General features: G+C 58.1%; 1 protein-coding gene and 1 long non-coding RNA gene across 3 annotated transcripts; one reads left to right on the forward strand and one right to left on the reverse strand.

Annotated features, from left to right (window-relative positions):
* Nucleotides 1–15,368: 15,368 nt before the first annotated feature.
* On the reverse strand, nt 15,369–20,606 carry LOC118546106 (uncharacterized). Its single transcript, XR_004922442.2, has 4 exons — nt 19,271–20,606; nt 17,756–17,834; nt 16,903–17,276; nt 15,369–16,266 (listed from the first exon to the last, which is right to left on the reverse strand). It is a non-coding gene; the product is annotated as an uncharacterized LOC118546106 (long non-coding RNA).
* On the forward strand, nt 18,713–54,300 carry OLFM1 (olfactomedin 1). 2 transcript variants are annotated; one of them, XM_036108752.2, is made up of 6 exons: nt 18,713–18,958; nt 33,391–33,540; nt 37,840–37,995; nt 39,945–40,164; nt 47,563–47,669; nt 52,618–54,300. In XM_036108752.2, exons 1-6 carry the CDS (start codon nt 18,863–18,865, stop codon nt 53,290–53,292), a joined length of 1,404 nt encoding a protein of 467 aa, XP_035964645.2. In that variant the 5' UTR covers nt 18,713–18,862; the 3' UTR covers nt 53,293–54,300. The 2 variants fall into 2 exon arrangements, with proteins under 2 accessions (XP_035964645.2, XP_035964635.2); XM_036108742.2 differs by lacking the exon at nt 18,713–18,958 and adding an exon at nt 31,184–31,427.
* Nucleotides 54,301–69,464: the final 15,164 nt, after the last annotated feature.

The following is a 69,464-nucleotide window of genomic DNA, read 5'->3' on the forward strand; positions in this document are numbered from 1 at the left end:
CTCCGATGGGGACGCATAGGTCACATTCCCATGGCCCCTTGGCCTCTTCCACGTCCCCAGTCCAGTCCATGGATGCTGCGTCCCTCTGAATGTCTCTGGCTCCTCAGTGCTCCTTCTCTTGTGGCCCACCTTCTCCAGGGCCAGGCCGAGAAGATCCGACCTGGGTTCTCCCAAAAACAGCTCCGTGGTCCCGAGGACGTGGCCTCTGGGAATTAGGCAAGGAGAGGCAGTGGCCGGCACATCTCCATCCCGGGCAAAGCCCAGTGGTTACAATTAAGCCAGGTCTCACATGAAGGCTTTATCTATATATAATCTCTCCGAGGGTTTCATTAACCAAACAAGGAATGCCTCACCTTCTCACCCTGGTAAACACCTGCTCCCATCAGGAGAGTCCCGGCTGTGCATCTTCCTGCTGTCCTTTGTGAGGGGACTGTGGTCACCCTATAGGGTCTGTAGCTTTGTTGGGATAGGTCTTTGGAGGCTCCCCAGTCCTGTCCTCCTCTGGGAACCCTGGGCAGGGGAAGGGATGCAGACGCGCCATGGTGGACACTTGGCAGATGTGCCCAGACGGAGCCACCACAAGGCCACAGCCCAGCAACTTCCCACCTGCAGGTTCCCATGGAGAACAGGAACAGCTGGGAGCTGACAGTGACTTCACTCCCCCTCAGACTCGCAACTCAGAGCTAAGGGTGGAAGATTCTAGAAAAGTGGTTGAGGACATGCAAGTTCCCCACACACCCGGCAGCCCATTCTGCTGCCCTCCCGCTTCTGTGTCCCCAGCCAGAGGCAAAGTGCAGGGAACGAGGACACATGCTGCACAGGTGCATGTGGGCCCCGGACACACCCACGCTCAACACGCCACGGGTCACTGGGCAGCGTGTGCAAGCCACTAGCCACGGCTGCCCAGACCTGCAGGCTCCTGGCTTCTCCCAGGACCGGATGCAGTCCGGGCAGATGAAGACTCCTTGCCGGCCTCCACCGCACAGAGGTGAGGCACGTGCCAGGTGCACACCTTAGGAGGGGCTCTCGACAGTCCCTGAGGCAGAGGAAGCCATCACCTTCCAGGGTCAGCCCTGCATGCTTTTTGTCTTGAGACCCTCCACTCAGGCAGCCAGATCCAGAGGGACCTGGAACGCATGCTGACCTCTTATTTGGAAAGCAGAGATCCCATCCTCCACCCACTTCACCTGCTCCCTCCTTTGATTGGATTTCCAATAAGAATCCAATCCAAATAAGAGTGACGGCTCATGAACCATGTAGGACTCCGGGATTTCTGGGTGGTATGTTTCAGGTTATGTGTCTATTCAACCATCACCCCAAATTCTACTCGGTGCCTGCTTTTTGCCGGAAGTATGTGTCCTCAAGCCAGCAGGAAGGACGCACCCATGCAGTGCTAGTTAGCGTTCTTCCTTTATAGATGAAAAGTACCAAGTTATTTCCTTTCATTTGTGGTACAGAATTTTATTTTAAGTATGATAAAAAAAAACATATCAAAAAGGGAAATACGAATATGCATACATTTTAAATTCTGTAGCACATACCAACAAACAAGATTATAAAAAGACAGACCAAAAAATGTTTTCATTACATAAAACTGAAAAACTCGACATTAATTATTCATAACAAATTCCTCCAAAAAAATCTGCTAGCACTACGTAGACATGGAAATGTGTGGGTCCCTTTCTCTTGGCCCGCACACCATGAGTTGAAATAGTTGGTTTCTGATCTGTATCCCCTGTGCGGTGAAGGGAGGGCAGCTCTGGTTGGTGTCCTGGCCCCCCTTCTTTGGGTTTTCTCCTGTTTCCTCCTCTTCACCACGCCTCTCCCAGCCCCCCAGATGGAGGGGCGCCGTGGTTGAGCTGGCCTTTTCCAGCACACAGAGACATTGTGTGGACTCCTCCCCTGCCTGTCCCCATAGCCCCTCTCTCCCAAGCTCGTCCCCAAAAGGCACAAGTCTGCTCTCTCGGGGTCACCTTAGGATGGTGGATTAACATGCTTCACATAGAGGCTTCCTCAAAAAAAGGAGACTTGCAGCTTTACAATGTCCTTTTCTCTGTGTGACTCAAGGTCTGGTAACTGATTAAAAGGGAAAATGATGGAAATACAGGGCGGGGATGTAACTACTCCTGAAGGATAGGGCAGGCTGGGTCCTTTTAACAGAAACTCTAGAGTCTTCCACACACCCCTTGCTTTCAGCCTGATCACATGCTCAGGGTCAACCCGAATAGTTCTTGAGCCAAACAGGCCCGGCACTTCTCTGGAGCCCTGGGATCCTGCTAGCGGGAAAACGGTGCGTGGAGATCGCTCTTGGCATGTGCACACGTGGCGGGGGGGAAGATGGCGTGTGCACGGGGGGGGGTGAATGCATGGCGGGGTGGGGGGTGGCGCGTGCACGGGGTGGGGTGAATGCACGGCGGGGGAGGGGTGGCGCGTGCACGGGGTGTTGCGGGGCTGGTCATTGTTTCCAGGCGCTGTGCTTGCTCCGACTCTCTCTCTCTCTCTCTCTCTCGCACGCAAACTTGGTGAGAAAATAGTTACAACCTCACAGTGACGTTTCTGACTCAGAGCTTTGTGTGTCATTTCTGTCATTTTATATTTGTGTCCCTCTCGCGCGCGTTGCTCACCTTCTCTCTGAGCGCCCACCCTGAGGCCGTGCACCTCCCACACACATGTGTAATGCCTTCAGAGGGACATTCTCACTAACAACACAGTCGCCAAAAGCAGTTTGATGGCTTTGCGTCTTTTTGCCCGGAGGATGTAAGAGTCATGTCCCACTGGGCATAGATCCTGTGCTCAAGTTCTCCGAAGTGAGTCCCAGGAGGGCCCGTGCAGACAAAGCCGCTTCCCTCACCAGCCCCTCCACCCCGTTTCTTCCCACCATGCATAACCACCTCCCCAGACTGTTAAATTCACCCTTCCACACTGTAAAACGTAGGCAACCACACGGGTGTGTACTGAGTGTTATCTGTACCGTAGCCCCTTTCTCAGATGGCGGGGGGCTGTGCGCCCGGGGACGCACATCTTCCCCTCTCTGCCTGGACGTGTCCTGGTGGCCTGTGGGTGGGATAGAGAGATTGTCTTTGTTCGCCCCGTCCTTCCCGCAGGCTTGTGCCTGCACGGTTCCCTGCTGGGGCCGGCGCATTCCGCCGCATGCTGCCAGATCTCCCCACGGGGGGCTGCATGATTGTGCACTCCGTGCCACGGTGACAAAGTACCACGAACGGAGCCCAGGGCAACAGAAATGGCACGTCTCGGGGTTCTGGAGGCCAGAAGTCCAAGATCCAGGCACCAGCAGGGCCATGCTCCCTCTGAAACCTGCAGAGGAGGATCTGTCCTCGCCTCTTCCAGATTCTGGCCGTCACCGACAACCCCCAGGGTCCCTTGGCTTGTAGATCCCTCGCCCATCTCTGCTTCCACCTCCAGGCTTCTCCCCAGCACCTCTCTCCTCTTACAAGGACACCGTTCATCTTTGATTCGGCCCCCTAATGACCTCATCTTAATTCAACGGCCTCCTAAATACAAGCACATTCTCCAGCACCAGGTGTTAGGACTTTGACACGTCTCTTTGGGGGACACAACTGAACCCACACCACATCCCTACCAACACGGTATGAGTACGGCTACTTCCGTGCCGACCCGCTGGCCCCCTGGGTGCCCCAGACCGGGACTGTGTCCACGCGGGAGCCGAGGACTGGGCCTCCTGCCCCTGCAGTCTGCATCGCTAGGATGAGGCTATGGTTGAGCACAGTTTCTTACGGCTCATTCCCATTCCACTTTGCTCGAATAACAACATCTCGCTGCATGCCTACTGTGAGCAGGATTGTTCTTGGTGCCACCAGGCAGACAGCCACGAACGGAACAGACCCAGACTCCTGTTCTTATTAGCTTGCATTCTACTGGGGGGAGAAGAGAAACAGGTGGAACGTGCAGAGAGGCAGACGTGAGCCTCCTCGGGCTTCTGTAACAAGTGCCTGCAAACGCAGAGAATCCGGATCTCTCTCAGCCTCCAGCCCTGCCCGTGCCTTGACTGCAGCCCAATGGGACCGATGCCAGACTTTGACAGCCGGAACCGTGGAGAATAAACTTCTGCTGTTTCAAGCCACAACCTGGTGGATAACACAGGTGACCCACAGGTGGGTGGGTGGGGGCGATGCTGGGGCAGGGCGCTGGAGCTCAGGGAGAGCAGGGCAATGACCTATGTGTTTGGGGTTGCGGGGGCTGGCACATCTGGGGGGGAGGCCGAGTGAGTCGGGGGACGTGGGTGGAGACCAGGTCCTGAGGGGCCGTGAAGTCATGGCAGGAATCTTGGCTTTTCCCTCATGGGAAGCCAGTGGACAGGCTGGGCAGAGGGGAGCTGCCGTGACGCTGGCCTTGAAGGGCCACTCTGATGGCCGCATCGGGCCTGGACAGCAGGGGTGTCCCCTGGGAGGGCGATGGATGAGTCACGAGGGCGGGGGTCATTTATCCCCGGCATGCGGGACCAGCTGCATAGTTTTCGGGGCCCAACACAAAATGAAAATGCAGGACCCCTTGTTCAAAAATCATGAAGAATTTCAAAACTCCAACCAGAGAGCATTAAGCCAAGAACAGGGCCCTGCGCTTGGAGGGGCCTCGCAGGCTACACACCTGTGAGGCCGGTCTGCAGAGTGGGTGGCGGTGGAAGGAGGCAGGTGGACACATATTGTGACAGGAGCGCCACCAGGGAGCTGCTCGTGGATTGGCTGTGGGAAGAGAAGCTGCAAGACCAACTCCAAGGTTTGTGCCCCAACAGCTGGAGGGTCAGAGCCGGCGTTCCCTGCAGCGAGTGGGCCCGGGAGTGGGGCTGAGTGCAGACGTCCAGCTGGACAGACAGGACCAGGAGTGGCCACCATGCCGCTGGTGTGGAAGGCCCTGAGACGGGGGCCATGCCCCGGAGACAGAGGCTCTGGGAGAGGGGAAGGACAGGGCAGGGCAGGTCGGGGGTGCCCCCTGTTGGAGAGAAAGCAGTGAAGGAGGGAGAGAGCAGGGTGGGGACAAGCAAGTTATGTCCCGAGGGCCGCCTGAGAGGCTCCTAATGACCCCGGAGGGAGTCCGATGCCAACAGAACTCTGACCAAGGAGGGGCCAGGGAGAGGGGTCGGGGGGTGCAGGGCTGCGGAGGGGACCCGTGAGAAGAGAGAAGGGAGCGGGGTCAGTGAGGCAGACGCTCTCTGGAGCTGGTTTGGGGTAGAAAAGGGGCAGAGGAGTAGTCTGGGGGGACGGACAGTGGACGGATTCTGTTTGCGCTTCTCCCTGTCCTTTCATGGTGCAGGAAGCTCAGCGTATTTCTGCGCCGATGGGAACGATTCAGGGCAGGTCGGTGTGAGGCCCCGGGGCCGGCCAGGCTGGTGGCGTGGACGGAGCAGGGACGGCAGGGAGGCGGCAGGCAGCCTAACGGCCAGCTGCCCCTCTGTGCTGCGGGAGGAGGTGCGTGCAGCCTCTGCCGGCTGCCATCGAGGGCCACCACGCTGAGCTGAGCGCCCCGCGATGTGTACACGGGGGGACCTGCGCCAGTTTGCTCCCCGGCTGTCAGAGCTGCCGCTGGTGGGACTGTCGCAGGCGGCAAGCTGGTGGCAACAGCTGGTCTCGGGCGAGACCGTGGCTGGAGGGGTGGGCTGAGGGACGGTCACTGCTGTCTCTCAGGCGTGTCCCCCACCTGCGTGCTGGGCCAGCTGGCGGGACGTGCTGGAGATGAACAGGCACAACCGCACAGAGCCGCGTCCCCGCTCCCTCTGCAGGCCTGCGGAGCACTGATGGGGAGTGGACAGTCACCAAGGGTGCCGAGAGGTGCTCCTGTCCAAACCAGATCCTCCTCTGCCGCCCCGGGGCCTAGAACCTCCTTACAGGTCATTTCTGAGGAGTCCACGCTATCCTTTGAACAGAGCTTTTTGGGTCACTTGAGGGCCTGGAATGTGGGACAGGCAAGCTTTGAGGTGGACCAGGGGTGGCCCCTGAGCAGAGCAGGGGACATGGTGCCTTGGCTGGAGAGCCCGGGGGACCCGTGCGTGCTGGAAATCCTCGGTGCCCACCACAAGGCTGCAGAGCTGCCTGACCACCCGGGGCTGGTGTCCGAGCTGGGCCGCACACACCGAGCTGGGCACTGCAGGAGGGATGCGGCGTGGAGAAGTCCTCGGAGGCAGGGGCAGGGACCTGTCCCCACACACAGGCGAACACACGGGCCGAGGGTTGCAGGGCTACCTCGAGGGCACAGCTGCGTCTCTATCTATGATCTTAGAGTGCGGAGGGCCTAAAAGCAAGGAGCCGTGAAAGGAAAGATGCAGAACCATGCAGTCCCCAAAATGTGATCTTTTCACAGGGCAGGAAAAGTCATGCGCCACATGGTGAACCGAGAATAACGTGTCTTCAACATACTACAAAGGGTTAATATCTTAACATTTAAGTCCCTTTACAAATCCATTAAAAAAGGACCAAGAACCCAATAGAACAAATAGGAAAAGTGCATGAATAAAAAGTTAATACAAAAGGACACACAAATGGCTTTTAAATGCCAAGAAAATGATCAGTAATCATATCAGAAATGTACATCAGCAACACCGCGCGCTGGCCGGAGTCCGAGCCCCACGGGGGGCGGCATAGCTGCTCTCAGAAATAAGGACACGTGTGCTTGTGGGGTGTGGCGGTCTGGGTCCGACGCTGACACCTGCGCCCCCCTCCCCAGTACATCAGAGATGCCACGTCTTCCCCTCCCTCCTTCCTGGTGCCGAAGCCGGGGCAGGGGAGTGGAGCAGGTTAAGCACATCTGAAGGCAGGGTGGAGACCCCTGGAGTTTGGGGAGGGGACAGTCAGCCCCGTGGGAATGACACGGCCCTGCGTGTGGCGTCCCTGCTCTGGGTAGGGAGTGTGGTGCAGCAAGAGGATGAGCTCGTGTGCAAGCATAAGGCAGGTGCTTCACGAGTACCCACGCTGGCCAGGGAAGATGCCCAAACACAGATCCTCCCCGAGAGGGGCCATCGGCCAGCTACAGCTGCTTGAGCGAGGTCCTTGGGTCCCTAACGCTGCATGACGGGCCATCCTGCATTTGCACGGCTCCCGGCTCCATGTCTCGCTCTGAAGAATCAGTTTCGAGGGGAACTTGGCTGAGTAAGGAACGTCTTTGTTTCCCCTCCTCTCTCCACACTCCCAAATTTGCCTGGGTGGACAATTCACACATCTACTTTCTCTGCTGTTTGGAGGACAGGAGGCTCCGAGGGACAGGCCAGGGAGAAAAGCCCGCTGACCAACAAATGCGCCTGCTCCCCAACGGTGGTGTGGGTTAGAGAGCGCCGTCCGCTAAAAGAATAAATACTCCGCGTTGCAGCAAATGGGGATGGATTGGCCCACGCCTGCTGGGAGGATTCAGCTGTTCAATCAATACTCTTCCTCTGGGACAAAACACAGTCTGTTACAGAACCCGGCTGCTGCTCCTTGGATGCGGACCTGGGAATGGGGTCCTGGAGCCCGTCTGGCTGCTATTTGCAGAAGCGAGGTTGGGCGGGCTCTGCTGACCTCGGGCCTGGGTAGAATCACGGGGGGTTCATGCTCATTCTGCTCCCATTTCCAGGAACAAATCAGTCCTATCCCCAAACCTCTCCTCCATATCATGTCCATGACGGATGGGCAGGACAAAATGCTCCAGGGGCACCTCCATGTGCTGGTCCTTGCCCACCTGACTGCACGGCCCCACACGGTCCCGCCATCATCGGCCCCCACCTCCCTAATTTCTGGTTCATGTGCAAGGCTAAAAGCCGAGTGGGGACCTCGAGACCAGAGAGCAGGCAGCCCGCCCCCCCAGAGCAGCAGCCACAGTGCTGTGGGCAATGCAGGCGTGACCCACCGAGGGTGGCCACCAGAGCGCTTCTGCATGCACATTTATTGACAGAGCCCAGGTCACGGAGGCGATCCCTTGCAGGGGAAGGCGGGGTCTCTCTCATTCACTCCAGGACAGGAAGGTTAGGACAAGGTCTGGGTGTGGAGGGCGACACTTACCTTGGGCACACAGAGAGCAGGACACGGTTCTGAAGTAAAGAGTAAGATGTGCAAACCAGAATGGTAGGAAGACCCCTTCCAGGTGGCCACGGACTGGGGCGAGGGACAGAAAGGGGCTCTGTGCACTGCGGGGGTTCAGGTGACTGTGATGAGGCCCTCCGTCCCGGTCTTAGTCTCGGGATGGGCGGGATGAGAGAGATGAGCCCGTGCTCCTGGTCCTCCCAGGACAAGCACCTGCAACATTAGAGGAGTCTGTGGGACCATCACAGGTGTTGTGCCCTGGTGCGTGCTCATTGATTCGGCAAGCCTCCGTCAGCACCCGCTCCAGATCCCAGGCACTGGGCCCAACACCGAGCAGGTGAAAACGGCCTGACCTCCACAGTGTGCGATGCTCCCCCTCATAGCCAACTCAAGAAGAGCCAGGTCTCTCTGGTTCTGGTTCAGAACAGATTAGAGAGCTGGGAAGAATCATCCAGGTATTTTCAGGTAAATGCCCCTCCCACCTGACACCTTGCTCTGCCTTCCCATGGACCCTGTTCTGCTCACCCTGAGCCCTCACCACATGTAGCACATTTAAGGCGGGCCTGCCCTGGAACCTGCCCCTGCTCTGGCTGGGGCACTGGGTCCTGCGTGCTTTGAGTCATGAGACCACCAGGGGACCAGACACTCAGGACAATGAGGGAAAGAGGAGCATGGTGACTTGGACACTGGTGTGGAGAATGTGGATCCCTAATTACACATGGGGGCCTTTCACCTGCTACACGGTTTTCAGACTTCACATCCTGGAATGAGTGGTTGTCAATCTCAAATTTAACTGACAGGTACAAGACTAAATGAGTTAACGTCTATAAAACCCTTTAAAGGGGCCCAGCACACAGTGATTACTATGGAAGTACTATTTTATGTAATAACTGGTTACTATTAATGGCTGAAGAACAGGAACCTTGAGGAATACCTTCCTAGCACAGTACTGCAAACAGATCGTTTGTTTAGAAAAGTGACTGTTTTGCACAATCCATTCTGAGCTCTTTAAAGCAGAAGGCAGAATAGTTGCTTATTCATTAATAATTATTAACATTTACTCATTCATCAGGTAGTCCCTGTGGCAGATCTATTTGCCAAATGTGGTCACCTGCTATACCCCATCTCCTGGGCTCCTTCTGTACTATGATGGTGGCCTTATGAGCATCTCATGGCCAGGCCTGTGTCTCCTCTCCTTGAACCTTGGCAGACTCTGTGCCACCTCAACCAATAGGGTAAAGAGGAAATGATACCATGCCCTTACTTCTACCTTGTTCTCTTGCACAGCCTCCCTTGGCACCCTGCCGCCATGCTGGGAGGAAGCCAAGCAGCCCCGTGGAGGGGCCATGTGCGGGGTCCCCAGCAGACAGCCAGCATCAGTGACCCACATGTGAGTGACGAGTGCTCAAGGGAGTTCAGCACCAGAATTCGAGCCTTCCCTGGCCTTTAGGCCACCCCAGCTGACGCTGTCTGGAGCAAAAGCAAGCTGTCCTTTCTGAGCCCTGCTACAATGGCGAATTTGTGAGCAAAGTAAGCAATTAATGCTATTTAAGCACCAGGTTGGAGTGATCTTATGCATGGTAGGTATGGGGCCGAGTGTGGTTCGTGGATGGGGCTCTGCCATAACCCAAAGCTAGAGGTGTGAGTTTGGCTTTGGTCCCAGGCAGCAAGAGGAGGCTGGAGAAGCATGGAGGGGGCAGAAGGCATGTGAGAGCCTAGTGAGCCACAGAGCACTGACAGCCAGGGTGTGGGTCATCGATGGATGCCACACACTCTTTGTTATTTCAAGGCAAAAGTCTGCCTGTGGTTTCGTTGAAAATCAGAAATATCAGAAAATCAGAAAACTCCATGAGCTACTGAAGGAAACTCCAGATAGAATATTTAAAGTGCCACCTGGCTGCTTGTGGCGGCCAATGACAAAATGCCAAAGCAGAGGGAGGAGGTGAAGGTTGGCCTTGTTCCATATAAGGGCCCGGGATGGGCTGCACCTGAAGACAAGATAACCTCTCCTCTCTGCCCCTCTCGGTGGTAAACACATCTACAAGTAACAGATGGCTTCCAGGGTTCCATTTCCAGTGTAGACAAACTCACAAACCAGTCTTCTCCACAGACGCAGCTATAAATACTAGCTCTCTGGATGGACCCTGAAGCCACAGGCACCAGGAGGGGGGAAGTGGGCGTAACTGAGATGTGCACTCCCGCCATCCACAGGTGTGACCGAGCGTGCAGGCTGTGTCTATGCAAGTAAGTTGGAGTGATGTGCGGAATCCAGAATCTCACAACAAGGCAATAGGTGCCAAAAGTATTCAACACCTGAGTAGTAAGGAGTGTGACACATTTGCAAGGAAAAAGACCCTGTGATAAACCCAACATCAGAATTACTAGACAAGGCAACCATTTGCAACTATGCTCCATGAAGGAACAGAAAACACCTTCACGATCAATGGAAAGATAGAAAATCAAGCAGAAAATGTAAAAAGAATCCAAATGGAAATTCTAGCACTGAAAAATAAAATATCATGAATGAAAAAATTCACCTGATGGGCTTAATTAGCAGATTGGACATGACAGAGGAGAGAATCAGTGAACTAGAATATAGACCAGATGTTAGAAATCACCCAATATGAAGAGGGAGAAAAACACTGCGGAAATACATAGCACCTTAGCAATCTGAAAGTGCTGAGGGAAAACCTTCTCAGCCAAGAATTCTATGTCCAATGAAAGTAGCCTCAACAAAGAAGAATAACGACATTTCCCCTGAAGGACAGCTAAGAGAATCCTCTTCCAGGACCTTACAGCAGAAGCAACAGCAAAGGGGTTCCCTCAGGCAGAGGAAAATGATGACACGTGGAAATGTGGGTCTTCAGGAATGAACGAAGAGCATCAGAGGTGGCAAGTATATGGGTAAATAGAAAACAAGTATTTTCCCCTTAAGTTCTTAGAAACACACAAGACTGGCTACAGCAAAACATAGACATTGTCTTGGGGGTTTATCATGCATGTGAAGTAATACATTTGATGATGATCACATAAAGGATGAAGGTGTGAACAGACCATTAACCCAGGTAGACTGAAAAACTAGGGAGCATATGTTGCGTCCCTAAATAACCCCTAAAATAACACAAGGATGCATAACTTGAAAGTCAAGAGACAAATTATGATGGAATTATTTTTAAAAACAGTCACATATCCAAAAGAAAGTGAGAAAGTAGGAGAACAAGAATAACAAACAAAAAAACCAGGGAAAAAAAAAACCAAAACAAATATAAAACAACACACCTAACACTTATTAATTCTATTAATAGAATAAGTAAGTACTCCAATTAAAAAGGCAGAGGTTATCGGAATGGATAAAATGAAAAGTGAGACCCAACTCAATACAGTCTACAAGAGAAGCACCTTAAGTATGAAGATAAAACAGGTTGAAGGTGAATGGATGGAATGCATACACCATGAAGAGAGGAAGGATAAGAAGTTAAAGTAGCTTTATTCACATCAAATACAATAAACTTCCAAGACACAAAATGTTGCTAAAGATAAAGATGGACATTTAATAAAGGTAAGAGAGTCCATTTGCCAGGAAGAGGAAATAAGCACAGAGTCTCAGAATATATGAAACACTCGTTGGTAGAACTAAAAGAAGAAAAACAAGTCCACACCCGTAGTAAAAAAAAAGGGGGTCGCTGGAGAGAAATGTCAATAGACACATAGTGGACCTGAACAACATTATCCATCACCTTGACAAAATTGATATTGAACACTAAACCCAACAACTGAAAAATGTGCATTCTTCCCAAGTGCACACGATCTGCTTGCCAGACAGGCCACATTCTGAGCCATGGAGCAAATAAACCAAATGTAAAAGGATCAAAGTCAGACAGAGTGTGCTCTCTGGCCCCAGCAGAATTAAATTAGAAATCAACAGTAAGAGATCTAGGAAACTCCCAAACATATAGATGCCAATAACATCTAACATGCTCGAGGAGGACAACACAATGGAAATTAGAAAATATTTCACACGGGATAACAGAAACACAGCAGGTGACAATTTATGGGGTTAGCAGTTAGAGCCGGGCATAGAGGGAAATCCATAGCTTTTAGTGGCTTTTGTCAGAAATGAATAAAGGTCCAATATCAATCACCAAAGTTTCTATCTCAAGAGCTAAAAAAAAAAAAAAAGAGCAAAGTCAACTCAGAGCAAGTAGAATGGAGAAAAGAGTAAGGAAAAGATATCAGAGAAACAAGGAACCAACAAAAAATAGGAAAAATTGACAACAAAGCCAAAAGCTATTCTTTGAAAAAATCAATTGATTAAAACCATAGCTAGACTGACCAAGAAAAAAAAAATGAGAAAAAACACAAATGATCAATATCAGGAATGAAAAAATTGCTTATTTCAGATCGCTTTTGAAAAAGATGTACTTATTTATTTTAGAGAGAGAGAGAGACCGTGAGCAGGGGGAAGGGCAGAGGGAGGGAGAAAGAGACAGAGAATCTCAAGCAGACCCCTTGCTGAGCGAGGGACTTGATCTCACAACTCATATCATGACCTGAGCCAAAATTGAGAGTCAGACGCCTAACTGACTTAGCCACCCAGACAACCTGCTATTTCAGATCTTAAAAACACGAGAAAATATTATTAATATCTTCATGCCAATACATTCAACAGCATTAACAATTTGATAAGAGTATCATTAATAACTTCACACTTATGCATCTGATAAATTCCTTCTCGTTAACAGGACAAATTCTTTGGAAAACACCAGTAGCCAAAATTTGCACTAGAGGAAAGAGAAAGTCTGTGTATCTCTATAGCCGCTTTCTTAAAATGAGTTTTTAAACTAAAAACAAAAGCTCCCCACCAAGAAAATTCAAGGCCCTGATGGTCTCACTGGTAAATTCCATCAAATTGTCAACGAAGAAATAACATCAAATTTCGCAAACTCTTTCAGGTAACAGAGAAAATGGGGAAACTTCCCAACCTGTATGAGGCCAGTATAATCCTGGTACAAAAACAGACACATCACAAGAAAAGCAACAACGGCAACTGGAAAACAATATTCCTCGCGGACTTGGATGCGTATGAACAGCTCAGGGGACCCAGCAGCCTATGGACGGGGATGATCCGTTATGACCAAGTAGGGTTTATCTCAGAATGCAAGGATGGTTTAACATGGGAAAATCAGTTAATGTAACTGACCAATATTAACAGCATCAAGGAGAAAAACCAGATGCTTATTTCAGTAGACACAGGGAAGAGCCTTGGACAGAATTAAATTTCCAATCATAATAAAACTCTCAGCCAACTAAGAATAAAGAGAACCACGAGGACAGCTCTGTGAACCCACGGAAAACTTCTGAGCATGTGAGGCTCTATTTTGGCACCAAAACATCATCCCGTTTTGGGGACAGGAACTGAACTACTGAACTGGGCAAGTGCGTGTGACCAAACAAGGGACGTCAGCCTCTGCGCTCGTGATAAAAACTGGACACCCTGCAAAGCGTATCTTCCCAGGCGCTGACCCAGTGCACCCGGAAACCAGAAGGCGAGAAATGTCATTCTGTCTCCAGTTGTCACTTTTGGAAACAACTTGTGTACATTTCCTAACACTTCCGCACTTTGCTGGCAAAGACCGCTGACTTCTACTCCTCACTGGGACACAATGGGGTGGCTCCCCCAAATCCCAGTTCCGAGACCCCCAAATTGGAGCTTCAGTTCTTATACCAGTGCTTCCCGTTTACTAACATCTATGGTGACATCATCCTCACTGCGGTGAATGCTGTCCCCGTAAGCCTGGGCGCAAGGCAAGGACCCTGCTGTCCCCACGTCCACTTGGCATTTACTGGAGGTCCTGGTCATTGCAAGAGGGACAGCAGAAGAATGAAGTAACTCCGCACCGATCTGAGAGGAAGTAAACCGTCTCTATCCGTGGGTGGAGTTGTGGCTCGAGCTGCCGGGGGAGGGAAGAGGGCCAGAGGCTATGCAGACCCTGCCTGCCCCTCTCCACACGCCCTCTGAGCAAGCACCAAAAGCGATGCTGTGCTGTGCATCCTCCGTCCGGTCCATCCCGGGTGGAGCAGAGGCTCCCTGGTGGATGGCCTCTCTTTAGCCCTTCCCTAGAGACAGAGAGTGGCTCCTGCGTGGCCCCCGGCTCCCCGGCTGGACAAGGAAGAGGGAAGCTGTTGCAAGACAGGGAAGGGGCAGGAGCATCACATCCCCAGGAGGCCCCGCGATTCCGTGACAGACGCGTTTAAGCTCTTAGCACAGGCCAGACACCCCTCAGGCCTAAGGATGCTGTGGCGGCGTGGTCTCTGCTGTCGTGGCCAGCATCTCAGCAGTGACAGGGCACCGAGTCCAGGAGCGAAGCCGGGAGGCCCTGCAGGACCAGCAGCCTTTCCTCCCCAAAGACTTGCAACTGAGGAGGGAAGTCGGCCTTGGGTCGTGGTGAGAGCCTGTCACCGTCACCCCGGGCCCGGTGCCCACACCCCGGGGAGGCCCTCTGTCTGGCCCGCCTGTCACACAGTGGGCTCTGGATCAACACCTGTCATTCCTGGGAGTCAGGAGTCAGTGCAAGCGAGGTCATCGAGGGCCCAGAGAGGCTGGGAAGGAAAGGTGGTGCACTCGGCTCAGCGCCTGGACGAGCGGGAAGCCGGGCAGCCGGCCGGCTCGGAGCACAGGAGGCACCGTGCGTGGGAGCAGCCCCATTTGATAGGAAATTTGCAGAGAGGAGAGGGGAGAGTTAGTGCTGTTGCCTTGGCAACCACTCTGTCACATTGTAATGAGGCTGGCAGGGGAAGGAGGCTTGTCTTAAAGGAGCATGAAGCAAATCGATTTGCCTTCCAGAGGGGTCTCAGCAGGAACTCAGCTCCTTCCCAGCGCTCACTGGCGCGGGTGAGTTCCATCAGGAGGACAGCGAGGGGGAGGTGCCACGAGACCTACCACCCCAGCTGAAGAGCAAAGCTGCGGCCCGTGGCACCACACCCCCTGACCACGTCCTGGCACAGCTCAGGGGCTCCCGGCTGGTGTGAGGGGGCAGGGCAGGCAGGACACTCAGAGCCAGGGCCCGTGCCCACCGCCTCCTGGAGCCACAGCTTGCAGGCTCCTTGTGATTTCCCGGGTGGGAAGGCTGGGGGGGTAAGAAGAAAGACAGGAATCTGCATTGGTCAGCAGAGAGGTTGGTAGTGTCAGCCCAAAAGGGGTGAATCAAAGAAAGGAGCCCAACGGGAGCCTGCTGGTGGCAGGGGGGCGGGCGCCAGGTCCACTTAGATCCAGAACTAGGACCAGATCGCAAGGGTTGTTTTTTTTTTAAGATTTTTTTTATTTATTTATTTGACGGGGGTGGGGGGGTGGAGGGAGATCATAAACAGGGGGAGCAGCAGAGGGAGAGGGAGAAGCAGGCTCCCCGCAGAGCAGGGAACCTGACTCAGGGCTCGATCCCAGGACCCTGAGTTCATGACCTGAGCTGAAGGCAGACGCTTAACCGACTGAGCCACCCAGGCGCCCCTCCCAAGGGGATTTTGATGCAGGACCTGATATAAATAGTATAAACCCTGACAATGTAAAAATAATAGAAGCACTAAAAATAAATGCAGAGCCGGGAGGGGAGGCCAGGGGAAGAGGAAATGAAAATTGCCTGGTCTTTCAAACCAGGACCTGCCCGATGGGGTCAGGATGGCAACTCGGGCTGGAAACGCATCCAGCTCCACAGCTAACGGTCCACAGGGATTTCTCTTTCTCCTGGTTCGCAGGTTCTTCCAGGAGATGGTACTTGTGCAGTGGAGGTAAACGAGCTTCTAGCTCCCAGTGTCTTCTGCTTCTCTTTGGTTTCCCATCCTCTGTCAAGTTCAGGTTCGATCTAATACTTCCAGGCTGCAGAGCATGTGGGGGATGACCTCATCTTTTCACATCGGCGCCAGCTCATCTCTCCCCCTTGTTTCTAGTGGTTGAGCATGTGTGCGCCAGGCACGGTCCCAGGCGTCTCCCACGCCGTGGCCCGCCGGCTGCACCCAGCTGGCAGGAAGGGGCTCGGAGGGCAGGGCCCGGGACGCTGATGTGTCCATGTCGCAGGTTGGGACTTGGAACTTGGTCTTAGGGGACACGGTCTTACACTTCCACGTTCTACTTCCTCTGCGCACCTGCACAGAGAGGTGCCCGCCTGGCCCCCCCGGTGACGACACTGCTTATTCTCGGTAGTAGGCTTCTGTGGTTCTTGCTGTTATGTTCTTCTTTGCATTTTATTTTCTTAAAGCAATACAAAAACAAGTGTATAATTAAAAAAAAAAAACCTGCTTTCCTAAGATATAAGGCACATAGGACACGATTCACCCATTTAAGTGAACAATACAATGGTTTTTGGTATGTTGTTATTTAAAAAATTATGTGCGTGTGTATGTTGACCATAAAATTGTCATGATTTTTTTAAAAGATTTTTTATTTATTTATTTGAGAGAGAGAGTGAGAGAGAGAGAGCACAAGCACGAACAGGGGAGGGGCAGAGGGAGAGGGAGAAGCAGGCTCCGAGCTGAGCAGGAAGCCCCACATGGGGCTCCATCCCAGGACCCTGGGATCATGACCTGAGCCAAAGGTAGATGATCCACTGACTGAGCCACCCACGTGCCCCGAAAATTTTCTTAATTTTTAAGTGCCCAATTCAGTGGCATTGATCACATTCACCATGTTGTGCAGCCATTACCTCTTTCCAGGTCCAGAACTTATTTATCACCCCACACAGACATTCTGTCCTCTGAAAGCATTACTTCCCACCCCGCTCCCCCTGCCCCTGGGGGCCTCTACTCTGCCTCTGTCTCGATGGCCCGACTCCCCTTGGGCCTGGTGGGAGTGGATCCTACAGGGTATGTGCTTCTGGGTCTGGCTTACCTCTCTCGGCACGATGTCCTCCAGGTTCATCCACAAGCCTGTGTCAGAATGCCCTCCCTCTTTAAAGCTGAGTGATATTCCAGCATGCAAACACACTATGTTGTTTATCCACCTTCTGTCGATGGACACCTGAGTTGTTTAGCTTTTTTTGGCCATTGTGGTTAAGGGTGCCATGCACGCGGATGTCCGGACCTCTGTTCCAGACTCAGCTGAAGGGGACACTCAGGCGACAGGCCCGGGGCACTGAAGGCGCTCAGTGAACCCTCAACACCTCCCTCCTGGTCCTTCTGAGTTTACAAAATGTTTGGACGTGTCCTGCGTTTGGTCTTTTCAACAGCTTGCGAGGGCCGGTACCAGCATCATTCATTCCTGTCCTACAGGAGTGGAAGCTCTCAGAGCCACTCCCTGGAAGGGTGGACAAGACCCCGGCCCCCCAGCTCCGCATGCAGCAGCCTTCCCCCCAGCTCCGCATGCAGCCCCTCCCAGCCGTCTCCAGTTGCTGAGGGGCCAGGGGCAATGGGAACACTCAATGAAAGAGGAGGAGGGGTGGAGAAAGAGAGCTCGCATGGCGGCTCCTCTCGCTGCTCGTGGGGCCACCACCCTGCTGGAAGGCAGACCCCAGAGAGCAAGGGCTCCTCCATGGCAGAGCCGCTCAGAGAGCGAAGGCCTGGCGGCCCCACCACCACCTTCTCTTCTCAAGGTGCATGAGCCCAGCTCCTCGCCCTCCGCCCGGAGGGTGCCTCCTCCAGCACCCAGCGGCTTGGGGACAGGCTGGGGGTTGGCATCCCGTCCTGGCTCTGCACCTCCCTGGGTGACATGTTAGTAACCCCCGCCAGGGCTCCCTTTTCCCCACCTGTGATGGGAGAGGGTTGGACCGTCCATATGACGCCTGGCAGCCTTCTTCACAGAGTTTACTTTCCAAGGGCTAAACACTAAACAATGGGACAGAGAAGAGAGACACGTGTTTAACATCTCTTGCCACCTTGCTTCCCAGAAAACAGTTGCTTGAGGACTTTTCTCCCCAGAAAGGGGAGTTTAAATGGGAAATGTGAACCCCAGGACAAGCTTCCCTGGTCTAAGACTTGGATCTCCAGATGGGGGTACGTGTAACAGGACAACGTCTGGTGACAGGAAGGAAGACACAATGCAGACCCCCCGGGGACCCTTTCAGGCCTGTGTGTACCCGCCCCCTCGTGTATGCACACAAACCATGAACACAAGCACAGATCCTCACCCACACACCCTGGATGCGGACAGCAGCCCCAGAACACGTTCTGTTCCCCTTGTGCCCCCACGCTGACCACCCCAGGAGGACAGGAAGAAGGCCTATCTGAGCACCCGATGACCGCTTGCTAGCTCTGCCTGCCACCCCCACTCCCACGCCTGCCTTGAGACCCCCTTCCTGGGTCTGAGCGGCAGTCTATCTCATTAAGCGCTGGCACCTAAGGGCAGTTCAGCTTCTGTCTGGGGACGTCAAGCCTTACCTCCGGGGCGGGGCCGGCAGCCCCTCCCCCGGCGGCTAGTCCCCGCCCCCTCCTGCCATCCCCATCCCAGATCCCTGGGGTCCGGAGCCCCTGCAGCTGCGGCCAGCCAGGATGGACTCCTCTCTCCGAGTTAAATTTCCCCCGCCTTTTTGATGTCACATCCTGTCCCAGCCTGCTTCCCCGCCGCCGCCCTCCCCACTCCCGCGCGTGAGCGTGGCGCGCGGGTCCCTCTGCGCCACCCGGCTGCGTTCCTCGCAAACTTTTGGCACCGCCGCCCAGGCGCGCCGGTGCGGGGGGGGGGGGGGGGGAGCGCAGGAGGAGGGGCGGCGGAGGGCCGCGCCCCGCCCGGGGACAGCGGGGACAGCGCGCAGGACGCGCTCGCCATGCAGAGCGGAGGCTCCGGGTGCTGAAGGCGCGGGGCCAGCAGAGCCGGGAGCGCGTCCGCGTCCACGCAGCGCCGGCACCAGGGCTCCTGCATGCCAGGACGGCGGCCGTGGCAGCGAGACATGCAACCGGCCCGGAAGCTCCTCAGCCTCCTCTTCCTCATCCTGATGGGCACCGAACTCACTCAAGTACGTGCATCCAACGCCATTTTCCTCCCTGCGAGCGAGCGAGCGAGCGAGCGCGGCGTCCGCCCAGCGCACGGGGACCCTGAAGTCGGGGAGCGGCTGGCTCCCAGCTCCCGCCTGGGTGGGGAGGGGGTCCCAGTGCCGCGCACCCCGCTTGGAGGGAGGGGCGCCGGCTGACCCCAGACTGCTGCGTGCCCCCACCTCCCGAACCCCCAGCCCTGGCCCAGCGCAGCTGGGGGGCTGCCCCCTCTCTCGTGGGACCCCCAGCCTCCCACTCCCCTGAGAAGTTCAAAGGGCAGCATGAGGGGCTCCTACCGCTGCTATTGTCGTGGGGGGGGGGGATTCGGAGCAAGGTGTCCAAGCTCCTGGCATTTCCAGAGGTAGATCTAAGTCCCACCCCCCACACCCCTGCTCCAGAGCATCCTGCATCTCTGCCTTTGGGTATAACGCTGCCCTTGGGGCTCCCGAAGCAGGGGGTGTTGGCAACTCTGCCTCGGAGGCCAGACTGGGAAGGGCAGGCAGTGCGTGCGGGGCTGGGTGCATTGTGGACTCAGTGTGGCCTCAGTGTGGCGGCTCGGGGGGTTGTGGCCACACGCGCGGCAGGAAGTGTGAGTGGCGAGCCGCCGTGTGCGTGTGGGGACTGCTGGGCATTTTAAGCGGGCTTGCCATCCCCTGAACAATGTATCAATAGAAAGCCTGTCTCTGGCTGGTATGCTCCATTTTAAAAATCCATTTGGGAGCTGGCAGGTCTGGGAGGAGGAGAAGGGCTGTCTGGGAGCACTGGAATGGGGGTGTTGTTTTGGCACCGGGGTGCTGGGAAGAGGCTGCCAGCTTCAGGAGCCCGGCTGCTCCGGAGTGACATTAAAATGCCCTTTCGATGGTGCCACTGTGCCACGCTCAGAGCTGAGAGACGCTGCAGGTCCAGGAGGTGGACGGGTGGCCCCGTGCCTTGGCCACAAGCCCCAGCTGCCCCCGACTCTCCTTCCCTCCCTCTGTCTCCTTCCATCTCAGGATGAAAGAGGAAAACAAAGAGAGAGGGCAAGAGGTGGATCACAGGAGAGAAGGCAAGAGGTGGATCACAGGAGAGAAGGCTCTGGAACAAGCTTGCCTTGTTCCGCCCTGAAGCCCTTGCCGGCTCCCTGGCTCTGCTCGGGAAGCGCAGCGTGGGGAGGGTTCCGTGCTCCATCTGTCCTCAGAGACCTCTTCCCCGGGGCCCCAGACAGCTGGCTCCCCTGGAGAGGCTCTGCACCGTCTCCCACAGAGAAGTTTTCTTGGAGGCCGGGAGAGCCTGGCCGAGGGGCTTGTGTACTGCGGACGGACAGTGTGCACGTGCGCACACACGCACACTCACACACATGAGCACACACGGGCAGACCGGAGCCGGGCAGCTGACGATTAGCAGCATGTGCCTTATTGAGACGTTCTGGGAAAGAGTGAGTTCTCCGGGGCCCTGGGTGGGGCTGTCCGGAGGGCCCTCCGAGCCTCAGTGGCCTTCTCCATTCCAGGCACCCAGACCACAGATGCTTTTCATCCAGAGGTCTCCTCCTCACATCTTTTTAAAGATCCCCTGTTTTGGAAAGAAACTTTCGGTTCAACTTCAATGGGAAGCTTTGTCTCGGTGGTGAAAGTGTTTGCCTGGCCCTGCTGATGGTTGTGTCCCCCGCCCCCAACGAGGGTCAGCCAGCCCCCACACACGCACCTGCCCCTCCTCCTGCAACCAGGTCCCCCTTCCAGACCCAGGTCAGCTCCCCAGCCCCCACCCCCTGCGCCAGCAAGGGGAATGGTTTTGTTTTCCCGTTTCTGAAGCAGAGCTGTGGGATGTCTCCAGGGACTGTGTCCCTCGGTGCAGCCCGGAGGCATGGCCCCACCCTCGGGGGCCTGCCTCTGAGGTTAGGCTACCAGAGTCGTCTCTGTTGGAGGCCTATTGTCCTGAATTGTGGTGGGATTTTAGAACAAAGGCTCAACCAGCTAAAATCACTTGGATTGTTCCTGTCTAGGAAGGTTCAGAGAGTGGCCACCAGGTCCAGAGATCCCTGCTCCCTGGTGCTGCCCAGGTGGCCCCATTAGGGCTGGGCCAGGGGCCTGTCCCCTTTAGCAGTAACCTCTAAGGTGGGGAGTAGAGTTGGGAGCAGGTGTGGGTCAGGGCTGGGCTGCTCTGAACCTGAGAGCTGCTTGGGGACATCCACACTCAAGAGTCTTGCTTTCTTGATCCCAAAATGATTCAGCCCTGGGAAGCCACACCGCGCAGCCGCATAAGCCAAGCTCCATATGCTTGTGAACACCTAAAATAAGCCAACGGAGAGCCGAGCACTGGAGGCTGAGCCCTGAGGGGTCTGTCTCCCCTGCCCATCCTGTTCCTCACCCACTCTAAGTTGCTCCCACAGCTGCACCCTCCCTTTGGGGACCCTTCCAGAGACCTGCACACAAGGTTCCAGGGCCATCGTGATCGCGGGTCAGCCCGCGTTGAAGTGGGAGCAAGTCAGAAACGCGAGGCTCCTACCTGTGCTTCATCCGCGCGCCTGAGGGATGCAAGCGGCTGGGCAGGCGGGGGAGGGGACGTGGCCGCGCCATCTGTTCTCCCGAGGGCTCGCGTATGATGAGCCACTCAGTCCAGTGCCAGCCAGTGATGGACGGCCTACTACGTGCCAGGCTGGTGGGCCCACGGGAATTCTGTCCTCAGGAAGACGTCTTACTTGGTCTTGTTCTGCGATTTCCAATCTGGTGCTCCACGCTCCTTGAGAAGCATCTTAGGAGTTTCTGTGGGGTGTGGGGGAGCGGACCCCTCTGTCCTGGGGGAGGCTAGGTGCGGGGGAGCTGAGCCCTCTGTCCTGGGGGAGGCTGGGTGCGGGGGACCTGACCCCTCTGTCCTGGGGGAGGCTGGGTGCATGGGAGAGGACCCCTCTGTCCTGGGGGAGGCTGGGTGTGGGGAGAGCTGACCCCTCTGTCCTGGGGGAGGCTGGGTGCGGGGGAGCTGACCCCTCTGTCCTGGGGGAGGCTGGGTGCATGGGAGCTGACCCCTCTGTCCTGGGGGAGGCTGGGTGCATGGGAGAGGACCCCTCTGTCCTGGGGGAGGCTGGGTGCGGGGGAGCTGACCCCTCTGTCCTGAGGGAGGTTGGGTGTGGGGGGAGCTGACCCATCTGTCCTGGGGGAGGCTGGGTGTGGGGGAGCTGACCCCTCTCCCGAGGGAGGCTGGGTGTGGGGGAGCTGACCCCTCTGTCCTGGGGGAGGTTGGATGTGGAGGAGCTGACCCCTCTGTCCAGGGGGAGGCTGGGTGTGGGGAAGCTGACCCCTCTCCTGAGGGAGGCTGGATGTGGGGGAGCTGACCCCTCTGTCCTGGGGGAGGCTGGATGTGGGGGAGCTGACCCCTCTGTCCAGGGGGAGGCTGGGTGCATGGGAGCTGACCCCTCTGTCCTGGGGGAGGCTGGGTGCAAGGGGAGCTGACCCCTCTGTCCTGGGGGAGGCTGGGTGCAAGGGGAGCTGACCCCTCTGTCCTGGGGGAGGCTGGGTGCGAGGTGAGCTGACCCTTCTGCCCTGGGGGAGGCTGGGTGCGAGGTGAGCTGACCCCTCTATCCTAGGGGAGGCTGGGTGTGAGGGGAACTGACCTTTGTCCTGCGGGAGGTGGGACAGCTGGGGCTACATAAGCCCCAGGCCCACCTGGTCCACTAATAGGAGCATGCTGTCTGCATAGGAAGGTGTGAAATGGGTGGGGGCTCTCTAGCAAAGACCTTGACTCAGCTGCCCTTATTTGTACCCCAATCCCACCAGGTGCCATTGGGGTGACCTTGAGAAAAGCTCTTAGCCTCTTAGCATGAACTTCCACCTTTTAAAAACTGGATAACTCTCAAAGATGTCGGCCGCCCCTCACCAGACCCCGTCCTGCTCAGTGGCTACCTCACCCTCCCTATTGCCTGCTGCTCTTGGACGCCTGCTGGTCGGGTTTAGTGCAGTCAGACCTGGGCTCACGGTGCGGAGCGTGTCCGAGCCCTGTGGTCTGGCGTCTGGGCTGACAAGCTTTGTGGGAAGACCTGAGGCTCTGCCGTAATTGTTTGTTTAAGAGGCAGGAGTCTGTGTGAACCCGGGGCTCTGGGGTCGGAGCAGGGGCGAGCTTGGAGAAGGTGATGGGTGAGCCTGCGGTCCTGAGGTTGCTGTTGCGTCCAGCAGTAGCTGGGGCAAGAAGGGGGGAGGAGCAGGGGCGGAGGGGGCTCCCCGCAGAGGCTGAGGAGGAAGGGTGTGTGGAGGAATCTGATTTATTCTAACCGAGAAGCAGAGCTCCTGTCCTTAGGACGCAAGCCCCCCACGGGCACACCCTGATGGGCTTCCAGCTGATGAGCCAAGTGCACTTGAGGGCCAAGAGTCACCATGCTTGTATGGCTGGGCCAGGAGCCTGAGTCCAGATGTGAGCAAAGCTGACTCCCTTGGGGAGGTGTGGGTGGACGGACGTGGATGGATGGACAGCCCGGGTGTCACAGAGCAGACTGCATGGGGCTAGTCCCTCAGAATCCTGCTGGGACCCATCGCTCCCAATCTCTTCTCTCCTGAGATTCTGCCGGACCTGCTCCCCTGAGCAAATTTAACGAGAATAAAACAGCCCAGTTCTGTGACCTGTTGGAGACTAACCTTGGACGGGTGACCCCACTGACCTCCTGTCCACCTGCCCTGGCCCCTGGCCTCCCCCACATCTGCACTGGACACCAGAGTGGTCGTGGTGGTGGGGCTGGGGGCTCAGGAGCACTGTGGTCTTCTCCTAAACCAGTTAGTTCACAATGCAGGGCATCTACTCCTTCTCTGCGGGTGGGTCTGTGGGCCCCTGCCTTAGGGCTGGTCCACCAGAGAGGAGCAGGGAAGGGAGCGTGCTCCATTCCCAGGTGGGCCCGCCTTCGGGGGCGGGGGGGCAGGGAGGTGCTGCGACACCAGGAGGGCGTAAAGCTGTAAATCCTCCTCCCAGGCAGCTGCTTCATCTCTGAGAGCAAATTGCTTCTCATTCCACTGACTTCCGCCTTCCCCAATAAAAAGAAAGGTAATTTTCTGCCTTGGGTTGTATTTATTACTAAAGTTATCAGGCCCTGTAATCAGTATTAACATCACCGTGTAAAGTAATACAAAACTAATTACTAGCTAAACTGAATTAGATACATGGCAACTGCCGGCCAGGCTGACAGGGAGGGGAGCCAATTTTTGGCTCTGAAAGGAGCGCTGCCGATGCCCCTCAGCCTCTAAAAGCCGCAGCCGTAGGGTCCTCGCCACGCCGGGGCCCCTCCCGATGGTCTGGGCGGCTCTGACCGGGGCAGCAGGGCTGGGAAGCGAAGATGCCCGTCCCTTAGCTTTTCAGGCAGCCGCACACACGAGAAACCCGCCGGACCCTCAAGCACAGGGGTAACCCCAGGAAGAAGGGTTACTGCTGCCTAAGCGGCCCCGACTCACGCTGCCCGCCAGGAGCGCCATCTGGCTCCGCGGGGAGCAAGCCCAGCGACCCCGTGCAGCGTCCTCACTGTCCAAGCTCAAGGGGACGTAGCCTGCCTCGCAGCCCAGCGCGTGACAGAGCCCTGGTGCGCCCCCAGGTCTGTCTACCACCTGCGACACCGAGCTCACGTTTCTGTTAAGGTGGAGAGAAAACGTGAGAAGTAGAGGGAAAGACTCAAGGTCACAAGCAGCAGCCAGAAGGGAGGTGCCTGCAGCCGTCGAGCCAGAGCTGCAGACCTCGGCAGAGCCGCACTGGGGCACCCGGTCGGCCGAGTCTCTGGCTGCGGGCCCCATGTTCTGACCTGGACACCCAGCTTTTAGAAGGGGAGCAGCAGAGCACCCGGGGGGGGTCCACGTTGTGGTCTCCGTCCTACCATGAAGGGTGGGCGGCCTCGAGCAAGTCCCCGTCCGGGGGGCATCTGGGAGAATGCACCCAGGCCCCTCATCTCAGTTCTCTGGGGAATAAAAGGAGGGTGCACGGAGGGAGCTCTGCAGCTGCTCACGCGTCCCAGTATGTCTGTGTGTGCTTGCTGGCTGAGTCCGAGAAGCTGGCGAGCACATGCAGATATACTGAGCCAGCGTCGCTAATCACGGACAGGCCCGCAGTCCCAGCACACCATGTGTGGCTCTGGGCATCATTCACGCAGCGCCGGGGGAGGAGGGACCAGACCCTGCTCATGGCTACTTGCAAAGGCCGGCTCCCTCGCCCTCTGGGCCCAGGTTAAATCTTACAACAACACGGCCAGATGACAGAGGGTGAAAGCGCCTTCTTTGCTCTCGGGCAGTGTTTTAAGACGCGAGCTTTCCAATCCGTTTGCTCTCATCTCGGCGACAGGGATTGGTCCTGTGTGCTCCGTATGCAGGGTTTAATGACAGCTACGGTCTGGCGGTCGGGAGGAGAGTGGGCGGCCGGGAGAGCCTGGGGAGAGGTGGGCAGACGCCCCATGTCCAGCCTCCATCCGCATCCAGAGGCGCAGGTTCGTAGAGCTCACTCCCATCCCCAGCGTTAGCGAGCGTGCAAGACGCTCAGGCTGCATGGCAGGGACTTCTCCAGGGTGCAAGATGGCTCTCGCGGTGGCTCTGGAGAGAAAGTTACTCCCGCTTGCTGCAAGGGATGCTTGGGGTGTCTGAGGGTCGAAGAGAGAACAGAGGTGTATTTAAAGATGTTATAAATAGCGTACTCAGCACCACAGGGTATTGGTGTTAAATCTGACAGCAGAGCAGGACTCGGAGCAGAAACGGAGGCAGGCTTTCAGAAACAATCCGCCGCTCTCCGACGTGAGTCCCTGAGCCCCTGCCCTGCCCAGCGCACCAAGGCTCCCGATCCCTGGGCAGCCCAGCCTCCGGGCCTCGTCCTGTGGATGCAGGGGCAGAGTCAGCTGTGAGTGGGGAGTGGGGAGAGGGCGCCGGGGGCATGGCATCGAGGGACTCTATTTCTCTGGAGACAACACACCCTCTGCAGGGCAGCTTTCTGAGGCCGAGTCTGGGCTCAGCGGGGAGAGGGTCCCAATCTGCTGAGGGCAGAGCGTGGGCTCTGGGAGGGAAGAACGTCTGGCCATGCCCAGGTCCCGCTCTGCGCGGGCACTGACTTCCCGGGTGCCTCCTGCATCCGCAGCTGGACCCCAGCGTTGACTCTGAGATGTTTTTATAACTATGTCACATTCTGATCCGTGTCAGGAGCCGTGAATTCGTGTCAGGATCATTGACTGACTCCGTAGAAACCAGTCCGTCCTCCTCCATCAGTTATGGGGAGTTCCCTTAATGGACGGTAGGGAACAGTAACGTTTATGGGACCCCCCTGAAAACCACAAGCTCAGCCCACAGGGCCCTGCAGAGTCATCTCATCCGGGCTCTTCAAAGGGCCGCCCCCAGAAGTGGACCCCATGTCCGATGGGCAACTAAGAGCACATGCAGGCGTGGCCTCCCGGTCTGGACGTGAGCCAGTCTGAGGCAGTGTTTATGAAAGCAGCATGGAACTTTCCAGAGCAGGAGCAGAGGGTGTGGGGCCAACAGGGAGGGGCCACGGGCAACCAGCTCTCTGGATGGACAGAGAATCAGGACTGAGGGCTGGAAGGGGGCATCGTGGCTCAGGGAAGAAGCAGGTCCGGGGATGGCTGTGGGTCAACAGAGCACTGTCCCCTGGGGACTGGAAGAGACGCCGTGAGTCCCAACACCTCAGAGGAGCTTGAGCCTGCGCGGCCGGTGGAAGGAAGTGGCCTGGGAGGAGGTTCGGCACCGGGATGGGCCAGCTCTCTGCAGCTGGGCTAACAACTTCCAACCGCAGTGGCACCCAGGACGACCAAGCATGTCTGGGGCAGGCTCGTAGCAGGCTGGCGGAGCCCCGGCCTGGGTCTTCTGAGCCCCTCTCCGGACATGCTCTCCTGGTGGTCTGGCAGAGAGAAGAGTGCCCTCAGCACAGCGCACGCCTGGCGTTTGCACACGGCCCAGCCCCACAGCGGTGGTGCTGGGAGACCCTCCACCACAGAGGGCCCAGCAAGTGCCCAGGGCTGGGCCAGGAGGAAACCCCTTCAGGAGTGTGTGTGAGGAGCAGTAACCCCGTCCACCGCCGTCCACCCGGGGTAAACCCAGAGGCCGTGGAGGGGGCGGGATAAGGGGATGATGCTTGGATTGGCTGCCCGTGGTGGTCTTCCATGGCTGCTGGGAGAGGGGGTTCAGGTCACCTGTGGGCTCCTCCCAAGGTGCCCGGCTCCAGACCAGACCCTCTCCCCGCGGCAGGGATGTTCTTCCCCAGCAGGAAAGTGAGTGGCCAGGGCACATACAGGCTGGAAGGAGCTGAAGAGCTGTGTGCAGACCCCCCCTTCCTCTCCCATGTCTGTCTTCCCTCTTCCTCCCCCACCCCAGCTGTGTGCAGATAGCTTGAGAAAAATGTGCATGGTTTTTTCACAGCAAAAGAGCATCCAAACTTTGTTCCTTGGGGATGTGCCTATGCTCAGACCTGAGGCTTCAGAGCGCTCACTCGCCCCGTCTGCCCCGTGAGGACGCAGCGAGGAGGCGGGCCCTCCCAGAACGCGACCCCACCATTGCCTTGCTCTCGGACTCCCAGCCTCCATCGCTGTGAGCCTCAGCCTGTGGCTTAGAGGCCACCCGTCGGTGCTGCTTTGTCACACAAGGGGGGCAGACACCATGATATCCGTCGGGCCGAGGGCCACTGCGTTTTTGAGCTTGGTCCTGGGAATGGCAGGCACCCCAGATGACCCTGGACAGGTCTTGTCATCTTTCTGAGCCCGACACAGCAAGAGCATCGCCCAGGGGCGTCCGCAACGATTAAGGGACATCAGGCACCTAGCGTGAGGGTGTCTGGGGCACGGCGCCGGCTCAGTCAGGGTTACGTGGCTATTCCGAGTTGTGAACGTAAGTGAGCCCTTGCTTCAAGGGAAGCTGTGTGGAAATTGGGATTTAAGTTCCTCCTCAGGAACATTTGGGGTTGGCCGAAGCCAAGGATCTTTAATCCAAATGCCTCACTCTTCAACAATTCATAGTTTGCTTTGGGAAATACTGTGTAGCCTTCTAAATCGAATTACACTTGCTTGAGGCTTCTCGGATGACCCTTTCAAATGCATTAAAAGTGGTAGTCTTTCCTACTGACTCATGGATTCCAGTCACTGGAGAGGACTCTGGTTTGGGATTGGATGAGTCGGAGGTGACTTCCCTCCAACCTCCAGCTTGTCAGAGGAGGGGTGCAGGGCAAGGCAGCAGGGGTGCGGGGCAGGGGGCCAGGGATGCAGGGCAGGGGTGCAGGACAGGGGTTCAGGGGAGTAGGGCAGAGTGGCTGGGGTGCAGGCTGCCAGTGGGTCAGGAGGAGGGCCGTACCCACTGCACACCCCTGTTCTGTCTACACATGCCCTCTGGGAGGGAGGGATGTGAAGGGTGCCTCTGTCCACCTCTTTATAAACACCGACAGGAAGGAAGAGGTGGTGAGGAGGGGCTGGGTGTGAGCTGGCTTTGCCCCCGAGTCTTTCTCAAATCCCCGACGTCCCAGGGTCAGCTTCGCTCCCGGGCAGCTGCAGGAACTCCGAGGCACTGTCCACGTGTGGCAAACCCGGTGGGAGTAACCCAGAGCCACACGTGTAAAAGACAGCCTCTCAGCCATGCCTTGGGGGGGGTGCCAGAAACCCTCCCGCTCCCCAGCGTGACTGCGGAGGGGGCCTCACATCCCCAGGCCAGCCCCAGGCTGTGCCCGGGTCAGAGGGAGTCCCGGGCGAGCGAGCGAAGCCGCCCAGCGGTCCTCGGATGGAGCACCAGCTCCACGGTCTCCAACTACCTGGGCTCCGGTTTCTCCGTGGAGGAGCCTGGCCAAGTTGGCGCTCTTCAGATTTAGAGAACCAACTGTAAATCCTTATGGGACATTACTGACATAAAGTGAAATCAGAAGTTCTTCAAAATCAGGAGCTTTTTTTTTTTTTTTTGGTCTAATTCTTTACATCTGCCCATCTGGAGCGTCCTCTCCCTAGAACGTGGCTCTGCTTGGTGGGGATCGTTTTCGTGTCCGGCGATACCTCTTCACATCTGTATGTCTGCGTCACCAGCAGTGGCTCTCACGAGGGGTGGCCGAGGTCTGCGTGGGGGCGCATCCCAGCTCTGCCGCTCACTTAAACCCTGGTCGCTCAGCAGAGGGGCTCCTGAGTAGGTTTTGTCTTGTGCAAAGCAGGATGCTCTTAGTGGTCTCCAAGCTTGCACCTGTGGCAACCGGCCAGTCTTCATAATACCGTGCGGAGAAAAGTGACGATTACTATTACTGAACCCATTTCACAGATGGGGAAACAGGCGGAGAAGGGCTGATGCCCTGGCCAGCGTCTCCCAGCCGGTGGCAGGCCGTCTGCCCGCGTCGGCATTCTCGGTGCTGAGCGGCTCATCGGCGACGCCCCTCTCTGGCCAGGGCGTGTACTCGGTTGCGATGCCGGGGATCTGCTCCCGCGTTGGGGCTGTTTCTGTCCGGGGTTGCACAGCACGCTGTCCCCGCGTCTTGGCCTCGCCCCCGGGTCAGTCTGCCGCACGCTGTACCCCTGTCTCGCACTAGTAGGTAGTAAGCAAGTACCTGCGGCTTCGGGATGGAGGGCCTGAGAGTTGTCGGTTGGGCTGGGTTGGGTTCGATTGAAATTCTTCCCACCAAGTAAGCGGCCACAGTCTGCAGTGGGACTTGAGTGAGTGGTTTGCGCCCTGAATCTGTTCATCGCGTGCTGGCAGAGGAAGGAGGCGGACCGCGGGTAGCCGGGTGGATGCCGCCTCCAGCACCCGCCTCGGGCGACCTGGTGTGACCTGGACTCCACGGGCGGTCCCCAGAGCCTGCAGTACCAGCACACGCTGGGAGATGGCGCCCTTCCCCAACGGTTGGAACTGGCCACCTGCACTCCCTCCCGTTCATCAGGGAAACCAATCAGCAAACCCTTCAGCGGGGTCTCACACCCAACACTCAGGCCAGGACCGCCCTGACTGGAATCAAGTCCCCTCTCTGAAAGGGGACAGAGCAGAGTGAAGCCCCAGGAACATGGTGTCCATCTTTGGTGGGCCCCAGGAAGGCTGGCTCCTTGCGATCTCTGTTCGGGAAGGGAGATTTATTCTCACCCAGGCAGAAGAGAGTGTAGTGAGTGATCTGGGGAATTCTTCTCTTCCCAAATGGCTGGGAAAGCTTAATGGGAGCGACTGGAGGATGTGCCTTTCATCCCCTAGAAGCCTCCTGCAAATGCTAAAGCCCCATTAAGGTGTTCGACCCAGTCAGCCCCGGGCTTCTGGAGAGACTCGCACGTGTCTTGGCGTGACGCTGCAGAGGGCTGGGGACTTGTGCCAGGTTGCCCTGCCCCTCTACCTGGGCACCAGGGCTTGGGACCACCACCCTTGCCCCCCACCTAGGGCCATGCTCCTCATGGGCGGGGCACCTTTTGCTCTCCTGCCCAGATGCCCCAAACCTGCACCCAGCTCCTGCCCTGCAAGCTGGGCCCTGAACCCCTCCTGCATGCACAGACTGCTCCCACCCACACCCAGGAGCCCACACTGGTGGGTGCCGGCAACTGCCGGGAGACTCCTTTCTTCCCAGAGGCATTAGAGCACCTGGCCCCCCCGGCTCCCAGAGAGCCCTCCCCTTTACACCTCTTTCCCTCTCCCCCAGCGCTGGGGCTGGAGACCCCCCTCCCGGCTTCAGGGGGGCGGCAGGGCTGGCCTGGGGAGCGTGGAGCCACCCCCAAGTATGTCCTGGGCAGCCAGGGCTGACCGCGCGCTCCGGTGCGGGTGGTCCCACAGGGCTGCCCAGGCCTGACTCAGCCAGGAGGGAGGGTAGCAGCGGCGTAACCCATCGGGCCAGTCAGGCCGCGAGGCGCACGCGGATTTTAGGACCTGGGGGCGGTGGTCAGCTTTCCTCCCTGAACACCCATCTCAACCCCTTGGCGACTGGGGTTTGCATGCCTCGCTGCCAGCAGCCAGGGGGCGGCGGGGAGCCGGAGCGGAGAGGAAAAATCCACCCATTTCCTGGGCAGATTGCGTCGGCCGCCGCCCGGCCGTGTCCCCGCCTCCCGGCCGCGGCCCCCGCGCGCAGCCCGCGCGGCGCTCAGAGCCGGAGCCGGAGCCCGAGCCGGCGGCGGGGCGCGGGCGCAGGGCGCGGAGGGGCGGCGGCAGCGCGGACACCGGGCGGCAGGCGGCGGGCACTCTCCCCCGGCGCCCGGGGCGGCGCAGCCATGGCCGGGGCGCGCGGGGCGGCGGCGGCGACGGCGGGCGGGCGGCGGCGGGCCGAGGGGGCGCGGGGACTCGGCCGGGCGCCCCTGCCCGCCGCGGTGCCGGCCGCCTGAAGGCTGCCCCGGGGCGCGGAGCTGGCGCCGGCGCGCGCGGGCGCAGGGAGGCGACTCGAGGCGCGATGTCGGTGCCGCTGCTCAAGATCGGGGTTGTGCTGAGCACCATGGCCATGATCACCAACTGGATGTCCCAGACGCTGCCCTCGCTGGTGGGCCTCAACACCACCAAGCTCTCTGCGGCCAGCGGCGGGACGCTCGACCGCAGCACCGGCGTAAGTCCCCGCCGCCGCCCCGCGCGCCCTCCCCGCCTGCTCCCCTCCGACCACGACCCCGGGCTGGGCGGCGCCGAGCAGGGCGCAGGGCCAAGGGCACGGGCAAGGGTCCGCCGCGGCCCCCCCAGTGGGGGGGTGACCCTGTCCCCGTGCTGCCCCGCCCCCCCGCCAGTGGCCCGCCCTGGTCCCCCAGGGGCGCCACCTCCTTCTTTTGCTGGGTTTCCCCCGGGGGGGGGGGGTCAGGGGGCCTCAGGGACTCTGAGGCTTGGAGTCCCCTTCAACTAATAGGAAGTTCCTCACTGACAAGGTCAGGAAACTGAGGCAGGGGACTTGGGGACTTGTCCAAGGTCACTCAGCAGGTAAGGGGTGGGGATGCCGCTGCTCCACCCTGTCGGGGCTGGTCCAGCCAGCGCTCGAACTGAGCCCGCCCTACTTTGTGAAAGCCGGACCGGACTGGACTGCCAGAGTGGACCAGCTGGCAGGCGAGCGAGCTGGTGGCTCCGAGTCCCTGAGCCTCCTTTCCCTGTTCATCCCCGCGCCAGGTCCCTCAGGGTCCCGGAGCCCGAAGGTGCAGTGGCCGGGGCGGGGCCCTGGGAGGCACCTGCTGTGGAGCTGGCCCCCTCTCGGTCCTGTCACCCCTCCGTCCTGCTTCCCAGGTGTCTTTTTCTTCCCTTGTCAAGGCCTTGGGGGAGGGGGCGAGTGGCCAGGGCGCCTGTGGGCAGGGCTGACTCAGATGGTGGCTGGAGCTGCGTGAGCCAGGCTAAGCTGAGCCAGGCTAAGCGGGAAGCACCCCTGAGCGGAGGAGGATGTGAGGAAGGGCCCCAGGCTGGCTCCCTCTGGGGTGGGGGGTGGCGGGCAGGAGGCTCCTCTCCTGCCTGGTTTTGGCTGCCCAGGGCACAGTGCTCTGGGAGGAGGTCTCCACGTGACCCCAACCTAAGACCCTCGTCATGTTCACCCCACCGGGTGTTTCAAGGATGGCACCCAGCGTTGCTTTCGTAATGACTGCGCTCCTGCGTTTGGGTCCTCAGCTTCTGGGGTTGGCAATGAATGAAACGAATGTATAGCTACTATAGATTCTCCTCCCCATCCCCATGCTAAAAATAGCAGGGAGGTGACCTGAGGCGACAGGGCAGGCTGCGGGGGAGGGTCTGTGCTAGGGGAGTGTTTTTGGACAGTAGTGTCCTCCCCGTGTACCGAGTGCTCAGCACCTGAGCTGGGCTGCAAGGTGACAGCAGCCAGGCACAGCCCTGGTTTCTCGGTGTTCCTTGGGCATACCCCAGGACCGAGGTTGGGTGTGACCTGGCCCCACATGGCACCAGAAACTTGGCGACAGCCACCAAATGACTCGTGGGTAGCAGCCCTCGCAGAGTTGGAAGGCTGGTATCTCCTCGGGCAGTCTCTGCCAGGCTTCCTGCGGGACGGCAGCTGGGGCTCGGGGTCGTTGCGGCTCTGGGCTAGCGGGCTGCCGGATCCCGGCTCTTACCACGGGTGTCCATCTCCAAGCGTCAGGGACGGCTTTGCAAGGCTGCGCCAGCCTTATGGGGAGGAGATCTTGTTTCTGAATTACGTGCTGCTGTGAGTCAACCAGGCACTCGCGTTCCGGCCTGACTCCTCGCCGGCTTGCGGCCTCTCCCCCTCCCTGCTACCTGGCCTATCGATTCGGTCAGATGCCAGAACACCAAACATCCCTGGAATTGAAAAATCCCCTGAATTTGAACAAAATTTAGAGTTGTGCCTGTTTGACTTCCTTCTAGCCCCAGGAGCCTCGATGGGATTCCGCCCCTTTGTTCTCAGGGGCTCCCGTCCGTCCGTCCCCGTGGTCAGAACGTGTCTTCGGACCGCTTTTCTCCTTCTCTGCCAGGGGGTCGGACTTGGACAGCCCTCCCTGGTTGTCGTGCCCGATGCACTGCCTTATGGTCTCACTTCTCTCCCTCTCACTCCCTCACCCCACCTGCCTCCCCAGGTGTTGCCCACCAACCCTGAAGAGAGCTGGCAGGTGTACAGCTCTGCCCAGGACAGCGAGGGCAGGTGTATCTGCACAGTGGTCGCCCCCCAGCAGACCATGTGTTCACGGGATGCCCGCACGAAACAGCTAAGGCAGCTCCTGGAGAAGGTGAGTCTGTGCGCGAGTGTGTGCCCACACCAGCCCCAGGGCCGGGCTGGCCTGCACGGTCTGTCCCGGTGGCAAGACCTCCCTCTTTCTCGGCGTGTCCGTGCTCAGAGTAGTTGTGAATGGATGACTGGGTGGATGGAGGCCCCCCACGGATGGCGCAGGAGGAGACGAGTAGCCCCTGCTGGTCGCTGCCCTGGGGAGCCGCGGGGGGCGTGGGCTGCTCCCCCGTGCCACCATCTCCCCATCTCTCCTAGTGATGCAGCCCCCCGGGAGAGCGCCCTGGGGGCCCCTTGGGTCTCGGCCGGTGGGCTCTTTCTGGGGCCCGCGAGCAACTGGATCTGCCAATCGCTAGCCATGTGGTGCAGGTGCCCCGAGTCTGCCCCTCGGCAGCCCAGCAGCGCCATGCGGTGCAAACACGCACTTTACACCCGTCATTTCAAAGAACCTATACAAGAATCATGTCAACGTAGCGAGATTTTTCACCCCGTTTCACCATCCACCTACGCACACGGACACCGCACGCCCATGCACGCACCATGCACAAACCTCCTCCACACCCCCCCACACACACACCAGATACACGTGCACCACACATACCCCACGTACACAGCACAGATACGTACCCCACGTACACAGCACAAATACGTACCCCACGTACACAGCACAAATACGTACCCCACGTACACACACACACACACACACACACACACCCCGGTAAGCCGTAGGTTTGCCACGGTTGAGGGGTATGGGGTGGGGAGCGGCCTGAGCCCTGAGGAAGCCCTTCCCCACCCCCCGGGGCTGTGCTCCTTGCTGGGGAAGGTCGTGGCCGTGCATTTGGAGAGGACAGCACCACGGTGCTCGGTCAGAACTGCTCAGTTTTGAGCCCAGCTCAACCACAAGCCCTCATACAGCTGCAGGCAGGGCAGGTCCTTGTCTCGGCCTCAGTTTCCCCAAGTGTGGAGGGAAGGTGTGGGTCAGCGACTCCCGGCTGCGCCCAGCTCTGCACGGTCCCCGGGATGGGTGTGCGGGGGGAGAAGGGCCCAGAGGCCATGGGCGCAGCCTGGCCGTGGTGCTGGTCCACTGTGGGTGACAGTGTGGTCTTTGTTCTGCTGTCTCCAGCCCACCCAGTACTTCATTTAGAAAGAATTAAAGTAAACACATTTAGCACATGCCACAACGTTCATTAACACTGAACTAGACCGTAGCCTAATTGGGCCTTTAATTATTCAGAATTGCAGAGGAAGGAGGTGGAGCTGGGAGGGGCCTCTGGGACCTGGGGGGGGGGCAGGCGGGGGCTGGGGGGCAGGCTTCGGGCCCTGGAGCTCTTGGGGGAGGTGCCCTCTGGATTCCAGAAAGCTCTTGGAGCCCCTGGGAGCGCAGGCCTTGGGGCCCTTCTTTCTGCCTCCATACTCCAGGGTGTCAGGGCTGAAAGGTTTAAAGCCCTATCTTATACCCCAGTGGGCACTGTGTTTTCAGAGGGCAGCAGCCTTTTGTTGTGAAAGAGGGCCCCGTGGCTTCCTGCGTTCAGACTGTGTGGCGGGGGCAGGGCTGCTCCTGCCTGTGGGGAGGGGGCACCGAGGTGCGAGGCTCTGGTGGTGTGTTCCCTCGGTGGGGCTGGGGTCCCAACCGAGCCCGAGGCGCGGAGCTCTGTGCTTCTCCAGCCTAGCTGCACGTGGAGCTCCACCCGAGGGGCGTCCAGCGGTGCGGTCATGGGCTGCACACCCAGGGGTCCGACTGTCGTTGGCCTGGGGTCCCTGGGAGGGCCTGGAGCCCAGTACCCTACAGATGCCCCAGTGCCGACCTGCGGCCAGGGCTGAGGGCCGCTGGAAACCCGCTGAGTGGAAAAGGCCTGTGGGGGCCGTGGGCTCTGTTCTCTTTGAAAAAGCCACCAGCCCTGACTTTGGAAGTAGGGGCTTTGGAGTCAGGCCAGGCTTTGGATCGTGGCTGCCCGCTGTGGGATGGTAGACAAGCGGCTTAACTTCTCTGAGCCTTGGTCTCTTTATGCATAACATGGGACTCGAAATAGTGTTCACCTCCCAGGGTTTTATAAAGATTGAATGGAGTAAGTGACAGGACGGGCTCAGCCTGGGGAGGACTGCGTCTTTGATAGCTGTGTGACCTTGAGCTCGTCAGTTGGCTTCTCAGGGACACATCCTGCAGGAAAGAGGATGGATGGCCCAGGGATGGGGGCGTAGACCGGGGTCTTCTGGAGGGAGAACACCCACCTCGGCTCATTCGTCTGCTTTATGACCGGCCAGAGTGGGGGTCCTCGCTCCAGGTGGGACAGACAGTAGGAGAGTCCGCATTTTGTTTTAAGGCAATGGAGTAGCTTGGCATCTTTAAAATTTGTTTTCTCGATCTTAAATTTAATCTTATTTAAAATTCGTGAAAAGCATTCCTTGTCTGGCAAATGAGAAGCCCGTCGCGCTGCGTGTGGCCCCCGTTGGAGGTCTGAGTCTGGAGCGAGTGCGGACCCAGCAGCTTCTGCTCAGCCCACGGAAGCCCCTGCTCTTGTGGGTTTTGCCAACACGGCAGGAACCCTACGTCTCCAGAGGGGAGAGGGATCTTGACTGGAGCGGCCATTTGTGCTCCTCCTCCCAGCACTGTGGCTGCAGGAGGCCCTCCGTGCATTAGGCGCCGGGGGGGGGGGGGGGGGGGGCCTTGTGCTGTGGTTGTAGGAGTGAATAAGCCCCAGGCCCCTCCCACCCCGAGTTGCCTGTCCAGCCAGGTGGTTGAGACAGATGTGTATGTGTGGTTACTGCCGGTCAGGCATTGCGCCAGCGAGGTGATGCCGTTTCCAAGTAGTATGCAGCCGCTTCTGGCTTTGGTGCATCCTGGAAGCCTCCCTGGAGGAGGTGGTGTTTGGGCTGGGCTTTAAAATATGAAGGAAACCAAAACTCACAGCTCTTCTCAAAGGAAGTCCTGTGGTTATTCAGTGTGACAGAATCAGGTGAGGGGGGCAGGGAGAGAGAAGGTAATAGAGCAAATGTTTTCCAGTTCCCTATAGAAAGGATCAGAGAGTATCAGAGTCACCCACATGGTGTATTTTACAAACCTGAATTTTTAAACTGGATTTGTGTGTTACTTTTAAATAACTAGCCATAAAATTCCAGGCATTTTAAAATGCTGCAATGAGTAATACCGGTTTTTCTCCTACCGAGCAGCCTTTCGGTTGTGCTCTTACTTTATTTTATTTGTGGGGGTGGAAGATGTACCATAAGTGGTAGAAACCGCACTGTCATGTTCTCACTGACCGAGTCAGGCTATGTGTCATGCCCAAATGATTCTGTTCCGAGAAAGGGAGAGGGTTTTCAAAGGCAGCATGAAATCAGATGCGAAGATTTGCGGTGGTCGTGAAGGTATCTTCCTCCCTGGGGATTGGATTAGATTCTGAGAAGTGGCCCAAACACCGCTGCACACTCCTGAGCTCCATCCGCCTCCCCACCGCCCCAAATGCATGTGCACAGATGCACCAGCCAGTTTCCCAGAAATAAAATGCCCTGGCAGGTGGCTGCACTGAAACGGTTTTCCTTTTAAGCTCTCTGGAATCCTGTTGAATATTAAAGTTCCATCTTGAGGCTAGACTCAATTCAGATCTGCCTGCAAAGATGTAGAACAGCGACTCTTCATTTGCTGGGTGATTGATTCCTGACTGTATGCACTGAACGTGTGTGTTTACAGAACAGTCATCTACCTATGATACCGGGAGGTGTGATGGATGGTGCGCGAGATGGGGACAAGGGTTGATGCAGAGTCAGGGAGAGCAGTTTCCTTGTAGCTTGACTCCATGCTCCTGCCATCAACCTTCGCAGCAGGATGCCTGTGAGATTTAGGGGGACAGAGAGTCTCCACCTGGGGTGGGGGAAGCCCAAAAGCACTATTCATCCTTGTTGGTATTTATGCCTGCCTAACCGGTTTCATCCTGCAGAATCACAGTCCCCTCCCCTCTGACAAAATAAAGAAGAAAAAAAAAAGTTACCCAAAGCCTTCTATGCCTGGAGCTGTGAGCTGGGGAGGACCCGAGGTTCCTGAACCCCTGATTTGCATCCCCGGCCGTAAGAGAAAGCTTTCTGGAACATGGCAGAGGAAATGTTTACCAAACCAATTTGCTCTGTTTGGGGAGTTCTTGGTCATAACACTCCCCGCTGCTGGTGATTAACTAGTAAATAATGCATGGGCCGCCTCTGGTTCCCAGTGTGTCTGCTGTGTGGAAAAGGTCACTGTCGTGTATTAGGAGGCAAATAAAATGGGCGGGCACCTGCTGCAGCTCCTTTCTTGAACCTGTTGCCTTTTTGACAGGTGCAAAACATGTCTCAATCCATAGAGGTCCTGGACAGGCGGACTCAGAGGGACTTGCAGTATGTGGAAAAAATGGAGAACCAGATGAAGGGACTGGAGTCCAAGTTCAAGCAGGTGGAGGAAAGCCATAAGCAACACCTGGCCAGGCAGTTCAAGGTATGCTTGCTCCTTCCTCCTAGTGAGACTGGGTTTGGTTTCCCTTTGTGCTTTCCCCTTCCCCTCCAGAACTAGAAACTCGGGGCTGGGGAGGAGCCCAGCAGAAATTGCCCTTGGCCTTGCAAACGGCTGCCACCATCCTTGGAAATGGAGAGGCACCCTGCCCTCGCCCTCGCTAGGCGAACAACAGGGTCAAGGGGTGGACAGAGCGGCGGTTTTCAGCCCCCATTAGCTTCCCAGGCCAGGGTCCCAGGACCTGGCTTCAGAAGCCAGGTCACAGATTAGCTGGGAAGAGACATGATTGGTCCTTGTCATTCTGCAGCTGCTATAGGTAAATCCCATTAGCCAAGGATTAGCTTAATTGATTAGAGCCATTTCTGAGCAGGGATCACTCAGGGCAATTTTTCACATCTGACCTAATTTAGCTATGACAGGGCACACTGTAGATTTGCAGGGAGGAAAGAGAGAGACACCAACATCTTTCTCACTTCCTGGTAAGTGTTTTTTTCTTTTTTTCTTTTTCTCTCTGGGTCACTCTGGACTTTAAAGCCAGAGTTTGACCTAAAATTATATATACATATATAGAAATATGTATATATACATATATATACACCTCTAGTTTACTCAGCTTCAAAATGATTAAATTGAAAAATTATATGCACCTTAATTAAGGTACACGTGCATGTTAATTAGCAATCTAGCCCAGATATAAATGAACAGGTCAAATTACACAGCCCTGCTTGACTAGAAATTGCTGATGCTCTGTCTTCCTGTCCTTTTTATGCTAATGTTTTCCTTTGATGTGCTCCCTGCATGAAGCAAGAAGTAATCCACTTTTAAAACCGATACATTATACAGACCAAACGGCAGGCTAACGAAGTAATAAATCTATATTATAAATAAAATAATAGCAGGCCTGATCCTATCGAGGAGCAATGAGCCAGTTGCTCACGTTGGAGGCAGGTGACTCTGCTGTCCTTGCTTCTGACAACGTCATCGTGAATTATCTCAGAGAGAGAGATTTTTGACCCACCTGACCAAAAAGAGTTTGTGTCTCTCCCTGAAAGGCCAGCATTCCCTTGTGCCATGCTAGAGTCCAATTCCTCTGAAGACAGGGGTCTCTTTAGCCGCCATGAGCTAGCTCAGCTTTGCAAGCACTGTCCACACGGGCATCTCTCCCAGGTCCAAAATTTGGAGCAATATGGCCCCTGGGGAGGAAAAGCAACCCCTTGCCTCTGACCATGCTTTAATTGCATTAAGAATTTCACCAGGGATTGTGAGGGAATCTCTATAACTGTTCAAGCAGTTGGTTTAGACTAAATCTAGCAATGGAGTGTGATTTTTTTTTTTAAGTGACCATGAAAATATTTGTCTATTAATGGCTGTCTGTTTAAGGCAGGCTAGTGAGGTAGCTCTTCAACAGTATTTCGTTTTCTTGCTTGCAGGGCTAACTTAAAAGCGTTTTTTCAGTGCTGCAGTGACTGAAGAAGCAGTCCACTCCCATGTAACCATGACAGAGGGTCAGAGAGCTTTTGCACCATGCATTTTTACTATTATTTTCCAATACTTAGCACCATATCACTAAGGAACCTTGAACACAACCAGGATCCTCTTTTGCATGCGACTGTAGATGCATTCCATGGATAGTTTGAACCCTTGTCAATGCATTTTTTGAAAAAGAAAAAAAAAAGAAACTGTGTGTGTGATTAAAAGCATGTAACCTTAAGATGTTGCATTCTAAACTGACAATAAAGACCTTTCCCAAATATGTTGGTGTTCTGAAGACTGTTTAATATGCTCTCCTAACTCTTTTGGGCCAGAATACATAAACCTATAAATGAAACAGGAGTGTGCACACGCTCCCTCACCCGGGGAGAAGCCAGGCCAAGGCAGGGTGTTGCAAGTTTTTGCACGCAGAGCACTGAACCCAGCTTATTTTAACCTTGCAGGCGATAAAAGCGAAAATGGATGAACTTAGGCCTTTGATCCCTGTGTTGGAAGAGTACAAGGCCGATGCCAAATTGGTATTGCAATTTAAGGAGGAGGTCCAGAATCTGACGTCAGTGCTTAACGAGCTGCAAGAGGAAATTGGCGCCTATGACTACGATGAACTTCAGAGCAGAGTGTCCAATCTTGAAGAAAGGCTCCGTGCATGCATGCAAAAACTAGGTAGGACCAGAACCCTGCGGGGGCGTGGCGCTGCACGGCCCACCTCCGCTCTCCTACAGGCTTAGGGAGTGGTGCTGAAATGGACAGCGCCCGCCTGGCTTCAGGGAGGCCGCGGCTGGATTAGGGCTTCTGGGTAGGGCTCCCGCTGGGGAGCATACAGAGACGGCACTCGCCCTAGGGCACTGTGCAAAGGCCGGCTCGCAGACCCCATGAAGTCGCACATCCGGAAAAGGGACTCGATGCCACATACCATCTGCAGAGTATGTATGAGTGGGTGTGTCTGTGTGTGGAATGGGTGTGTTTAGGACACGAGTTTAATAGGGCTGGAAACATACATCTCATATTCTCTCCAGGTTGGGAACAAGGGCTGACGAAACTCCCGAGGTAGCGAATCATGCGTGGTTTAAATAAAAGAGGAAAGAAAATTCGGTCACACCACCATAGAGGACTTGCCATTCACAGCGAGAAAAGGCGTCAGTCCGTCCTAACAGCCTGGATGGAGGGAGCCTCTGAGCCCACAGGCTCCTCAACCCCATTGTTGCTTTCTGGGGAGGCACCAGATCTGGGGGTCCCCCGCCATGGGGGGGACCCCTCTAGATTCTGGCTTGTGCTTGAATTCCCGCTCGCCTTATCAACTTCCCTATTGGGTGCTCTCACAAATCGTGACTTGCTGGCGTCTGAGCCCACTCTCCTGCCACGTTTCCAATTTCCAGTTCATTCTTAGGTTTTCGTGTGGAGAGTAGCTGGCCCTTCTCACCTACTGGTTTTTGACACCAAGGTTGTTCATGTTCATACGGTATCCTTAGTGTACTTTAGGATAATTTTTAGTGTAATTTTGGTTTATGAAGAAGTTTCCCTTAGGTTTTATCTGTTATTCTAACTTGATTCCCACCCCACACCCCCCACATATACCCCAAATGCCTTCTTATAAACTTACAACATCCCAAAGTAGCAAATACTTTTAAAAATCCCTGGTGCCGTGAGGCAAAAGGGAGAGAACATCCGAAAGGCAAGGAAGTAGTCAGCCAGCCCCCGTTTGAGCAGGTCCAAACGTCCAGATTATCTCGAACGCTGCTCTAGGCCTCCCAGCAAAGGCAAACACTCGAAAGTCCCCCCAAGCCTGGGGAGGATGGCAAGAGGCGTTGGGAGTTTAATCTGGTTTAATGTGGGCACTTCTGCTGAGTCCCATGAGGGATTGTCTACTGCGTTTTTCCAGTGATGCGCTTCATGGCGCCCCTGTCCTGGTGTGTCAGGGGCTGGGGGACCCGGGACGGCCCCAGGAGGGGTCAGGGCTGGGCAGTCTCCACACCGCTTCCCGTTCTGACTCCAGGGGTCGGTGTGATATTTAGAATGTTCACGATTATGGGACCGTATTTATGACTACGGGTTATATAATTATTTCCGTTGGGCACAGGTTGGGGTTTCTACCCAGCATTAGACCACACGCTGACCGCCTCTCTCTGTCCAGACCCTCCACCCGGGGGTCTCAGCCTCTGAAGAATGAAGGGGTGAGGGGGCTTTTGGTTATTTTATTCCCCCCTACCCACCCCGGGATACGGACTGTGTATACCAGGGAGAAACTGAGATGGGGCCTCCACGCTTGCCCTGTAGGGGGTCAAGGAGCAAAGTGGAAATTCAGAGTGGAAAGTTACAAACGCTGAGAAGCCACAGGCCTCTCCCAGGGGGACACTGCCCCTCTCGGGACGAGCAGCCTTCCCATCAGCACCTGGCCTATTTTTAGAAGCTGCGTCAATTTTCCTTGCGGCTTAGGATCTTGGGGCTTCCACACAGTTACCCTTGGGCCGCTGAGGTGGTTGATCTGGGAGTAAAGAGAGAGGATGACTCCCAGGGGCCGTGTGCTCTCCCATCGGGGTGCAGCTGTGCGGTCTCGCCTCTGGGTTTCTTTCTTCAGAAACACCTTGACTTGTAGATAGACCCACTGAATCGGAGTCTGTGGGGGGCCCAGGGATCTGCATTTAACCAACGGCCGGGTGAGTCACATGAACACCAAAGGGTGATGGCCCTCGGTCTGCGGCTGGCTGTAGTTAGGTATCACCCTGCGGCCGTGTGACTCTCCCCAGGCACTGACTCTCGAGGGCCAGCCACCTGTTTATCTGTGCAGTGAAGGTGTAGGAGTCCCCACGCCCTGGGATCACCGTGAGAGTCCAGGGACACCTCCTATCGTGGCTCACACTATGCCTGGCAGAGTGGGGGGCCGCAGGGCCGGCCGGTCGGCAGGCAAGTAGGAAGTGATAGGTAGGCAGGTAGGCGGGCAGGCAGACAGATACAGTTGGTAGGTAGATGAACAGACAGGTAGGTGGGTAAGTGTGGGGGTAGATAAATAAGCAGATGAGAGATTGAACATGGCCCCTCCCTCTCCCTAGGTTTCCATTCAAGCTCAGTAACTTAGGGACCACATTCCTATCCTGTGGCTGCTTGATATGGTTTTTATTTCAGCCTTGCAAATGGGTACCATCTTAGCAGCCTCTTCGCCTGCTTGCAGGTTCCGGGAGCATAGGGCAGAGGAGCCTGCCTCCTGCCTGTGGGGGCCCCCCATTCCCTGACAGCTATGCCAGGGGCTGGGGCTCCTGCACGACTTGGCCTCTCAGTACCCCCCAACCCTGCCCCCTCAGCGCCTTGGCTCCTTGGTCTGAAGTCTCACTGTTGGTCCCCGTTACCTTCCCGGTATAGACACTGCAGCCCCACCCCTTGCCCCCGACAACGTGCCCTCAACAGGTCACTCCTTGTGGCCACCTTCTCTTTAAGTTGACGTGGCTGGTAATTCCTGACCCCAAAATGTACGCAGAGAAAAACAAGGTTCCATTTGTTTTCTGTTTCTATTTGTAAAGATTGCTCTCTCAATGGGATTGTATGTTTTTCCCAGAGGCCCAGCCAGAAATGACTCTGAAACTCCGTTTCTAAAACTGGAGGTGGGGCTCCGCATCTCTGGGCATCCTCTGCAAGAGAGGCGGCTTCTGACTGCTCCCCTGAGCTCCCCTTGTTCCCAGACAGGGGAGCGCCAGAGCTGCCCAGCGACCCTGTCCCCCAGGCTGGGGCTGGAGACTTCACAGTCACCCCCAGGGAGCCTACACAGTCAGATGACCCAGCAGCTAAAGCAACTGAGCCAGAGACTCGGGATCCAATTACAGAATGCTCTTCATACATCAACGTGTCCTGAGCATCCTGTTAGCTTCAGGCCTCAATTTTCCTGTCTGTAAAATGGGGGTGAGGGGGGAATAGCTGAGTTTTAGGCCTTCCCCCAGTGGGAAGGAAGTGCCCAGACACCCAGAGCCAGGCATCGGAATCTCTGGGGGTCTTCTTGTTCCACTGAGAATACACGTGAATGAAGCCCGTGGGCTTCAGCGTCAGCGGCCCCACCAGCCCGGGGTCCACGTTGCTAATGGTCAGGGTGTAGACTTCTTTGCCAGTTTGGGATGTCAGGGCATGGTGCTTTGCCTTGGCACCACATCCTGGGCTCTCTCTCCTGGGGGAGGCAAGTCTGAAGCCCCCTTCCTGTTCTCTAGCCCTTGAGATACAGCAGGTTCAGGAAGGCAGAGGGATTGGCCCTGACCTGCTCCCAGGGACCCGAAGGGGCAGGGGGAGGGAGTTGCTGGCAAGGGGGATGCCGAAAATAGCACGAGCGGGTTTTGCATTCAGTGGAGGATTGAGATGCCTCTGCCTGCAGGAGACCCCACGGGAAAGAAACCAACCCACAGCTAAAGTGCTGCTCGTGTGTTGACCTGAGTGGGATCCTGGCAGGGCAGGCTTCCCTTTCTGGAGTCCTCCCAGGAGGTGCTCAGGATCGTGCCTGGTGAGAGGTCTCCGGGCGCCTGCCCTGCCCTGCCCATGCGGAGGGGAGATGAGTCACCCCCCCCACCCTTGGTGCCACTCCCAGTCTCTGGCTCTGCTTTGTCCTCAGGTTCTTCCAGCTACGAGGACATGTGCCTGCCCAAGCTCCCAGCTTTGCAAACGGTTCCCAGTCCATGAGGGATAAAAGCTGGGACCAAGGGAGACCAAAAGCTGAGGGCCCAGCCTGCCTGCTATGGGGCTCTCGGGCCCTCGCTCTGGTCTCTGGCCTGGTTCCTTGGTGGGCATGTCACCCTGGGCCTGCTCAGGGCTCCCTGTGGAGACTGTCCCAGCTGTTGTTCAGAAGTGGATTCCTTCTAGGAATAGCAAGAGGCAAATGATTTCATCTGCAGGGCACTGCTTTGTCCAGGCTCCCGGCTTTGCACGGTGACCTCGTTCCTGACACCCGTCCTGGGCTCTGGCCCTGGGCTCTGGAAGAGGGTGAGGGCGGCCAGGCCCTCCCAGCTGGGTGCTCTGGCCCTGGAGCTCCACCTCCTTTGAGCTGCAGCTGCGCAGGGGCGCTTTCCCAGCCTCCTCCCCTCCTTACGCACATCCTGAGCCCTCGTGACAGAGAGGGACACTTTCCTGAACTGAATGTGCCAAGACTCCTCCATGAGGCTCTGCCATGGGGCTTTTTTAGATCCTGTCAGCTCCTGAGGTCTTGGCAGAACCAGTCTGGACAGAGAACCAAAAATAACTCCCTGACTCAAGCGGGGGGGGGCAGCCTCCAGCCCGGTAGGCCCTGGAGACCTGAGGCTGCAGCCAGTATTTGGAAGAGCAGGGCACCCAGGCCAGCCAGACCCTTCTCTGCACGCTCTGATCCATGATTTCAAGGCTCCCTTCAAGGGGCTGGGGAGGCTGGTGCTCCGCCCTCGGAGCCGGGGAGCACCTGGGTGAGGGGGGTGCAGGCCTCAGCCCGGGGAGGGCAGGCTCTGCTGCAGAGCATCCCCCTCCAGATCAGACCTGACCTGCAGCCTGTTTCCCGCAGTGGCCAGCTCCCCTGCTCTGCTCTAGGCCCGAAGGCCCCCAGTGGGCAGGACGCAGTGGGGTGGTCTGAGGCAGCCCCGACCCCGACTTTTCTCCACATCCTCAATCTGAATCCACAATCACGGTCGTGCTTCTGCCTCCACTGAGCACTGCATCCACGTCAGGCACCCTTCTAGAAGCTCCCCTTGCTTCGGCCCCCGTGGCTGCCCTCTGGGCTTATGGAAAAGGCCAACTGTCTGTGCCACACTCGGAGGAGGGTGACCCTGCTTCACCTCCCGTCCCCTCTGCTGGGGCCGGTGGCGAAGGACATCGTGAGGGTTTTCTGAGAGATGAATCATTTTACCTCTGAGTACCTGAGAGATGATTCCCTCACTCATTCACGGACAATTCCATGGGCAGAGCCTTGGGGAAACAGCAAGAGAGGACAACAAGCTTGTAGCCTGGGGCAGCAAGACCTGGACGCTGACATGTGTGTCCGAGGCCGCAGGACATGTGTGGTCCCTGGCATGAGTCGGTGAGGACAGGGTGGGTGGGGTTCCGAAGGCAAGGTCTTGGGAAGAAGCTTGGGTTTGGGCCAAGCCGTAGAGGACAGGTGGGAGGGCGGGCGGAGGACGTGCCAGGTGGAGGATCAGCCAGAGCAAAGGCGTGGAGGTGGGAAGGGCCAGGCACCTGCGCCGAGCTGGGGCCCTGGCCCAGCATCTTCACCTGCTGGGTGTGATATGGAGGACAGACATCTGGTCTCCTTCAGGGAGGTCTCCAGCACGGGGCTGTGGCCGCACAGTCTTGGCCGGAACCTCGGCTGAGTCAGCATCACGCTGTGCAGTGCCGGATCCCACGGTGTGCTGTTGGATGGAAAATCCACGCACCCCCGGGCTCCCTAAGCCTTGACACCCTTGGGGGCGATGGCTCCTGCTTCCGGGCTGCCGGCAGGACCACTGTCCCCTGGCTCAGCGGTGGGGACGCTGTTGGAGGCTGGAGGTGGCCCCTGTCAACATCTCCCGATTCCCACCCAGTTCAGAGAAGCTGCTGTCTCCTGGGGGCAGCCTCCGGGGCCCCGAGGTCATAGGAGCCAAGAGAGTGCAGGGGGACACCAGCCTTGAGCACTCCCTTTTTCTTCCAGTCCCTGTAGACACTGGCAAACCTGGGACCTTCCTCCAGTCCCCCTTGTCCTCCCACAGATGGGGGGCTTATGCACGGGGCCCAGCAAACTTGCTGTGATTCTCAGCAGGGACCTAGACCACCTGCAGACCTGCCACCAGCCCCACGAGCAGTGACTCCTGCCAGGAAGCCGCGGGCTGTGAGGGGACAGTATTTATGTGGGAGAGCACACGATTGCTCCTGAAAGTGGAACAGACAGGAAATCCGTCTGGAGAGGGGAAGGGATAGTCTGGTAGAAATAGGTGTGGACCCAAGGCAGCAGCTGGTCATGAGCAGGGCGGCACCACTGATGGGGATTTGGGTGCAGAGCCAGCCCCCCCCCACCATTCCTGCCTGCAGGCGGCCAATATCCCTCCCTGCGGCCTCCGCGCTCCTGCCAGCACAAAGAAACGGGATGCCAGGCGCTGGGCTGGGGTGTCAGGGGTCTATCTTTGCAGCCCAGCGTGATGATGCTAATGCAGATACTCACCCCGCTTTTTCTTAGAGAGAGACCAGCTTCTGAGGCCTGGCCCGCCCTCCACTCTGCGGGATTATCCCAGCTAAACTGTGTCCCCGGGTTAAGTCACTGACAATCTTCTGAAAGCACCCGGATCTTCTTGGGACCTTGCTGACTGCACTGTGTCCACCTGCTGATCCCGCTCCTAGGGCTCAGGAACACCTTGCCCTCCAGGCTGGCTGGGATTCATTTGTTCTGGAAGACCTAAGTGGCTGTGGAGTCTTTGCCGGGCCTGCAGGTGCAGCCTGGCAGGCCCCCGGGGCTGTGGGAAGGGCGCTGGGCTGCAGAGAGCGCTGAGTCCCAGGCTCCGCTCTGCAGAGTGCTGGCGTGGCTCTGAGTCCCTCTCTCCCCGCAGGCCTCCATCTGTGAGACGGGTGGCATCGAGGCCACATCTGAGGCCCCGTCCATCCCGCTGCCTGCTCCGTCAGTGCTTCCAGAGCCCCCGTTCTCCAGCCGCAGGGCTCCCCCCAGGCAGAAGGGACCTTCTCCCCCTGCCCCTGCGGGAGACGCTCACAGGCTCTCCAGGGAAGGAGCGGGCCTTTCCCCTAGTCTGGTTCTAACTGGCCCAGGGGCGTGGAGCAGTGGGCTCTTCCCAGAGAGGTGCCTCGGGACCCAGGTGGTGCACGGAGTCTTGCAGGGAGCCTAACAGGACAGAGGGAGTGAGGCAGGGGGGTGGGGGTGTCGCTCTTCCCTCTCCCCATCCACCCTGGCCTCAGGGGCTCTGTTTGCGGGACCAGGGGAGCTTCTCGGGACTTTGGGGCTGGGGGTATCACCAGGAAGAAGAGGGGCAAGAGCAGCTGTTAGGCAGACACCCCGACCAAGAGGGGCAGAGGGGACCCACATCCTCCTGCAGTGGGTGGTCGGGGTCGGGCCAAGGGACTCACTCTTCTGCGCTACGCATTGTCTTTCAGCCTGTGGCAAGCTGACGGGCATCAGTGACCCCGTGACCGTCAAGACCTCTGGCTCAAGGTTCGGGTCCTGGATGACAGACCCTCTGGCCCCAGAAGGTGATAACAGGGTAAGTGCCCCTCCACCGGGCCTGGGCCTGAGGGTGCCGTGGGCCCCCCTGGGGCCATCCCCCGAATGTCTGGCCCTCGCTCCAATGCCCGCGTGCCCACCTACGCCAAAAACCAGCCCGGCAGTTGTGGCTGGGCAACCCTGGGGTTGGTTCTCCCGGCAGCTTTGGGGAGGGTCTCAGGTCCTGGCCGACGTCCCTGTGCTAACACGGAGTCACAGACCGCGGGGATGGGGCCCAATGTGGGAAGGATGGTGGCGACTGTCAGAGCAGGTGGACCCCTGCAAAGCCCTCCCAGGCTCCGCTCTGCCTCCCTGGCTGGAGGGTGGGGGAGGGGAGCTCCCAGACCCTCCCAGCCCCACCCCTGCTCCAGCAGGAGCGTCCTGTGAGGCCTTCCTTATTTTAATGGCATCTCATTTGTATTTCATTTGTTATTCTTTTCAACGCTGATGGAAACGCATGTTCCTTTTTGATTTAGGGAAGAGGCCCTGTTCTTTTTTTCCCAGACATGTCCCCCCTGGGAAAAAACTCAGAAAAGGAGAGAAAAGCAGGGCCTGGGTTGTGTCTTGTGAGCCCCTTTGGGGGTGTGGGGGTGAAGGCCGCCGGCTGAGCGCCGGGACACCTGGACAGGGCTGTTCGGGGGCGCTGAGAGCCTCCACCAGAGGAAGACCCTCCTGGGGCTCTCAGGGGAGGAGGGACACGTCTGGGCACGTGTCCTCTGGCGATGCGCCCGCTTGCTGGCTACGCCCCGGAGCGTGAACAAGCCAGAAGTCTGGGGCGACTCCTACCCACCCCCTGGCTTTCAGAGGCTGGCAGGACGTTTAGAAACTGATCACTTTTTAAAAAATCTCCACTCTTCCTTCGGGCAGGATTGAGAGAGGAGCTTCTGGGCCTTGTCTGGAGGACTCTTAACCAGAAAGGGGAAGGTGGCTTCCTCTCCCCGGAGATTTCTGGTCCCTGCAGCGCCCCTCCCCCACTGCCACACCTGCCCGGCAGCAGGAAGCAGCATCTCTTGTATTTCGGAAGTGAGGCGGCCCCGCACTTTCTCCTGGGGAAGGTGGGTGGGGGGCAGTGACCACAGGCCCCGTGGCGGCCACCATCTGTCTATCCACCCTCCCAGCCTTTCCCCAGAGCAGCTCACTCCAGCCTCAGCTGCAAAGGATTCTGGAGGGGCCGGCCCAGGACCCGGGACTGCAAACCCGGGATGGGAGTGCAGACAGGTGTTTGGGGGGTGGTTTCTGTTTATTTTCTGAGTCGGGACTGTTAGCTGGTGCTTGTAAGTTCTCTGACAGTCTAAGGGGCTAATTGCAATCCCGACTGGTCTTCTGGTCCACATCGCCCGTGGTGAACCCCAGCTCTGTTCTGGGTTTGGTGATGGTGAGACCGCACCCGACACTGCTCACATGCCTCTGGTCCCCGCTGTGGTATTGCCTTCCTTTGTTGTAAAGAGCGATGCTCAAGAGATCCCCTTCTCAGATCCCAAGTATCGGGGCTCCTGGAAGCCCGGCTGTTTGCCCCGAACGGGGAGGGTGTCGGTTTGCAAAGCTGTCGAGGGGTGGTGGATGCTCTTGATAACTGGACGTCTGTTTTCTGCTTCATGACTGGATCGGCCTCCAGAAAAGGAGGCCCCGGGGATGGACGGAGCGTGCGGAGAGGGGGCGGCGGGAGGAGGCTTAGGTGGGGGGGGCTGCTGGCAAGGGGAGGGGGGCGCGCTCGCGGGCGGGGACACTGGGCAGCTCTGCCCCACGCCCGTGTGGTTCGGGCCATTCCGAGCGGTGCGCTCAGCATAGCCACCTCCAGCTCCCAGCCCGCTGAGGGACGCGCCCCGGGGCCCTGCCACTGATCTGGAGGAGAGCTGTTTTGTTTAGACCGTTTTCATTCTCCCCTCCCAGTTTGGTCACACACGCAGGAAACCAGTGCCTTGTTCCGAAGGGAAACAAGAACCCGTGTCGGCTTCAGGGCAGGCTGCCACGGGGTGTGGTCAGAGGCCGGGGGCAGGGAGCGCTGCACAGGGGGTGCTGGGTGGGGGGCCCGTCTGGGGGCTGCAGAGGATCAGGTCGAGCTCACGGCTTCCCGACGCCTCTGCGCTGAGCTGCTGGAACAAGGTCGCCTCGGGATGCCTGGCGCCCTTCCTTCCGCGACTCGTTGGTTAAGCACCAGCTGGGTGCCAGGCTCTACGCTGGACTCTCGTGCTCTTCCGCTGTGTCCAGGAGCTGCCTTCTCCCAGCGGTGACCGGCCCACGTGCTTCTGATGGTGCTGGGGCTGTGGAAGCTCTCACCCCTGATGCCAGGCTGTGCCCGCCCCCCAGGAGACCCTCCTCCCTGACTCTGTCTTGGGTCCACGACACCTTCCCTCCTGTCGTCTGGCTTCGGCTGTAGACGTCCCAGGCCAGCTAGCATCAGCCCCTCATGTCTACGACTCTCCTCTTCTTAAGACGCCACTCACTGGATTTAGGGCCCACCCTAATCCATCTCGAGATCCTTAATGACATCTGCAAAGCTCTCTTTTCCAAATAAGGTCACATTTACAGGTTCCTGGATGTGGACATATCTTTTGGGGGGCCACCAGTCACCCCACTACAAAATTGAGACCTCCCTGCCTGGGAGTAGAGGGGGTGTAGGAAACGCCCTCCAGGAAGTGAGCGTGATCAGTGGAGAGAGGGGGCATTGTGGTGGGAGCGGCAGGTGGGGGGCACAGAGGTGTCTGAGAGCCAGGGACTTGGCCTGGCAGGTGCAGAGGCAGCCGGATGCTGCAGGGAAGAGCCTGGAACTGAGGAGTCAGGTTTACAGAGGAGCGATGGTCTGGATCGCAGTTCTGGAAGGTTCAGTCAGGCGGCACCAGGCCCGGGGGCCAATAGGGAGCTGACAGCATAACCGAGCACAAGGGGGCACGGGCTCCAAGCCAGAGGGTCCAGCCTTGCCTGCACATTGGAATCACCTGAAGCTTTCACCAACACGCATGCCTGGCTCTGTCCCTGGAGTCCGACGCGATTGTTCTGGGAAGTGAGTGTCCCCGGGGCTCAGAGGGCAACCAGGTTCCAGGCTCTAGGCGTTCAGATATGGGGGTTCTGGGCCAGGCCAGAGAATCGAGGGGGTCCTCTTTGGGGTGATGGGATTCTGTGTAAGCCTTGGGACTTGGACAGGAGGGGAGGGAGAGGCATTCCGATCCAGAGATCCCGGTAAACCCAGAGGGGGTGCCCACTGGGAGGGAAGGGGCGCCTTATCTCAGGGCCCTTCGGGGCTCGATACTGTGCCTTCTTTGCATAGAGGGGCTTTTCAATGATGTCTTACAGCCGCCGGGCCAAGAGCTGGTCGTTAAACATTTAGTGCCTTGTGCCGGCTTTCCCTCCCAGCCTAAATTGCATTTTCCAAACACGTTGTGCCCTGCGTCTGATTTGCTACTTTCTGGGAAGAAGAGGCAGTTTACAAATCCTGAGCAATTTGGTGACCATTTCACCCATCTCTGCCCACAGGAAGGAGGCACCAGACCCTGGGGTTCCCCAGTGTCACAGGCCCACTGGTGGGGGAGGAGATGTTTATGCACATTCAGGAGTGCTCTCCGTGCTGAGCGGGAGAGAGGCAGCCCCTGTAGGCATGGGTCAGGAGAGGGTTCCAAGGGGGGGATGTTGGTTGAGCCGGGTCTTGGAAGAAGCAGTGAGCTCCCCGTCTCAGGAGAGAGCCAAGTGCAGGCAGGAGGGCCAGTCCTTGGCAGCGTGATCATGGCCCCCAGGACCCCTGGCAGGCCAGCACTCGCCCGTTCCAATCCGAGACCCGCATCACTGTGGGTTGCTCTGCGGGGGGCTAAGGGTAACAAAAGCCTCAAATGAGACCCAACTTAAAAAAAAAAAATCTCATTAAAAACAAAAAGCGCATCTGCCTCTAAGCATCCAAATAGATGCCTCAGGAACAAGGTTAGGATTTTTTTTAAATTTTTAACGCATGTGTAATGCTGTGTCTGAAAGCCCCGCATCCTTAATCTCTCCTGCAGCCAGCAGAACCCTGATGGATAAAGCAGCTGTCTTATTGCCAGACAGATGCACTGAGGATGGCGTTAGCCTGGCAGATTTTCCTCTGAGTAACTGCATTGCTTTCTAATTTGCTCCCATATTGGTTGAAAATGACTAAAGCATTTTGTACAAAGTCTAGACAGTTTTCAAGTCAACTGGCATTTAAGCAATAATCGGAAATCTCTTCCTCTGTAACCCCAAACGTGGGCCACCACTGGGTTTGTTATCTTGGTGGTTTGTGACCCTTGGGGCCCTTCATGAAGCCCTCGTTCTTCTTGGAGAAGCAGCGCGGGGGTTGGGGGTGACCGTGATCCCACGTGTAACGCCCCAAATGTCCTATTAATGCCTTTCTGCCTGGCAGACGGGACGCCCCAGTCCGGGCCGCTGTCCTGGTGCCCTTGGCCTTGGGTCCCCACGCCACAGGAGCTGCCTGGGGCTGTGAGCGTTCTCCTCGTCCAGCGCCGTCTTGCTGGCTTGGGGGTTCATATGCTGACGGAGTTCCTTCCTTCCCCAAATAAGTGGGAGCAGCTGCTGTGTACCGGCCAGGGAGAGTGCAGTGAACCCCCAGCCTGGACGCAGCCCAAGCAGAGGGGACCGGGGGCGGTTCTGTTGCCGCCCACTTCCCTGACCTGCAGGGGTGGCTACAGCCCCAGACCCCCTCCCCAGAGTGTGCCTCCCCATCCTTTGTCCTCACCGGACCCTTCTTTCCTGGCAGGACAGTCCTGTCCCCTTTGACGAGTACCCTGGCAGTTTGGGGGAAGGACGTGATGTTGCCTGGTCTTCGTTATCCTCCCCTGGTTCTTTCGGCTCCTTCTTGAGGCGCTGGGCCGCTGCAGAGTCAATTAGACTCTGAGTCTGAGCGGCGAGGCCCCGCGGGGGGAGCCCCGCCCGTGTCCCCCAGAGCCGCTAACGGGTGCGCGCTCTCTCTCTCTCCCCCCTCGCAGGTGTGGTACATGGACGGCTATCACAACAACCGCTTTGTCCGCGAGTACAAGTCCATGACTGACTTCATGACCACGGACAATTTCACGTCCCACCGCCTCCCGCACCCCTGGTCCGGCACAGGGCAGGTGGTCTACAACGGCTCCATCTACTTCAACAAGTTCCAAAGCCACATCGTCATCCGGTTCGACCTGAAGACGGAGACGATCCTCAAGACGCGCAGCCTGGACTACGCCGGTTACAACAACATGTACCACTACGCCTGGGGCGGCCACTCGGACATCGACCTCATGGTGGACGAGAACGGGCTGTGGGCCGTCTACGCCACCAACCAGAATGCCGGCAACATCGTGATCAGCAAGCTGGACCCCGTGTCCCTGCAGGTGCTGCAGACCTGGAACACCAGCTACCCCAAGCGCAGCGCCGGCGAGGCCTTCATCATCTGCGGGACTCTCTACGTCACCAACGGCTACTCGGGGGGCACCAAGGTCCACTACGCCTACCAGACCAACGCCTCGACCTACGAGTACATTGACATCCCCTTCCAGAACAAGTACTCGCACATCTCCATGCTGGACTACAACCCCAAGGACCGCACCCTGTACGCTTGGAACAACGGCCACCAGATCCTCTACAACGTCACCCTCTTCCACGTCATCCGGTCCGATGAGTTGTAGTGGTCTCTGCCTGGAAAGCCCGGGGGCCAAGGCCTCCCCCACGCGGACATTCCTGCGGAAGAGCTGCCAAAATTACCAAACAATACTAATAATACTAATTTCAAAACAGCAGCTGCAGCGTGGGCTCTGGCACCGCGTGGCGGCGTCACCTCCGTGCGCTTCTGGTTCGAGCGAGAGGGCGACACACTTGGGAAGAGACCCCCACCCCCACCCCCGTCTTTGCAGCTGGAACTGCAGTCCAGGGATCCCTGGTCCCCTCCCCCGCCCCCGCCCGGCCCCCTTTCTGGTCAAATAACCTGCAGAAGTAAGGCAACGACTGTTGGCCCGTTCTCGCCCGAGAACAACCACTGTTAGGTCGCATGGACATTTCCCCTAGATCGTGCTCAGCTCCCGTGGGCGTTCCTGCGGTGTCCCATCGAGGGCCCGCGGGCCGGCCGCGCTCGGCGAGTGTAACTCATCCATCACACCTGCTGTCTCTCGACCGCGTGTCGTGTCAGAGCTGAGCCGCGCCGAGGCTCCGCGTCCCCACGGGCCCGTGTGCGGTGCCTGCCGCCGGCGGCCACGCGCGTGGCGTGGACAGCGGCAGCGCCCACCTGTTCGAGCTCGCGTCCCCCGTAGATCTGTCGTGCCGCGTCTGTCTGTCGTTTCCTTGAGGTGGTAGCTCTGTGTGTTCAGTTGATGCAATGAATGTTGTAAATGCCGTGCTGTAGTTTGGATTTAATAAGTGGATGGTTTTTGTTTCTAAAAAGAAAAAAAAAATTCAGTGTTCACCCTTAGAAGGAGGTAATCAAGTTCATGTTGATAATAAAGGAATTGCTCTCTTCTTGTTAAATTACCTAAATAATGTAACCGTGGATGGGAAGGGTTTATCTAGGGAAACTCTGTTTCCGCTGGGAAAGGGATGATCCCGAGGACAACCGGGTGTGGGGAGTACAGTTCGAAGTCAAAACAAGGGGAACTTTGTACGGTCCAGTTATCAAAGGAACAATAAAGATATTAGGAGATGTCTTTGCTTCACTTGTCATTTCTGAGGTTTTCAAGATGATGGGGCCTTGCAGAGCCCTGCGGATGTGTCCCAGAGTCCGGGTAGGGCTCTCCCAAGAGGCCACATCCGGGACACGTTCTCCACCGGGTCCCCAACCCCCATCCCCCAGAAGTCAGAGGACCAGCCTGGGACTCCACACCCCCCGGGGTGGACGCGAACCCGAGGCCGCATCCCCGGAACCCCACCTCACTCTGCCGTGGAGGTCTCCTCCAAGGGCACCTCTGGACGGGGTCTGGGACAGGCACCCATCGGAGATGTGGCAGGGGCACCCATGGAGAAGATGCTGACGGGTCAGCGGAGGTAAACCAGGCCCTCCCTGGCCAGCTGGCTCAGTGGGGCTGTGGTGGGTCTGAGAGGTCAGCAGCCGGCCCTCTCTGGGACGCGGGTCCCCAGGCCTTGGACACAGAGAACCTCGCTCATCCATGGGGCTGGGACCAACTCACAGTCTGTGCCCTTCGATGAGGAGACCCCCTCCCCCAATCCTTTCCTGTTTTCTGGTTACTGCTGGCCCCTCAGCGTCCTTCTGCCGGGGAGCTCAGGGATACCCTGAACAGTGACATCAGGGGAGGAGGGGCGGGCAGGGGGAGGGCTGGGCCTTAATTAGAGCCTCGTTAGCTGGCCATCCCCCATGAGCAAGACGGCTCTCCCACGTCGGCAGGACGAGCTTGCAAGTAAAGCTTGTACAAGGGGGAGACCAGTTCACACTTTTATGTTCTTACAAATTTTCTTGGAGTGAGGGGTCCAAACTCTTCCCCCTGAGAGTTGGGAGCTGGTTACTCAAGGAAAAGCCCCGAGTTTCAGTAAAGCCACAGTTCCATCCGCAAGGCCACTGGGGCTAGTGTGATGGGGACCCAACCAAGCGCATCGGGCAGGGGCTGCCCTGTAATCGCAGCTCCGAGTTGGGCTGATTTCTTCCTATTCTCCCGAGTGACAGAGGGAAGAGCAAACGTGCACATAGATACCTGCTCTGAGTTCCAGAAAAAAAATAATGACCCCAGAGGTCCAGAATGGATTTGCTGTCTTGGACTGCGTATTTGCTAGGGAAAATATGCCTCCAGGATATTAAATACACAAGAGAAATGGTTCCATCCGGAGAGCAAATAAAACAAGCAGCCAGCCACTAAATCTCCCAGATTCCAATAACTGGATATATTGGCTGATGGCAGAACATCTGTGGATGAATTTTCTTTATTAAAAATCTGGCTTGGAATCAAACCCATGGTTCTTTGGGGGAAGACGAGGAGGTCAGGGCATGAGGCACTCAGTTCTGAGTGCGGCTGGGCCTGGGGCTTTCCCCATTTCTGAAAGTCACCTCTGGAAGGAAGTCCAAGAGACTATTGACCCCGCACGCAGGTGTCCGTGGACCGTGCTGTGGCTCCTTCAGATCCCCAGAGCCCGTGCAGAACTTACACGAGCCCCCACGAGGAGCCCTTCTCCCTGCCCACGCCGGAGGGGGGCAGCTCCTATGGGAGCGGCGGGCTCTTAGGAAGCACGGGATCCCATGCAGATACCAGACTGCATCTATGAGCAGGGCCCGAAATGAGGGGCAGCGGTGATTACAGGGTGCTGAGCACAAAAGACGGGTGGGAGATTGTTGTTTTATTGGAACATTTAACTGAATTCCATTTGAAGGTTACAAGCGGTCGCTTGAGCAAAGACCACGTTAGGTGCCGACGAAGCACACGTCCCGCCCCCATGCGCCCCTCCAACTTCACACCACCCCATGGAAGAGGCACCACTCCCTGTCCCCAGATCGGGGAACTTGGGCTCCAGAGGCCCAGCCATCTCTCGGGGCAGCTGAGCTTCCAACCCATGAAATAGCATCCACGTCCACACGAAGGCACGGGCCGACACGGAGAGGCATCAGAACGCTCCGGACCCTGGCAGGCCACTGGAGGCAGTGAGTGGATGCATGGGTGGGGCTGAGTCAAGGATGGTGAGCGGTTCCTCAGTGCTCATGGGGAAATGAGCCCCCACGATGCAGCTGCCCGAGGCTGGAGCAGGATTTAGGTCATCTCCTTGCCCAGCCACCTGTGTTGGTGTGGTCCAGAGAGACGTGGCAGCTTGACCAGGGGGAAGTGGCCGTGGGACCTTCCATGCCACAAAGAGTGAGGCTGGATTCCCGGGCGTACTGGAAGGGGCTGCCTGGGGCCTGAGGAACCCAGGAGCCGGACGGTCCATCTGATGCTGAGCAGAGCCTTCTCTTTGTGAAGGGGCACAGCAGACCTGCTCACCATCAGATAAGATGTCCCTTCCTTGGTGGCCCAGACCTGCAGTATTGAGGAGAACAATCTATTTTGGTTTCCTGAATAAATTGTTTCCAAAGGGGTCTCCCGTAGCAAGATTGTGCTTTAATAAATCCATTGTTAGACATTGTTTTCACAGGCTATGAGAATGATATATGGAGTCCTTCGAAGCCAATAGCAAGGAGAGGCATCAACTGGTGGTCGCACCCCACTCTTCTTATACAAAAGGCACCCCACTTGTATATGACCCTGCATCTTGCTGTCCTCACGTAGCAACTCTTCCTGAAAGTGACATTTGGTGGCACAACCCGCACCTTGCTTCTTAGCACTGAAGCGTGGCGCCCCCTTATACTGAGACCCTCGGTGCTTTGGGCTTTCTGGAGTATGAACCACGTGTCCCGCTTTATCTTTTTCCAACAGATAAATGGTCCCATTTTTCCCCTTGAATCCTATGCTGAGTCTCCCATGCACTCGGGTCTCTTTCTGGAATTTTCTCTTACTGAGCCTCGTTGGATGCTGTCACTGGAAATCCTAAGCTAAGGCCCAAGGGTTCGCTTACATAGCTTGGGTGGGATTTCTCTGTATTAATATCCATGACTTCTTGGACATAGGCGCGTGTGCCATGGTTTTTTAAAAGTGTCTCTGAAAGGCTCATGTGTGGGGACACCTAATCCCTGTGACGGTGAAGTCACAGTTCCTCAATCCGAGTGGGATTTCTGCCTCACCAGTTTTGTTGGATCTGCAAGGATTAAAGCAGTTTCGGGGTGATATGTCTCTGAAGCAATTATTTGCTGTTCTAAACAAGGTGCCTGAATCCAGAGATCTGGCCGGGACTCTGAGAACAAAGTGAGGTTCTGTCTTCTGACGGATCTGTGGGAAAATCCCTCATCCTCCGTGGTGTTGCATTACCTCCATTTTGCAGAAGCCAACCCAGGGAGAGGAATCAGCAGCAGAACCTGCTGCCGAGGGGCAGGCTGGCCCTGAACCCGGGGCCTCCAGGCCTCGTGCTCTGCTCTTCCTGCCCTTGGCTGGCCCACAGACACACACAGCACGTCCTCCAGCTGGTGAGCCGCCCGAAGCTCATTCATCACACGGCAGGCAGTGGAAGGTGCCAGAACGGAGCGCCTGGCAAGGATCCAGGCTGGTCCTCTAGCCCCGGGTGCTGGTGAGTCACTGCTGCTGGACGCGGAGCAGGGCAGCGGAAGGAGGGGAGGCCCTGGAAGCCCAGAGGCTGGTGTCTGTTTCTGCTCCCCCTTGTTGGGGGGAGGCTGGCGGGGGTTGGGGTGCGGGCAGGACCTTCCTCTGTGTACACATACACACACAGACGCATATGCAGACACACGCACACATACATGCACACGTGTGCACACACACACATGCACACACGTGTGTATCACATGTGTGCACACATGCACACATACCCATGCACATACGTACACACGTGCATACAAACATACAAACGTATACGCACATGCACACACAACACACATACATACACACATGCATACACATCACTCACACACACACACACACACATACCCAGCCCGGAGCAACTGCGGGTTAGCAAGCTCACTTCCCCACCCTTCCCAGGACCAGTGTTCACCACACCCAGCCCACTTCGAAGGGAGACTTCTGCCCAAAAGACTTCATCCCACCAGCCTGGCCTTCCAAGCCTGCCAGTGGGCTGTGCCCTGTGCCATCACGGCGAAGGAGGGGCTCCACGCTGCCTCCACGGCACGCACCCCCATCGGCGCCTCAGTTTCCTCGCCTGACACGGGCCTCGTGGGAGGGGTGCTGGGGAGTGTCCCATCTGATGCTGGCAGACGGGCCCCTTCTCAGGAGGCAGCCACGGCTCCGTGGCACCCCTGCCCAGCCGGGGTTGGGGGGGAGCACCAGGAGTCAGAGATGTCAGGGCTCCATCACTCGCTTTCCAGGGAGGATGCTCTGCAGTTAGGCCCCGCGTGACCTCCAGGCCAGGAGCCCTTGGCCCTCTCCAACTTCCCTTTCCTGCTTGGCGAAGCCTGTGCGCTGGCGGGTGACCCTGCAGCCCCTTGGCTGGCCACAAATGCTGTCCTCACTCGGCAGGTAAAGACAGTGAGGCCCCGAGCGACGAGTTAATGCCGAACCCGCTAGCACAGCTCCTCGGTGGTCAGCCTGAGATGCTCTTCTGCCAAACGCAGAGCTATGTTTGGAAAAGTGGGTGTCATGCAACTGTCCCCTAACAGGCCAGAGTTTCCGGGGTTGCTGGTGCCCCAACCCCGGGCCACAATCCCCCTTCCGGGGCCAGGCCTGGCGGGGGGCTGTGGCCTCACAGGAGGCTCCAGGAGCTGGCTCTGTGGAAAAAACAGTAATTTCCTTATTGATCTTCTCCTTCCCGCTACGGGCCCGAAAATCAGGTCGCCCAGAGTGATGTTGTTCCTGCTCGCTCTTCATTGTTTCATCTTTGCTTATCGAGTTCCATGTCATCCTTGGGGGACGTCCCCTCTCCCTTCTCCCTCCCTCCCTCCAGGAGCTGCGGCTGCAAGGACCTGGCTCACCCCTCCTTGGCCATCCCCAGGCACAGGGACCCCAAGGCGCAGGGACGCAGACGTGCCCGCATCCGCCCCGGTGCTCCCCGCCCGGCCGCCGCTGCTGCTGCCTTTCATTAGCGGGACAGGCGCTGCTTTCAGCTCCCAGCTGCCGGTCTGGCTTAGGCGGCGCCCGTTGTCCCTGCTAAATTAGCTGTGGCAGTCCATAATAAAGAAGAGAAACTGGCTGCACGGGGTCATCGGAGGGGTTGGTGCTCCCCCGGGAAGGGCCCAGAAAGGAGACATTCAATTAGTTTTCCTGCAGCTACGTGGCTCCCGGCCCGGCCCATGTATCGTGGGGCTTCGGACACGACGGAGGACAGACGGACAGGACGTGCTGCCTCGGGTCCGAACTCTGTGCTGAAGGCCCTCACGTGACACCCCGGCCAAGGAGACAGAGAGAGTTCCAGAAGGTGTTCACCAGCCTCCACTTCTCTGTTACAAAACCAGCAGTTCATTTTGCCCATAAAAAGGCAAGAAAAAAAAAAACCCAGAAAAATGTAGGCAGCCTCTTCGAACCATTAATGATTCCATAAATACAGGCTCAAGGAAATCTGTAAGGTGATTTTCTGATAAGAATCAGCCCTGCAGCAGGTGTTTTCACAAAGGAAGCCAAAGGGACATCGAGCCCCACCGACGAGGAGCTGGTAAATGCTGGAGCCTGGTGTCACCTGGTCAGATCCCAGCTCCGGGCTGGCCCCTCAACTGAGCCCCTAGGGGGGCAGCTTCCTAAGCCATAGAAAGGGATTTAAATGAGATACCCTGACGAGCACCTGAGCCCACCCTTGCACAGCACATGGGGCCTCTGGGTGGGGATGCTGGGGCCGTGAGTCACGGGCCCTGGCCTGGCTAGCTCCTGACTCCTGAGCACAGCATGCTGGGCTCCGGTGAGCCCCTTGAGTTCATTGCACATTCGTCTTGGGGATGCTGGGGCCGTGAGTCACGGGCCCTGGCCTGGCTAGCTCCTGACTCCTGAGCGCAGCATGCTGGGCTCCGGTGAGCCCCTTGAGTTCATTGTACATTCGTCTTGGGGATGCTGGGGCCGTGAGTCACGGGCCCTGGCCTGGCTAGCTCCTGACTTCTGAGCACAGCATGCTGGGCTCCGGTGAGCCCCTTGAGTTCATTGCACATTCGTCTTGGGGATGCTGGGGCGTGAGTTGCGGGACCTGGCCTGGCTAGCTCCTGACTCCTGAGCACAGCATGCTGGGCTCTGGTGAGCCCCTTGAGTTCATTGCACATTCGTCTTGGGGGCCATGGCGTGGGCTGGGAAGCTCAGGCCAGAGCAGACAGTGACCTCCAACAGGCCTCGGGGGCAGTTTGGCCACGCCCACCACCTCGCCGCACTCCCCGGGCAGCCCCGCTGACCACAGACTGATAGCCCGAGTGACAGTCCCCTCTTGGAGCCCCAAGGCCACACGATCTTGGAGAAACAGCAAACGTCGGATCTGCAGGTGCTCCTCTCCGGTGTCCCTCGGCAGGACCCTGCGCCCTCGCATGGACTGCTCCTTCTGCCCAGCACGTTCGCCCCCCAGATGTTCACGGGGCCGACTTCCTCTCCACCTGCAGGAAACTCAAGCTTGCAGCAGTGCATCCATAGACCTGTTTGTGAGTCTCTGTGTGTCCCTGGGGCCAATTATAGGTGCTCAGTGAACGTTTGCCAAATAAATGACTGACAGTGGGCGCTTAGTCCCATGAGAGCGTGGGCCTTCAAAATGCAAATCAGACTCTGACCACCGTCAATGCGCCATTCCCATGGAGCAGACCTGTCCAGACCTCCTCGGAGGTGCCGACGACGTGTGCTAGCCCGGGAGCTAGCCGCTAGGCAGCAGGACCTGGCCCAGCTCTTCGGCCGCGGGTGGAGTCTGCGCTTTGGCTCTCTGCTGCTCAAAACCGAGAGCTGGGCGGTGACGCAGGAAGGACCAGAAGGGCCCTCGAGCCCAAGTCCCTTTGGGGGAGTTTGGAATCGCCCCAGGCCCCGCAGCAGCAGAGGGGAGAGGAGCCGGAGCTCCCCCGTCCCCACCCCCAGCATGCCTGACAGCACAGCTCTGGTTCCCACGTCTAGGCGGAAGGAGCTAGAAGCAATTTGGTGTGTGTGAATTATTCAGAGCAGCCGGAATGAAAGGCAGAATTGAGAGAGAACAGAGTCAGAAAATAGATCCCACGCGAAAGAATTCATAAGGTTGATCGTGAAAACAAATTAGCGGTGAGTTACAGAAACATTATTTGATTAGATGCAACCAGTTGTTTCGAGAACAATACCCATAAATTGTGTTTCTCCAAACAGGCTCAGCCCGCGCTGTTCCAGTCTTTTCAGGGATGTTTGTTGGCGTCTGCCACTCTATCACGTGGGCTCCTGGGGGGCGCGGGCCCTTGGGACGCACTCGCCGCCGGGCCCCCAGGCCGTACACCTGCACCCACACACAGCTCGGGCCTGCAGCGCGTCGCCGCGGAGCGGGTTCGTCCTATTTCCAGCTCTCTCCACGTGAGCCCCGCATATCTGTCCCCACCTGACTCTAGATGCTGACCCTGAGCCGTGACCTCCGCCTGCCCGTCTGGCCCCAGCCGCAGGCATCACCTGTGCCTCAAGGCAACCGCTCAAGCCAGGCGGACGGATGCTTCCTTGGAACTGTGTGATCCCCTTTACTGTGAGATTATCCCAAACTGGGCTCTGCTGGCTCCGGGTCCGGGGCACGCTCAGGTCACGCTGCTCACTGAAGCTTAGCTGTGAAGGCTTGTTGGCCCTGAGATGGGACATTCCTGTGGGAAAAGTGGGTACAGAGCCGTTGTGTGGATATTCGGACCATCAGATAACACGCAAACCAGCCAAAAGCTTCAGGGTTCTAGAACTTTCCCTGATGGCAGGACAAGGCAGCAGGGCACTGGGGCTGGCGGCCCTGGGGACGTGGACAATGGCGTTACCCGTCAAAGTTGCCTGGGAGCTTCTCTCCAGGACTCCTGGTGGACACAAGTGTGCGCAGGGAGAGGCGGGCGTGCCCCCAGAGCTGGAGCCGCGCGGGTCAGGCTCACCGGCCAGGATTGCTGAGCGTGGGCAAGGCTATGGCTCTCTCACACTCACCTCCCCTTCTGAGCTGCCGGACCTCGACGCTCAAAGATCTAAGCCTCTTCTATCCTGACGTTCCGGGGTTCCACTTGTGAGCACCTGCTGTGGGGAAGGCCCTGCAGCCACAGGGGACACAGAGACCCATAAACCCAGGTGTCTGCACAGAGATGAGTGAGCTCAGCTTGTACATGGCCAAGGGGCCCGGTTTTCCTGGGGCTGCTTTGGTGCATTGATTGGTGTGGGAGATAAGCATCTGCTTCTGAGCTCGGTTAACCGAATAGCCATTCACCTACTTACCCACCCGGTATCTCCGGAGCACCTAGTAGGTGCCAGGTGCAGTCTCGGGCGCTGGGAATGCTGTGGGGCAGGTGGCAGCGAGGGCCCTCCTCCGCAGGCCTACCATGTGGGGGGTGGCAGCTAGAAACCAGAAAGCCCATCGGCCACTGACACAGGAGTGGTGAGGGGTGAGAGAACGCACCTCTGCCAGGAGGCACCGTTCGGCAGGATCCAAGTCCCTGGGACGGGTGCACCTGGCGTGTGTGTGAGGAAGAGCGGGCTAGCTGGTGTGGCTGGAGCCCGCAGGGAGGGACAGGTGCGTCGTCGGGAGGTCGCTGGGGAGAGGCACGGGGCCAAGGGCAGGTCTGCTCAGGTGGGGGGGCCAGAGCATGCTGGGGGCTGTCAGGAGCAGGAAGCTGCAGGAGAACAACCCCCAGGGTGCTGGGGAGGGAGTGACTCAAGGAGGCATGGGCCTGCGGGGGATCCGGGCCCTCACTCCCGGGAGCACAGAGCTACGGCGGATGGGTGGGGGCCCCGGGGGGCCGGGAGCTCCTTTCTATGTGTCCCTATGTTCTCAGTGCAGTGAGTGGAGGTCAGCGTCAGGGGACAGGTGAGGGATGAGGATGTGGGGACTTAGGAGAGAGGAGGGAGGATCACGGGTTTCGAGGCAAGGTGGCAGTGCTGGGCGCCCGCTGAGCTCCGAGGCCAGGAATTCAAAAGGCCACCAGACAGCACGCTGTGCTTCCACCTGGGGATGCTCTGCTGTTCCCACGCGGCCACAAGCAAGCAGAGCAACAGATCGTTGGGTTAACCAGTCGGGCGCCGGGCCAGTCAAGAGCAGTGAGAAGGTCAGCCGGATGGCACAGAGCGAGTGGGAGTGGGGCGACCAGGAGGGCTCACAGAGACACCGTGCAGTCACGCGGGGTGGCGTCCAGACGGGAGAACACCACCCCGTCTGAGGAATTACAACTCTGGAGACTGGAGCGACGATTTGAGTGGAGGAGATGCCCGGGATGACCGGATCAAGGGTAAGACCCACGGCCAGGGTGGTCCTGGTGGGGGGCGAGCAAGTCAAGGGAGCCAGGGAGCGGAGGGCCACTGGGGCAGGACCGCGCCCAGCTCGCTGCCCACAGAAGAGGGAGCCCGGGCTTCACAGAGAGGACAGAAGACAGGGTTTGACCACACGGAGAAAGGGCCTGCCATAGGGGGGCTGCAGGGAGCAAAGTCCCAGCCCCAGGGATACTGGCTGTCCGAGGGAGGCGTTTGTGGGGGGCAGGCCCTGAATGCAGGGGTTTCCCAGTGGGATTAGAGAGCTCACGTAGGGGACGGGGGTCTGCATCGAGTGTGATGAGGGAGGCACAGGGCTGGGACCGGGAGAAACACATAGGCACCTAGGCAGCCGGGAGCAGTGGCCTGCAAGCCAGGTGTCTCTGGGGCTGGCCGCCTGTTTGGTGTCAGCTGCGGCCTCACTTCTGGATGAGGGAGGACTAGACACTGTCAGGCTTAACGGGTGGAGCCACCAAGGGGGCAGGTCCAGGGAGGGGGTTTCAGCGGATGCAGGAAAAGCGTTCCCTGGGTGGTGAGCTCCCCGGCATGGGCGGTATGCAAGCAGAGGGGAGGAAATCACCGGTGGGGTGCCCAGGAGATGTGCCCCCTGTGTGAAGGGAGGGCCTGGATCAAGGGGCCTCTGGTCCCTCCCAGTCCCCGTGGCATGTAAGCCTGCGTCTCCCCACAGCCTCTGCCCACTGGGCCTCATTAGTGGGCCATCTGCAGGCTGCGGGGAGAGTGGGTGCCGGCCAGGGCGGGGTGACTTCCCCAGCACTGCACCCCCAGCGCCCCGCCCCGCCGGGGCCGTCTGTCTGAGCACAGCGCCAGATCGGTTTTCCATACGTCAGCAGCCAGCTCCGGACGCCCCAGCCGGCTCCCGCTGCCGAGCAAACCCCCGAGGTGACATCTCAAAGTCAGCAAAATATGATTTTATTGATTGGAGATGCTGGGCGTGTCGATTTCCTGCGCAAGGAAAAGCATGCCCTTTCCTGTCGCTGTCTTAAACAAGTTGTAAAATGCATTGTGCTTATAAAAGGGCCGCATAAACACTGGCCACCGCGCGCTTCTGGAACTGCTGACTTTATAAATCAGGGAGATGGGTTTCGGTGGAGCCCTGGTCTCTCTGGGTGTAAAATGGTCTACTTCGAAACTGGGAGAGGCATCAGCCAAGATGTCCCCGAGGCTGCCAGGGGGCACGGGACATGGCCCCGGGGGACGGGTTTTCCAAAAGGCACCTGCCAGGGCGGAGGATGACGGCCCCGGGTCTCAGCCAGCCTCAGCCCTCAGGAAGACTCTCACGTCTCTGGGGGAGGCTGCGGGGCCTGGTGCGGGCCTTCCCGAGCTCAGTCACAGCCACCCACTGCCTGGACACTTGCCACTTCCAGGGACAACCTATGCTGCTCTCGGGGGTTTAGAAAGAGACCCTCATGGGTGGCCACAGGTTCTCTGGCCCCCTGTGTGACAGGCGGGCCGTGATCTTCCTGATGTTTAGGCTGAGTGGCCATGGATGCACGCCACAGCGGGGGAGGGGGACCAGGCCTTGCCACAGTGGTTAAAATAAAAACCACACCTCCACGGACCCCTTGGGCCACAGCTCCACAGAAGCTGGGTGTGTGCTGGGTGATCTCGGGCAGGTGACTCAACCTCCCTGAGCTCCCGTCCTTGTTACCCCAGCGCAGAGGCTCACCCAGGGAGGCTGTGAGGACAGGACACACGGCCCGACGCCGCGCCCGGCCCAGCACGGAGCCAGCACAGGTCACCTTCACTCTGACAGCAACGTGGGGGACAGAACCTGGTGGCGGTGTGGCCGTGGCAGGGAGCCCCCTTTCATCCCGTCTTCTGTCAGGGACGGGGCGGCCGGGTGACTGGCTCCAATCAGCACCCACACGTGGGCAAATCGGTAAGCAAGGTCCTTGCAGAGGACAAAGCCGGCTCACCAAGGAGCCGGGTCTGTGAGGGACGCCGCCTGTGGGGACTTCCCCGGACGCTGGTTGTGCCCCTCATGGCTTGCTGTGGTGGGGATTCTGCTTCCCGTTTGCAGGAGAGCATGCGGGGCGCTTCTGGTCCCCATCCGAGGTGCCCGGCTGCTAGGCAGCTGGACCCAGAGCGGGCAGCCACGGCGGGTTCTGAGCCACGGAGGGCAGCGGGCAGCCATGGCGGGTTCTGAGCCACGGGGGGCAGCGGGCAGCCACGGCGGGTTCTGAGCCACGGGGGGCAGCGGGCAGCCACGGCAGGTTCTGAGCCACGGGGGGCAGCGGGCAGCCACGGCGGGTTCTGAGCCACGGGGGGCAGCGGGCAGCCACGGTGGGTTCTGAGCCATGGGCGCAGCAGGCAGCCACGGCGGGTTCCAAGTGGGGACAGGCCACGCTGGCGTTTTGAAGAAGACAGGTCCAGAGCTGATGAGGCCTCACTGTGCAGCAAACCGCCTGAGGTCACCGTTCCAATTTCCACCCAGAGAGTGGGAATTACGTGGCTCTTGGAGGCCACACAAGAGAAGATCAGAAGGAGGGTCTTCCCTCTGAGTCTGGGATGGATGGAGATGGTGGGGAGGGGGCTTCACCAGGGGCAGCGTGCAGCCCAAGGGAAATCACGCTGGGGGCAAAGGAGGTGTGTGGTGGGCAGGGGCCGGGCTCGGGTGTGCACGGTGACGTGTCAGGGCCCTGGCAGAAGCCCCCCTGTGGGAAGCATCAGCAGGAGGGCCGATGGGGCGGCCTGGGAGACCCTGATCCCGGGAGGACTGCGAGGAACCCTGTGCTTGTCCATCACCTTCTGCTTGGTGCTCCATCTGGGCTTTGGCGGGGCGGATGCCGACATCGGTAGCCTGTTTCGGAGCATCTGGCCATATTATTTTGTTGCTTAATGATGGCAGGAGAAGCAGGGAGTAATCATCCATGTTAACATGTAATTTATTCTACATCCGTAATTATGTTTTGCAACCAGTAATGAAAGAGCGCCAGGCCCCCAGCTTATCTGATGGCAGTCGGCCCCTTAACCAGGATCAGGCCCCTCGGAGCCTCAGCAAGGTGAGTTATTCAGGGCCCAAGGGTGCTGCTGTCAGGCCGAGCTGGAGCTGGGGTGACAGGGGTCAGGATGGAACACACATAGGAAAGGACTCAGGGAATCTGTGGTGGACAGAATCCCAGCCCCCGGAGAGGCCCGTGGCCTGACCCCAGAGCCTCTGGACCCGCCAGCTCCCATGTCAAGGGGGCTTTGCTGATGCTAAAGACCTTGAGATGAGAGATGCTCCCAGCGGGTGGTGGGCCCAGCATCGTCCTGGGGTCCTTACTGGAGAGAGGCAGGGGTCAGAGGGGAGACAGAACAGGGGCCCCCAACTAAGGGAACCAAGGCGTGGGTACGTCACCAGCACCAGGGAGGGCAAGGGAGGGATTCCCCGAGAGCTCCCACAAGCAGTGGCCCCCATGCCTGACACCGTGATGCTAGGGCTTAGACTGGGTGTTAGCGGGAGCCAGCAAATCTGTGCCGTCTGTTAGAGCAGCTCCAGGAAGCTCACGCGGGCCCCTCAGCACAGCCCGGGGGCCCTCCATTGCCCACTCTCTCCTGCCCCAGACCCCGCGTCCCCGCCCTACAGGCGGGAGGGCAGCTCTGCTCTCACTGTGCAGAGAAAGGGGGTGTGTGTTGGGGGCACCAGGCTTGGGTCTGGCAGTTGGGGTGTCCCTGACTGTCCTGACAAATGTCGTGCACATCACCCTAAGGACTGGGGTGGGGAGGGGAGTTCGTTCACTTGTCCTGGGGTGAGATTGAGGGGCGGCGGGTGGGTGCGTGGACGGAGTTCCTCCCCACCGGGTCACAGTGCATGTCAGGAGGCTGGTTTACTGCCTGGCCTCCTGCTAATAGCCACGAAGGCGGCGGCCACGTCCAACCCCTCACCGCCGGTGCCCCCCCACCCCCCGGCACTGAGGGAGGCAGAGGGGGAGGGGAGAGGAGGAAGGAGGGGGGAAGGCAGAGGGAGAACTGCAAGAGGGGAGATGGAGCAATGGAGCCGGAGAGGGGCGGGGAGGGCGCCCCCGGCCCGTGACCCTGACCCCTGGCTGCTCTCTGCCGAAGCCACCCACCACCCCTCACCCCCTCATGCCCCCTCTGCTGCCCTTCACTCCAAGCTGTCGAAGCAGAGCTCGGCAGGACTTTCTGGTCCTGATGCCTACAGGGCAATAGTGTGACCTTGTTTTTTAACTTCCAGCAACCCCTGGGGATTGAGCCCCCCCACCCCCACCCCCCGCCCTGGGGGGAAGGACAAAGCCAGGGAAAGAACTTGGGACATTTGTGGCCGTGGCCCCATGGGGAGCCGGTCAGGAGAAAGGGCTGTCTGCCGGACCCAACCTGGTCCTCCCAGGAAGCTGCTGGAAATCACCCTCCACTGCGGGCTCTAACCCTGTGATTTCAGTTGGCGAAGGACTGAGCTAAGAGACACCTGGGGGTAAGGGACAGATTTAGACCGTGCCTGCGTGCGGAAGTGCTGAGTCACGTCGCCTGTTTGGAAAACAGCTAATTAAGTTAGTGTCAGGGAACAGAGGGGCAGTGGAAAAAACCTGCTGCCGCTCAGCTCACAGAGAGTCCTGGCTGCGGGACGCCCCGTGGCAGGTGTGGGGATGGCAGGGCCGAGGGCGGGACGGGGCACGGCGTGGGAGCCCCCCAGGGAGGGCAGGATTCTAGAAACCACAGGTGTCTGCACCGTGAGTCAAGCTGCCCCCCCTTCCAAGCTCTCTCACTCCTTCAACGTGCACCCCACCTTCTTCCTTCACCGCAGCGTTTGCTTGGCGCCGGGTTAGGACGGGCATGAGCTCTGCTGTCAGAGCTTACAGTCTGGCCGTGCAGACACGTCCGGGGCAGCGGCCGAGCCTCGGGGAGCGGGCTGTGAAAGGTGCCAGCGAAGGAGGCGAAGTCATGGAGGCGGCCGGTTGCAGGAGGCAGGCAGAGATGGTTAGAGCCCGGGTCTGAGCAAGGGACATGGCCTTTGACTTCGAGTGGTTCACTTAGCAAACCCCTGCAGACGCCCGTCCTGGGACACACTGTTGCAGGGGGTGGACCAAACCCATCCCAGCCTGTCCAGGGGACAGGCACCCCATTCAAACATGACCAGACAGGATGGGGCCACGAAGCTGGGCCCTCTGCTCCTGGACCAGCCTGTCTGCCAGGCTTCACCTCTCACCCTCCTCAGCAGCACAGCCTCGGGGACCCAGAGAGGGAGCAAACAACTCCAGACCCCCACCGCCGCCGAGCCCCGGTGCCCGGGGTGCTCTCTGGCAGGAGACGCCCACCTTTGCCAGCTGAGAAATGGACCCTGAGAGCCCTTGTGTGCCCGGACACCACAAGGACTCCCTGAACAACCACCCTCACCAGAAGCAGGCTGCGGAGGATGACTGGAGGCCATGGGGGCTTCTCCACATCGTCAGGAGGGGTTGTGCGGGCCTCTGGAGCCCGGGACTCCCCCAGGCCTGGGGCTCCCCTGGTCCTGGCCAGGCCTGAAGTTTAGGCGGAAGGCTTCCCATGTCAGGACTTTCTCTCATGGTGTCTGAAGCCCCTGCCCAGAGGATGGAGGCTCCCATTCAGTTTGGGGAGGAGGGATGGGTCCCAGGACCCCTGCTGACATCACAGGCAAGTGCAGAGGACCAGTCTGGAACCCTCTCCTGAGGACCAGTGTGCTGGGAGGAGGCAGGTGGGACCGGCAGGACAGGACCCCCAGCCCCTGCTGTCTGCCCCTCCACCCCCCACAAGCTGAGAACTGGAGCCCTTGGCCCAGGGGCACTTCCAACAAAGCCCCTGCTGTCTTGGGGACCCAGCAGCACGTAGGGGGGGTATTTCCTGCTCCATCGAAGCCACTCCCAAGCCCCTGCAGAAGCTTCCAGTGTCCAGCCGAGGGGAGGGCTCCTGTCCGGGTGAAGGAGCCCAGGAGACCCACAGCCCAGGGAGGA

The sequence above is a fragment of the Halichoerus grypus genome, chromosome 14 (genome assembly GCF_964656455.1).
Source record: "Halichoerus grypus chromosome 14, mHalGry1.hap1.1, whole genome shotgun sequence".
NCBI lineage: Eukaryota > Metazoa > Chordata > Mammalia > Carnivora > Phocidae > Halichoerus > Halichoerus grypus.

Coding starts and splice junctions, on each gene's coding strand:
- OLFM1 (XM_036108742.2), top strand. CDS start 31,278: ATGTCGGTGCCGCTGCTCAAGATCGGGGTTGTGCTGAGCACCATGGCC. Junction 31,428..33,390: donor CGCTCGACCGCAGCACCGGC/GTAAGTCCCCGC, acceptor CTGCCTCCCCAG/GTGTTGCCCACCAACCCTGA. Junction 40,165..47,562: donor TGCATGCATGCAAAAACTAG/GTAGGACCAGAA, acceptor ATTGTCTTTCAG/CCTGTGGCAAGCTGACGGGC.